This window comes from Silene latifolia, chromosome 1, assembly GCF_048544455.1.
Source record: "Silene latifolia isolate original U9 population chromosome 1, ASM4854445v1, whole genome shotgun sequence".
Lineage (NCBI taxonomy): Eukaryota > Viridiplantae > Streptophyta > Magnoliopsida > Caryophyllales > Caryophyllaceae > Silene > Silene latifolia.
Window position 1 is genome coordinate 53,637,990 of NC_133526.1, and position 72,089 is coordinate 53,710,078.

At 40.1% G+C, this 72,089-nt stretch overlaps 2 protein-coding genes, 2 long non-coding RNA genes and 1 other non-coding gene across 10 annotated transcripts; all 5 read left to right on the forward strand.

The window, feature by feature from the left end:
- Positions 1–5,234: 5,234 nt before the first annotated feature.
- Positions 5,235–10,648, forward strand: LOC141605557 (N-(5'-phosphoribosyl)anthranilate isomerase 1, chloroplastic-like). Of its 3 annotated transcripts, none has more exons than XM_074424382.1 (4): positions 5,235–5,595; positions 8,615–8,976; positions 9,555–9,718; positions 10,112–10,648. In XM_074424382.1, the coding sequence occupies exons 1-4, from the start codon at positions 5,541–5,543 to the stop codon at positions 10,335–10,337; spliced, it is 807 nt and encodes a 268-aa protein (XP_074280483.1). In that variant the 5' UTR covers positions 5,235–5,540; the 3' UTR covers positions 10,338–10,648. The 3 variants fall into 3 exon arrangements, with proteins under 3 accessions (XP_074280483.1, XP_074280499.1, XP_074280491.1); XM_074424398.1 differs by having other exon boundaries at positions 5,387–5,595; positions 8,541–8,976; XM_074424390.1 differs by having other exon boundaries at positions 5,403–5,595; positions 8,696–8,976.
- Positions 10,649–17,587: 6,939 nt separating this feature from the next.
- Positions 17,588–20,262, forward strand: LOC141605574 (uncharacterized). The gene is made up of 2 exons (XM_074424410.1): positions 17,588–18,482; positions 19,751–20,262. The coding sequence occupies exons 1-2, from the start codon at positions 17,694–17,696 to the stop codon at positions 20,105–20,107; spliced, it is 1,146 nt and encodes a 381-aa protein (XP_074280511.1). The 5' UTR covers positions 17,588–17,693; the 3' UTR covers positions 20,108–20,262.
- A 9,601-nt stretch (positions 20,263–29,863) lies between these two features.
- Positions 29,864–29,970, forward strand: LOC141618992 (small nucleolar RNA R71). Its single transcript, XR_012531558.1, has one exon. It is a non-coding gene; the product is annotated as a small nucleolar RNA R71 (small nucleolar RNA).
- Positions 29,971–46,740: 16,770 nt separating this feature from the next.
- LOC141605583 (uncharacterized) lies at positions 46,741–57,363 on the forward strand. Of its 4 annotated transcripts, none has more exons than XR_012526391.1 (7): positions 46,741–47,133; positions 47,219–47,433; positions 53,009–53,097; positions 54,434–54,494; positions 55,713–55,868; positions 56,684–56,782; positions 56,884–57,363. It is a non-coding gene; the product is annotated as an uncharacterized LOC141605583 (long non-coding RNA). The 4 variants fall into 4 exon arrangements; XR_012526393.1 differs by lacking the exon at positions 55,713–55,868 and having other exon boundaries at positions 56,884–56,927; positions 57,047–57,363; XR_012526394.1 differs by lacking the exon at positions 55,713–55,868 and having other exon boundaries at positions 54,434–54,498.
- Positions 57,364–61,007: 3,644 nt separating this feature from the next.
- Positions 61,008–63,308, forward strand: LOC141589590 (uncharacterized). The gene is made up of 3 exons (XR_012520472.1): positions 61,008–61,176; positions 61,258–61,366; positions 63,121–63,308. It is a non-coding gene; the product is annotated as an uncharacterized LOC141589590 (long non-coding RNA).
- Positions 63,309–72,089: the final 8,781 nt, after the last annotated feature.

A 72,089-nucleotide genomic window follows, 5' to 3' on the forward strand; every position in this document is an offset into this window, starting at 1 on the left:
TATTTATGCATACATTCAACACGTTACTTCACTTCTAACCATGCACTTGCAATTTCAACATCCAACTTATACTCACACTACTCTAATATTCATCTAATAACAAACCATCATGTATCATCCGAGTTTGCTAGAAATCGATATGTCACAACAAGTTATCAACTAAATTATTCGACTTAAAATATGCCCTAACACGAAAGTACCTAATAATTCACCAATTGCAGTTCTAATTACCGCTTGACAAACATTACAACTAGTACAAAACTTATGACTTATTATCATCATCACATACCAAACTCACAATTCTTTATAACTAGTACACATAAAAAGACTTAAAACGCATTATTATCACCACATCACCCGACATTACCATGCACTATCGACACTTCATCATCTCTATTTCATTCACCCACACTTCCATTCAACCATAACCCTACGCATTCATCATCACCATAAGACTTTACAGAGATTATATCACAGTTATTGCTACTTATCTGTCATACACTAAGCACATAATTCCCGACTCGATATTCCCATACCCGGTGACTGGCTTAAGCATAATGGGGCCGTGATTTTGAAATGAGGGCGCCTACTCACCCAAAATCAAGCATCAGCTGGGGCTCCCAACACACATACACCAGGTTCATTTTATTAGACTCACTACGTTCATTAGGCTCATTTGTTACAGGTTCCAAAATTGTCGCTCTGAAACCACTTTGTAACACCCCCATATACCAAGGAGCCTTAACAAGACCTTCCCTAGCATATAAGGGCATTACCATCTCGGTTGCCCGAGGCCAGTAATAATCAAATGTCGATAAAAGAACGCTTATGTTAAATTACAAGTGAGTTACAAATAACTGACGATATAAAAGATACAACTCAAGACTACTATCAACTATGTGAAGCTACATCTGCCTAGACTCGTGATAGACTCATCCCTCCAAGCGCCCAGCTAAGATCAATACATCAACCAGCCAAGGCTGACTGCTCGCCATAATGGATCACGGCAGACACAACAGAAACAAACAACACAACCAAACCACACAAGGTCAGCGACTGAGATAACGATTATGTAAAAGACACAACACACTGCAAGAACAACACACACACCAAACCTCCTCCAACCAACCACACATCTCTGACTGCCCAAAGGTCCAGTCCTGCCAAATTACCAATCGCAACCAGTAATCCACACCGCCAGTGGAGGACCGCAGCCGTTCCCACCTAAGCCCCGCTCATCTTATCTGAGCGATAAACCCAAGTTACTTAATGTGCACATCCCCTCTCGTGGCGGGTTCCACGGAGGGCGAATCAATGGCGTGAAGCCACTCCCGCAAGTGACTTCACTCAGCGGAGGACGCACCTTGAGAACCAAAGACGAACAATCACAATCAGCTGTACAACAACAATCACCAACTTCTATACCAACACAACATTAACAACTACTACAAACAATCAACAATGTTGACTAATAACCAATCAAACAACACCAACGGACTCTCTAGACAATCAACAGTACTGAGTAGGCGAACGTACCTTTAGCCAACCACAGTGATTCCGCGTCCGATCACAAGATACCAATCAACCATGAAAACCACCTATACAACCATCACAACTATCTATTACTAACTCTATAAACATGACTGAAAATAAGGACGACGATGATGATGACGACGACGACATACCTATCACACAGCAACCCGGCGTCAAGACCACTACCCGACTCAAGCATCCTCTTCCTAAGGCGTAGACACTCACAAGGGCCTCAACAAGGTGAACCATGGTGAAGGAGAAGAGAGGTTACGGCATTTAGGTTTAGGAGGAAGGTAGAGAAATGATTTAGGGTTTTATGATTTATAATTCCCCGCTTCAAACCCGTTACTCGATCGAGTAACCAACTTGCTCGATCGAGTGACCTCTACTCGATCGAGCTCCCAAGTTACTCGATCGAGTAGCCTCAGCTAGATCGAGTCACAGGCACACAACTACTCACATCGTCACAAGTCGTCACTCGTAAGGTTTCCTAAGGTCAAGATAGGTGTTTAAGGTCAGTCAACGTCGGTCAACGGGTCCCTAAAAAGACGGATATTACACTTAATGCCTCTTAACTCCTCCGTCTAAAAGCATAATTAGGAATCCTAAGCTTCATCTTCCACTTGATCATTTGGACTTTACTTGGGCTTCTATTTCATTTCTTTACTTGTGCATCAACCCAAGTTAGTTTTGTGCTCGGGATTTTCCAATTCTTCCCAAAATGCCCCTATACTTCCCGAAACGTCCTTGTATGGTCAAGACTTCCTCTCATTAGCCTCGTGAACTTGGTAATTGCTAATTTGACGGGAAAAAGCTATGAACGACTTCATTTCCTACAAAATGCAATGAATACGAGCAAAAACACCTAGAACACGGAATTAGCTCACAAATACACTAATAGAATAATTGCAATAATCAAATAAACCGAGCTAAAATAGGGGGTTAAACTATATATAAAATGGACCTATCATTGAAACTCAACATCCTCCCCCAATTCAAACGGCCAAAAGCCATGTCCAAGCCACCATCAACGTGCAAGCTCATCGTCCTACCCCCTACCAGACAATGAAACTCATCGTCCTAACCCCTCGAAGACGATGAAACCCATCGTCCCACCTCTATCAGACGACCATTTTTTTGTCCCTGACCCTATCAGACAATGGGATTCAACGTCTCATCCTCCATTCTTAACAAACCCGAAAACTACAACAACAAATCTATCGACAACAACAACAACAACAATAATAAAAACCGAATTGCGAAGAGAAACGAGAATGATGAAGAAGAAGAAGAAGAAGAAGAAGAAGAAGAAGAAGAAGAAGAAGAAGAAGAAGAACGAAATTGAGACAACAATTCATACAAATCAAGACAAACATGCATTATTAGCGTAATTAAAATCAAATTATACAACTAAATCTAAACTAATTCAAAAAAAACGAGTTACTTGAGAATAAAGAAGGAAATTGAGAAGAGAAACAAGAACTGTTGGTGCTGCCGTCATCCGTGGTATTGTTGCGGTGGTGGTGTAGGTGCTGCAATGGCCGTGGTGGTGCGGTGAGCCGGTGATGTGGTGCGGCGGGGTAAAGGAAAGTTAGAGAGTAAGAGTAAGAGAGGGAATAGTGAAAGAGAGAGGGTAAGGGTATGTTTGTCTTTTTTTTTAAAAACGTAGACGATTCGTTATAAAACGCCGACGACGTTTCGTAATCCGGTTTATCTTTTATGTTTCCACCTACTACTCATATTTTTTTTTTGAATTTTTTGGATAATTGGGTTATTTAGCAAATTAACTAGGAATTTAGGGTCCATTTCAAACTATTTTGGCTTAACGAGTCCACGTCATTAGTTATTTTTTTCCCCAGTTTTTATATAAAACCGCTAAAGTCTCTAGCGGCTTGTATGACTGTACCACTTTCCAATAGCTAATATAAGTTTTAGAAAAAGAAAAGAGATGAAACCGCCCAAGTCTTTAGTGGCTTTGCAAGTTGCATACTTGAGACTTCATTTTCCACATGCATGCTACAACTTTTAGAAAATAGAAAGAGGATAAACCGTTTAATTTTCTAGCGGCTTTACTATATCAGTACAAAAAATTTACAAACACACATTACACCAACTTGAAAGTGATAAAAATATAAGCCGCTAAGGAGCTCAGGGGCTTCAGCTAAAAACTGGAAAAAAAAAAAAAAAAACGATGACGTGGACCCATTCACCCCAAATAGATTGAAATCAATCCTAAAAATCTAATTAATTTGCTAAATAACCCTGTTTAGCCAAAAAGTTCTATTTTTTCCCAATAAATTAGTAAGACCGATTGAAAATCGAAATTGGAACGGAGTAGTGTATTATTTTTGTTTGGATAGGATAGGATCCTAATCGATCGTAGTTTTGTTAAAAGAAATCAAAATTCGAATTTTTTGGATAATGAGAGTTATTTACCAAATTAGTTGGGAATTTAGGGTCTGTTTCAAACTATTTGTCCCAATGAGTCCACGTCATCACTTTTTATTTTTAGTTTCAATTTTTATGCAAAATCGCTAAGGTCCCTAGCGGCTTTAGTTCTGAAATGAAAAACAAAAGGTGTTAGAAAATTGGCTATTGAGTAGGAAGCCGCTAAACTTATAAGCGGCTTTGCATGTGTTTTCTAGAACACTAAACCATGCAAGTGTTAGAAAATTGGTATTGAGGAGTAAGCCGCTCAGCTTATAAGCGGCTTACATGTGATATTTTTTCGGAATTACTTTTTCACATACGAATTTTACTCTTTCACATACATTTTTTCATTAACTTTCCATATCATACCCTTTTCTTAAACCTAAACAAATTAAGTCTTATATATCTTTTCCCTAAAATCGAATCTAATTGTTATAAAAACTTGAATAATGTATTATAATTCTCTAATTAATGTACTACTTTTGTTGTTTAGTAATTATTAATACGTTTTGTTTAAATTATTAGGGTTTTCCAATTAGTAAAATTATTATGTTAATTTGTTTATTATCAATTAGGTTTATGGTTGGTGGAAGGCTTGGTGTTTTGGATGGTGAACGGTGGTTCTGAGTCGTGCACGGTGGTGCGTGAAGGTGGTTAGCTAGCACGAGAGTGGTACTATCCTATGTCGTGGTAGCCGGAGTTGGGGAGGCAACGACTGACAACAATGTTGTCTACTCAAACCCAAAGGCAAAAAACTGAAAAAACAAACGGGTTATAACAAATTCACGCACAAAACTAGATAATAAAAAGTTAATCATTAGCCTGCACAAGTGTGTACGTCCATAGAATCTATTAGAGAGAAATCGAGAACTACATCTACCAATTTATTTAGTTTAATTTGTGGAAGTACAACGTTATTCTAGAAGGAATGATTTGACTAAACAATCAGTTTACTAAACCCTTATTTACGAAGCATTGTGTACGCCTTTTGCCGGAGCACATAGATCAGAGGGCGGGGATGGGTCATCAGATCAGAGGGAAGGTGGTGGTCGAAGCATAGGGAGTGTGGGAAGGGAGGAAAAAAAGCAATTAGGTGAGGTATTGAAAAAAATAACAAGGGTAAAATTGTAAAAATTATATGTAAAAAAGTAAAATTCGTATGTGGAAAAACACGACCCTATTTTTTATATAAATGTTTAAGCTACCATCTTTATGAAATTTTATGAAAATAATAAATCTCCAATTAAGTTGCTAAATAACCCCATTATCCGAAAAGTTGTCAAAATTCACCGTCTCCCAGTCCAATTTGTACACTGGAGACCTGGAGTGGTGCTTGTTTCTAGTCTCGCTTTGTGACTCCCCTACCTGATAGTCGGATACCAGCATACCTACCTCATTTCTCTCCTCATTTTCTAAATTCATAAGCTGCCCATTTTCATTCCACTTACACAAATCACAAATTACAACCTCTTTTTTATTCCTTTACATTTTTCGTAGCAATTATTTCTGCTTTAATTCCTTTTGAATATATACTCTAATTACTTGGTGTATCATCATTTGAGTGGCGGTTGTCAGGGATGGAAGTTCACCACCATATCCGGATTTCTAAATTGCCCACCACTTTGATTTCCGGTAATCTTTTTATTTTTTTTATTTTTTTTAAGGATTAATCTGTCAGCTAATTGTTCGATACAGTTTTCATCTTGGATAATTTGTGTGCCTTGGTAACACAAGTATAACTGTATAATGCCTGCCGACACCCAACTCTCCTTAACCCTCAATTTAATTTGTGGGAACCCTTGGCCTTGGGATTAGGGATGGCAATGGGTGGGATATAGATGGGGTGAAGCCATATCCATATCCATATCCATTTAATTTATGGTCATCCATATCCCACCCTCATCCATTTAATATTTTTTCATCCATCCATATCCGGGTGAAGCGGGTGGAGCGGGTACCCGTTGGATATTTTCACAGCTTATAAAATTTAAAGATAATATATCGTAAAAAAAATTGTGGCGATAAAATTAAAAGGCATACATAAATCAAGAATAATATATGTCTTGAAAGAAATAAAGAACCCTAGATATATCCAACAACAAAGTGTCTTTACAAAGCAAGTGATCATACAAATACGCCATGTCAACTACAAAGAAACCACCAACGCATTATATTATTGATTAAACTAACAAAAGTAAGTTACTTTGATTAGTGAAAATAACAATATTCACATAAACACAAGTTTTACTTTTCCTAAATAATAGTATGATATTAAAATTAAGTAAAATTTCTGATAAAAAAAATATACTTTTGAAGGCAAATCATTAATGACCTAAATAATTATTAACTTAGTAATAAATATTAATTTCGGATATCCACAGGGTGATTAAGCGGGTGAGAGACGATAATCCATATCCCACCCTAAATTCACCCACATTCATATCCTACCCTAAATTCGAAAACAATTCGCCATCCATATCCCATCCATTTAATTTCGGGTGAATGGATATCCACAGGGTAAGGGGGACTGCCATCCCTACTTGGGATAATGTTGTTGTAATGTGAGCTAATTAATTATTTTTTTTTTTTTTTTTTTGAGTAAAAGATCAATTTCATTAATAATAATAATATGTCATACAAGAATTGCAACAAAAATTAAAATTAATTGAATACAAGTTTGTAAAACACAAGCAAGACAAACTCTTCCTAAAACTAAGATCGTTATTAAATAAAAGCGCTTCTGCACACCACCCTCTAAAATACCGTTTTTTTCCTCATACAAATAATCATGAGGGGATCCATAGATCTGATAATAAAGTTTTGAAAGACATGAATCTTGTCCGATCTCACAAATCGTAAGCAATAATCCAATATCCATTGCAGCACCATATAACAACAGATAAAACTATTGATCTTCCACATAATTCTTGAACCTCTCAAATAGAGGGATGAATCTCACACAAGATGAGGACCAAACTCACACAAAGGCGAGGACAAATCTCCAATAAAGGAGAGGCAAGAGTTATTTGCATATAATTAATAATTAATAGATATTTAGTAAGAAAAACGGAAAAAATTGGGGCTTATCTCCACCAAAATTGGTAGATGGTAGCCCCTAATTGATGAACTTGAAGATTAGGGTTAGGGTTTTTAGAGGTTTTTAGAAAGAGATTTTTAATTAAGCATGTTATGTGTGATTTAGCTAATTAATTATTTGAAATTGAAGTTGGTTAGTGTTATAATTCAAGATGATCATCTGAGCTTTGTTTAGTTGCTGTAACTTCTGGGTCATTTATAGGTCATTTTTCCAAAGCAATTGGAGGCCTGCATAGGTTATACTTTATAGGTATATGAAAGATTTAATGATAAAGGGTATTTAGTTAAATTGTCTAATTCAACATCTCTCTATTTGCTAACATCCACTAAGAGTAAGGTTGCGTAATCTCTCTATTTGCTAACATCCACTAAGAGTAAGGTTGCGTACATCCGGATACTGTTTGTTGGGTCTCTCCTACTTATGTTCTCAATATGCACTAGAGGAATGTTCATGTTCTTTCTATGACAAAAAAAAAAGACAACAATGGAGCAGGTGCTTCTTCTATGACAATGGTATCTTTTCCACCCCGGTATTGTATCAATGCATGTCTCGCATGTATGGATGGGGGATAACAACGGTTTATCCTACCCAACCCTTGCCCCGATATTCTTTAACTTATCTAAGAGTTCATTGAACATATTGACATATCCAATCAAATTTTTTATTTGTCCATCCACATTCAATATAAGTATTGCTTTAGCAACAATTTCTTGGTCAAGCTTTTAGCCATTAGAGTTTTTCCAATTTTTCCCATGTCATAGATGGAGGGTCGTCCTTAAGAATACAATCGATGATTGAATTCGAGATGCACAACATGATGGTACTAGCACTCTTGGGACACACCTCATCCTAATTGGCATTTTTCAGCTTCTCAGCTTGCTTTTAGCTTCTTTCAAGACTCTAGCCAAGGCCAAGCTAAGATGTACACGGAGATCTTCCATCCTTCTTTATTAAAGGGTGAAACTGCTTTCACCATCAAACTATTATACTCTAAACTGAGATCCCATGTTTGACATCCTTTTAGAGTTCTAGATCAAATCACTAGACCTCTTGGACCTAGCTGAAGTGTCTTGGGTAGTGTTATTGTGTACAACTGGTGGGTGATCATTTAGGGTAGTTGTCTATGTCACTCAGACTCGTTTAGAAGTATTAGACATGGTTGCACACTCAAGTGTTGGAAAAATCAGCACCTTTTGACTTAAAATTGAGGTGTTGAAGTGTCATCCCCATGTGCTGGAAAATTTTTGCACCCAGTTCTCACACACGGCATGTAACTTATAACAATGAGTGCTTCTTTTTGTTAACATGTATAGTTCACACAATAGTTCATGCCAATGGTATTGATTGCATGTCGGTATACCCAAGAGAAACTGAGAAACACTTTCAAATGCACGCGAAATTTGTAATATTTGCCTCTTAAGAATTTTTTATTCTATTTTTCTTGTCTCTAGCTTGTTGATTTCTCATTTGTAATTTTCAGAGATTTGGTGGTTGAGTTCTACTCCCTCTCTTTAATCTCTTCATATGAGCTTTGAACCTATCAAAAAAATGTAGGTCTTCCTAAGAGAGAGTGCAATTCGGTTAGATTCCCGGGTAAATCAAGAAGCTTAAGAATAGTTTCATATGATTCATCAGATGTCCCTACATCGACTACTAATTATAAGAAAGACGGGCCTTTGGTGAAAATGTGCGGAATCACTTCAGCTAGAGATGCTGCAATGGCAGCAGAAGCAGGTGCTGCTTTCATCGGGATGATCCTATGGCCTAAATCAAAACGTTCGGTTTCTTTGTCGACTGCTAAGGAGATTTCAGAGGTTGCTAGGAAGTATGGGGCTGAACCGGTTGGGGTATTTGTTGACGATGATGCTGATACTATTCAAAGAGCTGCAGCTGCAACAAATATTGAATATGTTCAGGTATACATGAACATTATCCCAGTTCCTCAATGGCTCAACCAAATTGGGGGGGGGGGCGGGCGTTCGGATGTATACAACCTTGCCCTTGTGTTAGCAACAGAAAGAGGTTGTTTCTGAATGACAATAGAGAAATAAATATGTTCAGGTATATTTCAGTTTTTGATATGGTCTTTTTCTGTAAAAAAAAAAAAAAAAAAAAAAGATATGAGATGATCTTATGTTTCACTCTCCCTTTTGTTTTTCCTTTTTCCCTTTTCTATTTTTTTTTGCATTTTTGAGGTGTGTGTTCACCCATGGACGGTTCTAAAGGATGATTTATGTCAGCCGACCCCAAATCATTTTGGGATTAAGGCTCTAATGTTGTTGTTGTTGTTGTTGTTGTATGAGATGATCTTATGTGTGAGACGATTCCAAATTCTTAAATATATACAACATTAATCTAGTGCCTCAAGGGATCCCGCAAATTCTTATATATGTACAAAAATAAAAGTTATAGGGTTGATTCTTAATAGGCTGGTCTCACATTAAGTATTTTTGGTTTGACGCGATTAAACTTTCCACATGTTGAAATAATGTAGCTTCATGGAAATGGTTCACGTCATGCTTTCCCACTGGTGGTGAAGGAGAATCGAGTTATTTATGTGCTTCACTCAGATAAAGATGGGGTGTTGATTAATCATATTTCCAAAGAGGAATGTTCTTTAGCAGATTGGGTGTTAGTGGATAGTGCAACCGGTGGCAGGTATGCTTTCTGTAAACGTAAAAACTTACTCGTACAGAAGTACATGAGATGATTCTACCTGTGGCACCAACCAATTAACCCTGAATTTGAATAAAGGATACACAAGAAGTTGACTTCTCTTACACGTTAAACCGTTTCCAATAAAAGTCGTTCATTTCATATGAGATGGTCTCATAACTCTCGTCATAAAATTATCATGAGACCGATCTATATAATGATGTACTTGTCACTTTTTTTTGGGGATAAATGGTTGAGTTCTTTAATTGAATAAGTTGATCTCACAAAAATAGCAGAAGAACGTCTCTCAAGAATTTTGAGCTGAATGATTTTAGTCATTCAATTTATATATTTCTAGAATGTTATGTTCATATGTTTCTCACTGTTGTTGTGCAGTGGTGAAGGTTTCAACTGGTCACAGTTCAAACTACCAAGATTAAACAGCAAACATGGGTGGCTGTTAGCAGGAGGAATCAACCCCGACAACGTTGAAGAAGCTGCTATTACTCTCCACCCTACTGGAGTTGATGTTAGCAGTGGGATTTGTGGCGCAGATGGTATTCAAAAGGACAGGTCCCGCATATACGCTTTCATGAGTTCAGTGAATTCTGTCAAGTACTAGCAGTAGCTGTAAACACCATCCTTTGTTTCAGTTTTGCTAGTCTTCGAGAAAAAGCTGTAGAAAAAGCTGGAATCTTGTGCTATATACTCCCTCCGGCCTCCGGCCTAATCATTTGTTTGCTTTGATTAAAATACTCCTCACGAAAAATAAAAAAGGCAAACAAATAATTTGGACTAAGAGAGTATATATAAACTCTGCCATTGATAGTTTTCTCAATCCTGTACCAAGGTAATGTGGATTGATTTGGCAATAAACTTAATAAACATCTTCCTAGATTCCGTTTTCTTATATGAGCATTCGATTATTCAAGCAAACATCAATTACTCTTCTTGTCCTTTAATATAATAATAATAATAATAATAATAAAACATAATTTTTCCTAATAAGGAGAAATTATGTTTTACCACCTATTATGTTCCATTTTTTACAAATTACCACCTATTTTGTTCAACTTTACAAATAACCACCTAACTTTTATGTTCATCCCCACCATTTTCACCTATTTGACATTTTTGTGACGGTTTTGCGTAATTATCGACTCGATTTCATTTTAACGCTCTTTCGATTATTTTCTTGACCAATTTACCCTTACTCAATTCACTTTGTCATCTTAAATTCTATTGAAATGAAAACCCCCAAAATCAAGAACAATCGTCACTTTGCTCATACCTAGAGTTGTTCCTCATATTCTGGGCAACTTCAGATTTGTTTCCCCATTTTATTTTATTTTCGAATTAGTTCTTCAATTAGAGTTATTATTATGTGTTCATTTTTGTTTTTCTATTGTTTATAATTGTATTCTTCTCTCTTTTTCAACATAGAATGCAAGACGATGAATGTGTTGGATCATGAAATTGCTACTGAAGCAAATCAAGAGAAATGTACTCCCTCTGTTCCAGTGATATGTTTACACTTCCTTTATTTTCCCCTCACAAAATAAAGGAAGTGTAAACATCTCACTGGAACGGAGGGAGTAACAATGATGACTTGGCTGACCTGTACATCAATGATGCAAAGAATAATGCTTGCAACAGGCAGCCAATTATTCTTAATTGGAGACAGTGCGCAATTAATCTTGAAAATCAGATTTGTCACAAATAATCTTGATAATTAATAAGGGCAAAAACCCAGATTTGTCGATTGTCGAAGCGAACTACCAGAATTTAATCTAGGGTTCCAGTGATAAAGGTGAAGAAAAGGGGATAAATTGAAGGAATTCCTAAATTAATTTCTAGGGTTAGTGAAATGAGTGCAAGTAAATAATAGAGTGAGTGAGTGACTGTAATAGGTAAGGGTAGATTGGTCAAGAAAATAATCGAAAGAGCGTTAAATGAAATCGAGTCGATAATTACGCAAAACCGTCACAAGAAGGTCAAATAGGTTAAAATGGTGGTGATAGATATGAAAGTTAGGTGGTTATTTGTAAAGTTGAACAAAATAGGTGGTAATTTGTAAAAAATGGAACATAATAGGTGGTAAAACATAATTTTTCCTAATAATAATAATGTATTTCATTTTAGGTTGTTCCAACTAATAATATTTTCTTAAGAGCATAGTATTTTCTATTTCAAAAATGGACTGTGACACTTTCTACTACACTTGTGTGTATTAGTATTAAGAACAAGCGACAAAGCAGTAAAACCTAGAACTCGAGTAATTTAGCACAAGGCATGCAAGAGCAAATAATTACTGCCTAAGACGGTCTTAAAGTGTGAAATGATCATTTTATATACTTGTAAAATAATTGTCTCATACTATAAAACGATTTCTGTTTGTGTAGTGTTCACGTGGAAAGAGGCTTAATTTCTAAGGCATTACAACTAGTGAACCACGCCTTTCAATATTTATCAAGAGACTGCAAGCTTGGAATGTTATCACCTTCCTAGGCACAGAGAATAATCAGTGAAACCAACGCACGCTTGATCTTATAATAATACTAGAAGCCAAATTAAATAGTCCTTAAAACTGGGGTTGAACTATATTAGGTGAAGTACTTAAATGGTTTAGTATGGATAAAGGCCAATTGTTGGAATAATAATTTAGGTATGGTTGAGCCTTCATTCCTGCCTTTCCCCTAAATATTGGCTTCTGTTTCCCATATTAACTAACAATATGTTGGATATGTGCCTTAATCTGTTAATCGCCGCTTTAAACAATTATGACTTATGACAGTGATTGCTATATAAACTCTCTAAACCTTACTCTAACAGTTATGCATTCATAATTTCTGAATCCGAATCTATAATCTATAAAACTCTTCATAAATTTGCCCTCTGAACCTAGCTAACACTCTGTTAATGAATTACGTCAATCTGGGTATTGCTTTTTTTTCTGTATCGTTCTTATTTATCTATTCTCGCATATTGTTAGGGTGCAAATTCATGTCCCACATCGGTAGAATAAAGATGGAAGCTCATCTTTATAAGCGTGTACAAAATATAATAGTACAAGGCCTTTTGGGAAAGAGCTCAAGAGTAACTTCCGCACAACATCTTATTTATGTATTCTCGCATATATTATTATACAATACAATATACATTCGTGATTCGCAATCCCTGTTAATGTAATTGGTATCATGCATGCACTCCTTCCTCCTCATGTTTTGCACTTTTACACGTCGCTGATTATTTAAGTTCATATGTACTTTAGTGCGATATAAATCACTTAATCCTTTTAACTTAGTAATTCACCCATATCACGAGACCCACCCAAGCAAACCGATAGATACTCTTATACGAGTAACTTGTTACGTTAGCACACCCGATTTGCATAATGGAGAATGACTTGTTAACAACTCAATTACGATATTTTCTTAAGAATTATGTGAATTTAAGAACCTGAAAATGATCAATACCACCACAAAATTGACCAATAACGATTCAAAATATTAAGTTTTGTGATTTGTATCTTATATAATTTTATACGAGTATTGATCTTTGGTGAAATATTGTTTTATAATTTATAATTTTGAATTCACCTTAACCAATTGCTACAAATTACAGAAAAATTAAATTAGATATGTTTACAGACGTTACCTTACATAAGAAAATTGTTCTTTTTAATTAATGACAAGAAAACCTACGACCGATACGTACATAATAGCCTCCAAACCACCTATAACATGGCAGCCATCCTTTTTAGGAGGTGATAGACTTAAAGTCTAGAAGGCACAATCAGGCCATATAAGTAATAGGGCTGAGCAAAAAATCCGATTATCCAAACTGATCCGATATCCGATCTGAATCCGATCCGAAATTTTGGATATCCAATCCGAAAGTTAAGTTTGGTTTGGATATCTGATCCGAAATCTTTGGTTTTGGTTTGGATATGGATATTAGAATTAAAACATTTGGATATCCGATCTGATCCGAAACTATAGTTTTCTAATATAATTTCGAAAAAATAAATTTTTACTTGATACAACAACTTAATTAATGTTTAAAATATTAGAGAAATACGGTACTTAAATTTTATAGCGAGAACATTGGGATAAGAATACAAAAGAAAATTATCATGTAAAACTATGAATATAATCCTCTTTCAAACTTAATTTTAAAGTAAATTCAAAAGTATGGATATCCGATGGATATCCGCATCCGATCCGATTATTTTGGATACCCGAACATTGGATATCCGAGACATTTGGTTTGGATATTGAATATCTAACTTCAAGATTTCTAATATGGATATCCGATCCGAACTAGCACTTTGGATCAAATATCCGATCCGTACTCTGCCCTAATAAGTATATACCTACACAAAATTGCTCTTGGTGAGATTTTTTTTTGTCATGGTGATAAAATTGTTTTTACTACCATTATTAAATGAGTTCCACACTTGCACCTAATGAATTAGGCCCTTCTTATCTTTATAAATACAATAACATTTAACTCATTCTTATTAACCCACATCATCATATGCAACTTTTTTTTTAAAAAAAAAATTAAACTGGGATCCGCGTAAAAAGGCACGTCTCCCATTTCCAATTCTAACTTGCAATATATTGCTGACATCATGATTATGTCACCTATGCAGATTTAATATTTTAGCCGAGGGGTAACCGCCTTCGGCACATGCAAAATGAAGTCAATTTTTTATTTTCCGAATTTTTTTAATTTACAAATTTTTCTTTTAAGTTCAATAGGAATATATTAAAATTTAATATTATACTGCCATAAAAAAAAGACTTCATAATTATACAAAAGACATAAATAATACACCCAATTACAATGGTTAGCATTAAAACCCAAAATAATGTTGATATCATGACTTTTTTTTTCAAATGAGCGCAGTATGTCGCGGTTGAAAATCGAACCCCCAACTTCTCGGTTAGGGCAAGAGAGCTCTTATGATATCATGACTTTTTAAGAGACGTAAATAATACTTTGTATGATAATAGGAGTACTACCTTATCAAAAAGTCTCGATCTTATGTACATCGGTTGTACAGTAATGTTATTGTAAAACCATAAATTTATTTACTTAACTGACCCCTATAAAATAATTTCCCACTACTTATTATTTTTGTCTAAGGGGGGCATTAGAGTACTTTTCAAATTGTTTTACAATGTCTTATTCTAAATCGGTTTTACAAGAGACTTGCTCCTACTTAATCCATTTATTAGCCAATGTGAACGTAGTATTATATTACAATGGCCTTAAATTACACGTTCTTATACAAATTTAAAATAAGATAGCATTTTTAATTTATACACCTTCTTAAATATGAGTAATCTATATAATATGCTTTATGAAGTAAATTTTTCTTTCAAGTTTTACAGATATTTCCACATTTTTGGATTATAGACTTTGTAACAAGTAAGGAACAAAGATAAATTACAAAGTATAAAATTAAAAATTCATTTATTATTGTTTTCCCACTTACAAATTAGTTACAAAAGATAAGTAATACTCAACTTTTATTCAAGGTAATGTTTGGAAACGCGGAATTGATTTCATTTTTATGATCTCAATTGTAGAAATCAAATTGTTTGAATTCACTTCCAAATCTAATTCTAAAAGATTTTTTGGTAAAGCAGAAATTGGAATTGGAATGACGGATATGAGTGTGGTGATCGAATTTTTTTTATTGAAAAAAAAATTATCATGAAAATATTTGCGATCGGAAAAAATATCCCAAATAAAAATATTGAGATGAAATTTGCATGACAAAAAAATGTAAATAGTGATGGGATTGAAATGATTACGATATGATAGGATGTTGAGAGACTCAAATTTTAACTAGGTTGGAATTGATATGGAATTAAGTCAATTTCCAAATTCTAAAGGTTCTCAAACACTTGAAATGTCTCAATTACAAAATTAAATTCCAATCCTAGGTTCCCAAACACGCCGCAAGGATGATTTAATCATAAATTGGTGTTGATTAGTTAAAATGACGATGCAATTAATAACAATATTAAGGATTAATTTCCTCTTTTGGCTTCTTAAAAGCAACCCTTAGGGTTGTATTTATCATTTCTCTAATATAAATCATACTTTTAAAACTAATAAAAAATCAATTAAATTATAAAATAAGTTTATGACACGACAATTCAAAATCTAAATAAAAAAAAAAAATCAATTCATAAGCAAAATTTGTTTAATAGTTGAGTTTATCTAAGGAGTTCACTTTATTAGTTGTTGTATTGAACACACGCTCATGGACTATATGGGTTAATGTTCCGACCTGACCCATATAAGACATGACCAATATTCTAAACTACAATTTAAAAAGGTATGGTAAAGTTGTCGAATATGGTTCAGGTCAGAACATGGTAAGAAAACGGATCAAAATATGTGTATGCCACCTTTTTAACCGTTTTAAAACTGAAAAAGATAAATTGTTTTATAAAGTAACTCGACTTTGCTATTACCGCTTGATTTAAATCGTATTCAATACGTACATCACCTATATTGTAGAAGATATAAACATCAAGTTTGCTATTACCGCTTGATTTAGATGTTTGTTAATATTCCTTTAATAATTATTTCACATTGATATATGAATGTTAAATTTTAGATTTAATATTTACATGTATTTTATATTACATATCTATGCATGTGAATTCCCAAAAGTAACAATATTATCTAATTTTGTTAAATGTTTGATGATAACAAATGACCAAATGTTTGAAAAACAACCCGTGCAATGTGCACGGGTTTAAAACTAGTTTATATTAGTTATAAATCATTAACACACAACTTTTGCGGGTTACATACGTGCATGTAATTGATTTTACACTTTTCTGAGCTTTATTTTAATCAGTGATGGAGCGGGGGCTAGCAGAGACGGTCGTTTCCGCTTGCGTTTGGAAAATTTGAAAATTTTAGTTAGACTTTTTGAATTTTTTTGTGATCCCCTTATAATATTACCCTTTCACCCCTGCTGACTTAAAATCCTGGCTCTGCCACTAATTTTAATGTTTTTGAACTTTGTTACTTAAAGTTTCCAAACTCATTTAACACAAAATTACAATTAAGTCAAAAATAGTAAAGTACATTGATTGATTATATACTCCCTTCTATTATAAATATTCTAAATAACCTTCTCTATTTCCTTTTTCGTCTATTCACAATACCTTTTCTATTTCCTTTTTTGGTAAAGTTTTATGTTTATTTTAATCACCCCACTCCACAAGAATACCCCATAATACCCATACTTTATACTTATTTTAATCACCTCACCCCAAGAGCACTACCAACTAAACCTTCCCTTTCTCCAATAACCTCACCCACAACAAAAATTTATGCTTATTTTAAGACAAAAAATCTCATTATAGATGGCACATATCCGTCTATAACTAAAGACGGGCCAAATATGATACCACATTCCTAATAGGACAAACAACAAGTGGGGTGGTGAGGGCAAAAAATGTCAACACTTTTAAATTATTTGACCCGTTTTTAGTTATAGACGAATAAACTAGTTGTTATTTTAATCACACCCTTAAATGTTGCGCCAATGTTAGAAAGATTATGCGGGAGTACATGTTTAGTTAAATTGAAGTTCAATTAGTCTTACTGAAGATGGGTCGGAGCAAGTGACGGGTAATGCCACTCACAAAACGAATATAGGGGACAAGGTGGGGACACCTCCATGTACTTCCCTCTCTTCTCTATTTGGGTCATTTGTGAGAGAAAATAGTATCCGTCACTCCAAAGTGACGGATACCATGCCGTCACAAATGAGATTTTGTGATTGAAGTTAGTGGTGAACCTATAAAAGTAGGTATTTCATTCTCCAAACTTGATTATTTCAACACTTTAGCATCATCACCTTTCTCTCATTCGATTCCATACTCTATATAGTCTTATACATATCATAGTTGAAACCTACAAAATTTTGCACTAAACCATGGCAAGCTCATCATCATCATCATCATCATCCCACACCATCCCACCTCATCACCTCCTACCCCACTACGCCGGCCCCACCTCCGCACCTCCACCAACTCCATCAACACACCCCACTTCCTCCACCCCCACTACCGCTGCTGCCGCCGACACCCTCACGCGCCTCCTTCACCGCCTTCCTCCTACCCTCTCCTTCCCCACTCGCCGCCTCTCTCCACCTCCCCTTCCTACCTCTCTCACTACTTCCTCCCTTCAACTCGGTTACTTCCAACTCTGTCCCGACGACCACCACCTCTCCTCCCAACTCGCCAGCTCGGCCGAGTCTGAAGCGGCTTCACTCTTCAACTCGACTACACTGCAAAAACACACCCTCTTTCCTATTAATGACTGGCCTTTAGGCTTCCATGGTAACGACGACGACGACGACGATGACGATGATTATACGACCTCGTTTTGTTTCGACGGACGTACAACAACAACAACAACCGAGTTAGCGAGTTTAACTGAGTTGACCCGGGAGTTGGAGAAGGTGGGGTTGGATGTAGTAGGAAAGCTAGCGTCCATGATGGGGTTTGATAACCCGTTTGGAGAAAACGAGTCGGGGTCGTCCAGTCCGTTGATGTGGGTGTCATTGTTGGAGGCAGAGAAAACGGGTAGGGTGTACCCGTATGTGGTGGGGTTGCAGTACCAGATAAGGGCGCGAAAGTGGAAGTTAGCTTCGGATGTAGGTTCGGTGGAGGTGGAGCCTGAGGTTGGGTCGATATTGGTTACGTTCGGTGATATTGCTCAGGTACTGTACATGACAAATTTAATTAAGTGGAGTTGCCGATAATACTACTTTTTTTATTAATTTTATAATTAATCAGCATTATAAATTGATTAAGCGTTCTAATACAGTTTGTTAATATAATAGAAAATTGTGATGTCAGTATCATCGTATTACATGCGTACAAGCTAAGTTTGGAGTAAAGCCTACTTGGTTGGATTAGGACTTAGGAGTTAAGATTAAGACTAAGAGTAATCCAATTTGGTTGGCTCATCTTTGCTTAGGCAAACACGATAATATACATATGTCATGTATTAACTTTATTTGAACTAGTCTCTTGCAAAATCGTTCTACATAATAAGAGTACTACTTATTATGTAGAACTGTTTCATTCATTAGAAAAACATTTTATAAAATATTGTGCAAGATCATCTTATATACATGTATTTGTGTAAAAATGGGAGTTTCATGATATTGGGGTTACTAAGGGTATTGTATATGTATATTACTCCGTATTAAGCATAAATTGTACTTTTGCCTGTATATATATTCGGTAATTTTGCATATATGTGTTTGATAACTAGTACATTGAAAAGTTTTTAGCATATTGAGTCCTTTTAGTATTTTTGATCAGTCAATATACTATTTGGAGTGTCTAGTAGACACCATACTAAAATAGTAGATTTAGGTGCAATCTACTATTTTACAATATGTTGGTCCTACCAGCTTATTAGATTAGAGAATATTTAATTTGATATTTTTACCCTTAAAAATATGTTATAATAGTTACCAATAATTAATTCATATAAATGTTGGTCGTTTTAGAAAAAAAAATAAACAATTTGCTAATCTGAAACTGCTGATTACCAAACACATTAATAAATTCTGCTAATTATATATTTTGGTCAAATCCGCTAATATAATTTGTTATACATAATCTACTTTTACAACCTGCTTCTACCAATATTAACCCGTTGTTTACCAAACAAAGCCTTAATATACCCCGTATAAACTATGGAGTATTTCAAATTGACGACGTTGTCCTGAATTCCCGGGGACGTCCAAATGTCCAATATAGATATGGCAGTGAAAGAAGTCGTAGTATGGAGCAACAATTGAAAGGCCAATAACAAATGAATGCACTATAGGAAACAGAGGATCTATAGACCAAACCTGACATATATAACGGCCTCCGTGATGATTGATGAGAAACCTAATTTGACTAAAATGCATGAGACTGGTATATCTTTAAAGTTACTCATTACTACTAGTTGAATTTTTAACTTTGATAGGTATGGAGCAATGGGAAACTAAATAAGATTAGAGGAAGACCAACTGGAGTTTCAGAGGACAGAGCAAGGTCAGGCTCGCATGGTATATCTATGACGATGCTGCTCACGCTTCCTCTAGAGACCACGGTTTCACCTCTTCTCCCGCTCCCTGCAAAGATCGACGAAAAAGACGATCTTGAGCCTGTGAAAGATTGTAAAGAAAGTAATGATCATCAAAGTGTTGAAAGTAAAGAAAAAGATGATGAGGATGGGAGAGTGTTTAACTCGTTTTCTTTCGAAGATTATGCTTGGAGAGTTTACCATGACCGTCTTCACTTGAAAGATCCTCTTGATAGATATCGGAGACTGCGTCACTAGTAACAATCTAGTAGTGTCATACATATGCAACATTATTATCTGTGTTCAATAGGGTTTGGCGTTCTGTTGGCTTTTCTTATTTAATTTGTTGGTTTTGATTTGCTTATTGTGTTGATTCACTTGATTCAAGTTGAAGAATGCATTCTCTTGTCCCCTATGATTTTGCTCGTTGGTTGGGAAAACTCATCGTTTTCTATAGGATAGTGATAGGGCGTCACCGGATGACGCCTAAATTGGGTGTCAACCTCTCACAACCATTCTTAATTGAAGGGGTCCCCACTTAACCCACGTGAGAGAGTGGCGCCCAAATTAGGTGTCACCCGGTAACGCCCTTTCATTTTCCTTTTCTATAACACTTGTTTTTGTTCCACTTGCAAATTGCAATTTATTAGAGTGGATAAAATCTTTAGTGAAGCATACTTTTTTTTTGGGTTGTCTTGATCTTGTTTCCTACTATACGGTTTCTATTCCACCTATTACGGCTATTAATCTATTACATATAACATAGAGCTGTTTAAATGCGGGTTTGGGCCAGACATGGGCCGGGCCGTGAAGGAAAAAGTTGTCTTTTAAGACTTAGTGGGCGGGCCGGGCCTTAATTATGGGCCAATTATCTTTGCCCTTACCCGCCCTTTTGTCAAAAGTCGGGCGGCCCATGGGCTAATGGGCCATAACACGAAACTTCAATTTAGATGTTTTATTAATTAAAATATATAAGGGTACCCAATATATAAATATTTTTGTTATATTTTAACCTTTATAGTTTACGTATTATTTTAGTGTTCCACATCGTTATAAAATTGATACAATTTTCTTTAAAAATGTCTTTTTTTAAGAGTAAAAGTAAAGGATTTAAATAGTAAACGGGTCTAATGGGCTGGCCCACGAGATTTTCTTGTTTTCCATACCCGCCCATTTAATTTGGTGGGCCGGACTTGGCCCGCCCTCTTAATTTTTCGGGTAAAAAGTACTTGTCCAAGCCCACGTAATAAGCGGGCTGGACGGGATGGGCTAATGGGCGGGATGACCCATGAACAGCTATAATATAACATACATTAACATTTAGAATATAAGATGGCATAACTAGGTGGTGGTGCCGAGTCTCGATACCATCCTTCACATTACAAAACATATAAAGTCCATTTAAATGGTGAACCTTATATAAGCCCATGTAAGAGATTGATATGAAACTTGGTCACTATCACCTAATGGCCCCTTATCCTTTAGACTTCTTGGATTCAATAAATGTTGATAAGAATATAGAATGATAGGTTAAAAACATGATTTAAATCTAGATCATTTTTACGAAGAACCAATTCCCGCCTGTTGCAACCCCTACCCAACGATACAGGTTGGAGAGTGAGCTTCTCCAATTCATTAAATCAACTCGACATACTCAAATGCGGTACTCAAATGCAACGTTGGCCCGAGGAGGAATCTACAATGATGTGATTGCTATTAAGTAAGGTATTACATGTGAATTCAGAAATGGAAAGCACATATCGATATTCTCACAAATAATTGGATACATCGATGTTCAACTTGGACTTAGGCCTCATGATATACTTGGGCTTAGGCCTCATCATATACAAATGGTGGAACTTGACAAACCGTAAGACTCCTAGTGCTTTTACACACTAGGGTGAGGCAAAAATCACACACACTCTACAAGAAGCACACAAACTACACAAACAAGCAAACAACAAGACTAAGACTAAGCGTAAGACTCTAACTAACTAAGCATAACCTAACGCCATCCCCGACAACGGCGCCATTTTGATGTGAGGGATTTGTCGTCGTTTCCCAATCAAAAACAAATTTATAAAACCCAATTAAAAGTAGTATTTAGTCGGGTGTCGAATACAAAGATGGCGGGGGTGTATACTTAGTCCGTTTAAGTCTCAATTTAGTCAAATAAAAATAAAGTTGATTAATTATAAACTAAGATGCAACAAGGTATAAAATTTAAACTAAATGAAATTGTTTTTTCATTAATAAGGGGAGGCTAAGGTCTTTGGGTTCACAAAGGGCAATTAGGGGGAGAAACAAGGTCTAACAAGAGAAGGGTAATAATGGTGGTCAAGGGTTTAAGACTAATTTCTTAGTCACCTTAAGCTCCTCAATAAGTTGTCACTTGATCGAGATGAACTAGCTACAAATAAAGCATAAAGACTACTCAATAGCATGAGCACCAAGACGGATCGAATGCATCAAAGAGATGTTCTAACTTTCATTAAAACTCATCGATGAACACTTCTAAAACTATCTAATAGCACAATGCACCAAGGTAAGCCAAACATGTTAATGAAATGTCCAATTTTCATTGAGGCATTTCCACAAACACTTCAAATGCATTAAGAGTAGAAACCACATAATCACCCAATTCAAAAGGTTAACAACCCAAATTCATCCCCTTAATTACCCAAATTCCCCCTAGACCCTAGATTAGACTACTCACACATGTTCATGGGTGAGAAATTAACAACAAATTCCAACAACATGCAAGTAAACATTGTAAAATTGATAAAGATGGAAACTTTGAATGAATGACAATTAACCAACATAAGAAATGTAAACAAATGAAAGTAATGTAAACAAAAGATGAGAATTGTACCAACAAAGAGGAAAGTAGCAAGCTTGGATAATAATGGAAGAATGAATTTCTTCAAATCTTCAAAATACAACCCAAAATACTAATTGTAAACTATTGAGGAATGAAGAACTTGCATAAACAAAGGAAGATTTAAACTAATAATTAAAGAAAGATTACAACTTTTTATTGAATGAAAATGAGAGAGGAAATATTAGGGTTCTACAATTGTTGAGAAGAGGATGAACTAAGCTAGTCTAATTTCTAGTCTAATGTAAGGTAGTGTAAACTAATATGAGGTAGTGTAAGGTAATGTGTAAGTCTTTATACTACTCTAATAATAATGATACTAATAATAATAATAATAATAATAATAATAATAATAATAATAATAATAATAATAATAATAATAATAATAATAATAATAATAATAATCCTAACACTCAAAAACCAATTCCACAGCTCATAATCCAAAATCAAATAAAAGCAAAGACAAAAAAGGGGGAAAAGGGGAACGACGGATTGACAAAACGCAGCAGGGGGGTTCTGCCGGTCAGCCGGCGGCCGGGGTTTATGCCGGCAGCGAGGGCAATGAAGCAAGGGGAAGAATTTGATGTGAAGTGTGTTATGCCGGTACGACGGCTGCCGGGGCACCGGTAGAATAGACAAAGATTGATGCGAAATTGTTGATTTGGTGCGTTGTGCCGGCTGGCAGGCTGCCGGTCGTTATGCCGGTAGCGAGAACTTCACAAATTGAACCAAGACTTTGAAGTATTCCTTGCCGGTTGAAGGGCGGCTGTCGGTTGACCGGCATAGAGCACATATGCTTGTTGGCTTCTCGACTGATGCTCATGGTGGTGGTTTCTGCTGGTGACTGTTGCCTGACGATGATTGTCGACCAAAAGGAGGTTGTGGTAGTTCACGGTGGAGATTAGACGAGTTGATGGTGATGTCGTGGGTGGTTGAGTAAGGAGCTGCTATTGATAAAGTCGAATTGGGTTGGTTGATTTATGGAGGTGATGGTGATGAATGCAGGACAAAGCAGGTGGTGAGTTGGACTCGGGTTCTTATTCCGAGTGCGAAAATGGGTGAATTTGATGGTGGTGGTTGTCGTATTGAAGGGTGATTGAATTGAGGATGGCAGGGGAAGGGAAATGGCAGGGGAAGTTCTTTGGTGGTGTTGGGTTATGGTTGTTAATGGTGGTGATGGCTGTTGATGTTGGGCTCGGGTTTTGGTATGCAGGGGAGGTGAAGGTAATGAATGATGAAGATGATGATGGACTGCACGAGTTGGTTTGTCGTGAATGGTGGTGGATATTGTTGATGACGATGCTGCCTTGGCCGTGGGATTTATGTCGGGTTTCTGGGTTGCTTGGTGAAGGACGATGGTGGATGAAATGGTGATTGATGGTGGCCAAATTACAGGAGGGAAACGAGGATGAGGTTGAGCTGATGATGAAGGTGAAGACGTAAATGGTTGTTTGCAGGTGCGGGTTTCGGGTTGAGGTGAGTGTGATGATGGATATGAAGGGGAAACAGAGGAGGTAATTGTAAGCTTAGGGACGAGAGCCATGGTGATTCGAGATGAAGCTTTGTTGCTTGATATTGTTGATGTCGAAGTTGCAGTTGTTATTGATGTGGGAAACGGAGGAGATGGTTGCTGCTGTTAACTGTTGAATGGGTGGACATGGTCAACTTTGACCTCGACATTGCTGCTTCATTTGCTTCACAAGATTACTCAAACCCGCCTTAATTCCGTCTTAAACCGATTTGCTCTTTACTTTCCGACTCATCTACAAATTAAATTATTAAAATAATTAATAAAATAATACTAACATTATATAAAATACGACTAAATATTAAATATAATTACGAGGACTAATTATTATAAATTAGTTAATTAAATGAGCTTTTTAAACAATTAAGCACGCAAAATCGAGTCGGAATAAAATATAAATGCGGGGTAAAAAGCGACTAAATACTACTTATCAAATCTCCCCACACTTAAACCTTACTCGTCCTCGAGTAAGCTCATTAAATTAAACTAAGATCCGTAATATAAAAGGACTAGATAAACTAATAATATCCGATGAAAGGCAATTAACGGGCCTCCTCCGTCCCTTCAACTTACAACGAAACACAATGAGGTATGCATTCCGATGCAAGGCAAGTGGGGGCTTGCAGAAAATTTAGACACATCAAACATTTAAGCACGTAATCAATCATAAGATGCATCACAAAAATTCAAACCGCTTTCCTCATCTAAGCGGCCGTTTTACTTTAAACAATTAAAGGTTTTGGTCGGGAGATACCGTCTCATAGTCTTGGCGGGTGTCAATGCCCTAGTGGTGGCTCAAGCAACCTCAATATGACAACCAAATGCCTAGGAAACAGATTCAAAGGCGGGAAAGGGGGAAGCAAAGCCTAACCTTCAAGATTTACACGACACACGCAAGATTCAACCAAATTGACCCATGACTAAGGGGACCAAGACTACCGACATCCTCACGGTTTTCACTAGTCTCTCATTTTCTTTTTAGAATGGGTGATTTTTGTGCAAAAAGTAACCAAAATCACTCAACTACTCGACTCGTGAGACATGCCCGCAATCTAACATGGAATCCTCTCCTACAAGACCATTTATGAGATGCAAAAAAAAGGGAAAACATGCATAAAGAGAAACAAGGGTTGTAACGGGGCTAGGTGATGGGTCGAAACGGGGTTGGTGCAAGCATCATTTCGGGAAAATGTGGAGGTACACATCAAGAAGTTGCCAAAATTCCATCTTTTCCACTTTATTACAACAAATGAGTAACGTCTACACCCTAACAAAAATTGGTTTCCCGAATTTATGCAAACATTGTGCAAACCCGACTCACTTTGGAAAAACACGAAAATTATCACCTTATTGTAACCAATGAGTAACGTCTACACCCTAACAAGAAATTGGCTTGCCAAAATCAAGCAAAAATTGTGTAAACCCGACTCACTTAGGAAAAACATCAAATGCCCTTTTATTCTTGCAACGCCTTTTTCTACTCTATTGATGAAGGAGTGTTGCTTGGCTTTTTCTCATCAAACAAAGTAATTGTGCAAATTTTTTTTCTTTTTCATTACATTTTTCTATTTTCTTTTCTTTTCTTTTCTTTTTCAAAACCTCTTTATTCAAACCAACCAAATGAAGGCAATTATCCCGACTCAAATCATCAACTAGGACTCAAAACACCCTTCTTCATACAACCAACAACATGTAAGCAACTTTCTTGATAAGGGAAGGTTGTTTATGGTATGTAGCTAGTTTTGTAGGTGCCAAAAGAGAGGTTCAGCTCAAAAGGGGTTAGCAAAATAGGATCTAGTCTAAAGGGTCGAAAGATTAGGCTTATTTGGCAATGTGAGGCTAAAAAGTGAAATGCAACTAATTGTTTCAAAATATGCACATAAATGAACATCTCATGGTCTAAAAAGGAAAGGACGCCATGCTTGTGCGTCGTGATGTGACATGCCACGCAAGTAGCCTACTCACACCTAAGGGAGACCGGGTATGGATGTACCGGTCCCAAGGAGGCTCTAAATCTCACATGAAAGTAGCTATGTCGAAATCTAGGCCTAGTCTACGGTCTTGGTCTCACATGGTGGTCAAAACTTTCCGGTCTAGCCTCATTTCCCGGGTATTTGCAAGCAAACACCCTAACAAGGAGGTCACAAGGTGCAAGCCACTAAGAGGGGAAAGACACGGCCTAGACAATATCATCATAGAGGGTATCATGCTCCCTTCCTAGACCAAATTTTGTTCAAAAATTTATATACAAACTCAATGCAACAAGAAGGAAACACAACACATATATACATGTGAAACAAATGCATGCAAGAAATGGAAATGACACAAAAGTAGACGTGTAACAATTTTGACTAATCCTAGCAACACATCAACACCAACAATCCACAAGTTATCGAATCACTGCTCGCGACCCAGGATTCCCCAAGGGAACATCCAAGGCACAAAATTTCCCATCCTCCTTCAAATATGCAAGATATATAAAGAAAGAACGGTAAAGGAGTAAGAGATTAGAACGAGTTTACCAAGCAATTTCTAGCTCCTTTTTGCCTCAAATGGTCGATGCATATGCCAAAGGTTAGCCAAACATATATATACAATGCAATATTTTTGGAATTTTTCAGAAATTTTTCAATTTTTAGGCATTTTCTTGCTTTTTCTTAAATTTACAAGTATATAATGATATGAACAAATATAGACAATAGTCACAAAGTGGATATTTCCCTCCCCACACTTGAAATTTACATTGTCCTCAATGGAACAAAGTATAGGGAGAGAATAGGAAAAATAAACAACATATTTTTGGTGGTTTTTGAATTTTTCGAAATTTAAAGAACATGTTTTTGGAATTTTTTTTTTAATATTTGAAATTAAATAACATGTTTTTTGTATTTTTTAAAATGATGGAATTTCCTCCCCACACTTATTTATTTACATATTTCCAATGGAAATAAATGTGTGGAGGAAATTCGGAAATGAAATACATGTTTTTTGTTGATTTTTGATTTTTCCAATTTTTTAGTGATTTTCAAATAAGTATGCAATGCATGATCTAATCTATATGCAATATTGAACTACGATGCAAACTACACTATATGAATGCAAAGAGAACTAATTTAGATTAGCTCCTTTTCTAATCATGTTACTAAATGCAAAATGCGGTAAAAACTTAATTAAAGAGGAGAAGAATATATACATTGCGGTGGTTCTTAAGTAACTCCACCAAACCTCTTCATTCAAAAACTTCATTCAACCGGGATCAATATCCTGAGATCCCACCAACCTTCTACCTTCAATACAAGGATCAACAACACATGAACCCTTGTTCTTCATCATCAAAGCATGCAACTTACTCATGGCATCTTGAACTTCTTGCCATTTTCGGTTCATTTCTTCTTCAAGCTTTTCCTTAGTCTCTTTGCCAACATTAGGGTCACATACCCTCTTTCCTTTCGATCTCTTCCTCCATCTCTTTGGCTTCTTCTTATCAATTCTCGGTTTTGATTTTGGAGGGGTAATGGTGTTAGAATTGAACTCGGTTTCCCAAGTCTTGCCCTTTTCCCCACACTTATCTTTAACATTCACTTCTTCTTCAAGGAACTTATCCGGTGGCTCATCATCAACTTTTGGCTCACAAGAAATTAAGAGCTCCATGTTCTTATCTTCATTCTCATGGAATTCTAAAGTTTCCACGGCAAACGTGTTTTGAACCACGGTTTTCTTTGAAGCATGTGGTAGCTTGATATTAACTTTTTTCCTTCCCAATTTTGAATGACAATTGTCCCTATTTGACATCTATGACGGCTCCTCCCGTGGCCAAGAATGGCCTACCAAGAATGGCCTACCAAGAATGACACGAGAGCGTCTTCCCATAGGGATGTCCAATACAACAAAATCGGTAGGAATTGAAAGTTTACCAACTTGAACCATGATATCCTTGAGAATCCCATTTGGAGATTTGATTGTTCCATCGGCAAGTTTGATTGTAATGGAAGTGCGGCCTAAGCTTGAAATATTCAACCTCTTCACAAGGGCAAGTGGTATGACACTCACACTTGCCCCTAAGTCACATAAAGCACTATCCACCTTTTGGTCACCAATGGTACATGGAATTGAGAAACTCCCGGGGTCATCAAGTTTGATGGGGATTTCTTTACATTTGACCACATTGCACTTCTCACTTGAGGCATCAACCTCATGGCTACTAATGTCCACTCTTCTAGAAATGACTTCTTCTTGCTTGGCCAAAGAGTGTTCTTCCATCATGAACATCTCTTCCTTTTCCGGGTTCTCCTCAACTTCTACCATCACATTTGGTGCTTTCACAATTTCCTCAAGCACAAATTCTTCACTCATAATGGTTGGTGTGGTCATAACCATCTCTCCCTTATCCGGGTCGACTTCAACATCCAAGCTTGTACCATGAATTGTCATTATTTGCTCAATCACATAGTCTTCTATGCTCTCTTTTTCGGGTTCATGGTCAACTTTTTGGAATGTTTCCATAGCCATGGAAAATGGAGTAGTGTAAGATAACTCCTCTTGACTTGGCAAATCAAATGACTCTTCTTTGTCCTCTTCAACTCCAACCATGATAGCATTAACTTCCTTTGACTTCATAGGGTCCCTTGGATTTTGCCCTTGTCTTAGAAACACACCCGGTGGTTTTTGAGAACTCATGAGAGCTTGGAAAACCACCTTAGCTTCAAGACTCTTGATTTGTTGTTGGCTATTACTTGCCAAATCCCCTATCAACTTCACCAAGTTGTCATATTTATCATCTCCCATGGTATTGCTTGCTTGGGGTGGTGGCTCTTGGTTGAAGGGTTGGTTGGAAATTAGAAGAGAAAAGCCATATCCTTGATCTTTAAAGTTGGAATTTTGGTTGTTCCTTTGGTACCCTTGATTGAACCCTTGATTTTGCCCTTGGTTGTACCTTTGATTATTGTTGTATCCTTGATTGAACCTTTGGTTGAACCCTTGACCAAACCCTTGGTTGGCTTGATTACCTTGGTTTCCTTGATAAAAGTTTTGATTACCTTGGTTCCCTTGGTTACACCCATAATCTTGGTATGCTTGATATTGGTTGGCAAAGTTTTGGTTGGATCCTTGGTTGTTGTTGAATGAGGGTCTAGGTGGACGGTTGGAAAAATTGTTAAATGCTTGGAAAGCATTCACCTCTTGCACATTGTTCTCATCAAAGTTGTTGTAATGGTTATTTGCACATACTTCATAAGTGTGACCCATCCCTCCACATGACTCACATGTTGATCTTTGCATCACTTACTCCATGGATGGTCCATGAGAAGTAGTAGTTTGATTCACTTGGTTCATTTGCTTCTTCTTACTCAACTCTTCAAGCTTTTTTGTGAGCATATCAAGCTTAGCATTAGTTTCCACATTCACTAAGAATTCGGGAGGGTGCTTGCTTCTTCTCAAGACATTCACTCTTGTGCCATAGTTTGCCTCGGAGTCCACCATTTTCTTGATTAGAGTAGTGCCCTCCTCCTCACCCAAATGATCGAATCCCCCTCCCGCGGAGGCATTCACCATTTCTTTTGTTCTTGGCAACAAGGTTTGGAAGAAGGTTTGTATGACATACCAATCCGGAATTCCATGGTGAGGGCAACTAACAATGAGGTCTTGATACCGGTCCCATGCCTCACCTAAGGATTCTCCATCCTCTTGTTGGAAAGTGTGGATCTCATTTCGGAGCATGGCGGTCTTTGATGATGGATAATACTTCTCTAGGAACGTCTTGGCTAAAGCATCCCATGTAGTAAATGTGTCCGGAGGGTGCACATTCAACCAACGATCCGCCTTGCCCGTTAGAGAAAATGGGAATAACATCATCCTTAGTGTATCCTCGGATGCCCCATTCTTTTTCATCATAGAGACTTTCCGCTTGAACCTCCTTAGGTGAGCATGAGCATCTTCTTCAATGTGTCCTCCAAACAAATCTTTTTCAATTAGGCCAACTTGAGCCGGGTGCATCTCAAAATTGTTTGGAGCCAAGGTGCCAAAATTGATGGGTGTTCCGGGTGTAATTCCGGAGCAGGATTGTGACCACTTGAGCTTGTAGAATGATGTCGTTGCTCGTCTCTTCCTTTCACTCTTTCCTGTAAAGATGAACAAACTGAGGGCTCGGCTTGGGGCCGAGCGTACTCACTCCGACGCTCAAGTCAGTAAACTTAGAGAGATAAGTTGTAGGTTTAACTTGGCAAAGTATATTGTAGAGAGATAAGGGAGTTTTATACCAGATTTTCCAGTTGGTTTCTCAATTAGAGATGGGGAGTATTTATAGACTTTCACCTTTTGTCACGTAGTGGCCAAGTGGCGTAGCAGGTGGAAAGACTGACTTACCCTCTGCCGAGGGACCCATGACAGGCCGGCAGGCCTGGTTGACTCTATGCCGAGGGGACTGGATGCGAGTACACGGATATGCCTCTCGGCAGGCTAGTTGTCGAGCCGAGACCCAAGTGACAGGCCGACAGGCTTTGTCGGTTAGGCCATTTTTCTTTTGACTTGTTGTCTTTTAGCTTTGACCTTGGTCAATATGTTGACTTGGTCAGCGGGTGCAGAATATGCCCCATCAATTTGACCCCAGCGTAGTCTATGCCGTGGTATGGACCTTCGATGCGTGTTGAGCGTATTATGCGCATGTCGAACTTCTTCCTCGGCTTGGTCCTGTTCAGGCCGTACCATATCCCCCCTCCACATTGTTGTGTAATGGATATCGAATGTGGAAAAGGAAATGGCGCTGGCCGAGACCAAGGTTGGGAGTGCCGTGTGCTTTTGATTGCCCCCGGCCGGTGCTGCCAAGCCTGGTTGATCAGCCGGCCGTTGGCAAGTAGATACCAAGGAGCGTGTCGAAGAAGATTTGTCACTGTATATCGATTGACCTTCTGCGGCTGCATGCTTGACACGTGGCCTGGTGTTGATTGGTGGACGCTTCATGGGCTTTGCTCTGATTAGTCCACTGAATGGGCTTTACTCTATAAATAGAGCAGTATGCCCCTCATTTTGCTGTGCAAATTTCTTTTTCAAAAAAAATTTTCTCTTTCTAGTTTTCGAAGAGTTTTCTCTCTCTAATTCTTGAAGCGTTACTCGGCGTAACACTTTCTTTCAATTCTTCCCCAACTTTTATTTGTTAAGTATTCGTTGCCACCATGTCTGCTGTTGACGCTCCGCCTAGTACCTCAACCCCGGGGGACGAACCGCCGCATCCCGCTGAACAGGAGCCACTGGTTGTCTGCCCGGTAGGGTTCGGGGGTCGCAAGTCGTCTTCTCCTGAAATCGACGAGAAATATCTCGAGGGTTTTGATGATGATGAGGAGGAAGAGACCCAATCTGATTCAGAGAGGCCGCATTTCTTGTGGCACGGCGAAGCCTGCTCGATTAAACCTGATCGCGTTTGGACGAACAAGTTCGCTTCTGCCTCCGGGCCTGAACTTTTCGAAGACCATTACAACTTCGGCAGGGGGTATAGAATTATTGTCCCTGTGGGTGATCAGGCAGTCTGTTGCCCTCCCGAAGGTTGTATAGGCGTGTATATTAGACATCTGGAGTATGGGCTCCGTTTTCCTCTTAATAAACACGTCTCGGCCATAATCAAAGCCATGAATGTCGCCGTGGCACAACTGCACCCGTTGGCCATTAGGACGATTATTGGCTTCGTATGGTTTTGTCTCTTTAAGGGGGTGGCCCCAACGGTGAACCTTTTCCGCCGGCTCCACCATCTTCGGCTGTCTACCCAAGGCGTCATGGGGTGGTACAGCGTGCAGACCGAGCCGGGTTACGTGACCGTCTCCAAGCTGACATCCTGCAAAGACTGGAAGGGGCGGTGGGTATATGTCGAGGTTCCGGAGGACTATCCACTGCCCCGGTCCTTCCAGCGCCGCGTCAATTTGCGCTGTGAGAGTCAGGGGGAGCATGAAAGATATGTCTCCCGTAATAAGATTAAGATGGACGCCAAGAAGGTTTATCTTAATGACGACGAAGTGCGGGCAATGAGCATGTTCGAGGCTGAGAAGGATGGCACGCCGAAGGGATGGATGCCTCCGACGCAGATCGTCCTTCAAGACGAGCCGCTTTGTCACGTCGGCCTCATACCGGCCCTCAGCCAGGGTGAGTGGGGTCGGTATGAGGCCCCCTTTGCTTTTATGCTTCGATATTTGAGCCTCGGTTTACTTCTTTCGCTTAACTCCTGCTTTGTTTCTTGCAGATCGATTTGGCCGGGATCTCTCTGTCTCCATCCTAAGCAAGTTGGGACTTGACCAGGACAGGAGAGTTGTTGAACTGCACCCTAAGGCCGCGTCGCGTGATCGCAAGCAGGCCCCGCACGAACTTATGAAGCAGGCGTTGAAAGCAATGGATGTGGGGGCGACTCAAGCAGAGATTGGCGGTAACGTGCCGCGCCGGAGACCAAAAGCAACGTCTTCGGCGGCTACGACGTCAACTCCAACTCGATCTCCAATCCCCATAGTCCAAAAAGATAAGGAGGTCGTCAATGTTGACGAGGACCTCACCGTTCTGGAGGGTCCTACTCCTTCACATAAGAGGAAAGAAACAACGCCTGTTGCTGCTGCTGTTACCGAGGCAGGGAAAGAGGAGGGGTCAGCCGGCCCTCAATCCAAGAAGGCTAGGACTGGTACGGATCTAACCCATGGCTCGGATTTAGAAGGTTCCTTATGCATTCCTGATGACAGGCTTTCTGATATGTCGATGAATGTTGATATGGACGCTTTGTCAGGTTTTTTCTAGATCGGCCGTCGCCGCCAACTGCTTTTTTACTGAACGGCAATTGAAGAAGCAGCCTGTGCAGATGGGCGACAAAAATATCGCCGCCGACACCTCGTCCGAGAAGGCTTCCTTCGTTCAGCTCAGGGCGGACGACATGAGGTTGGCCAAAAGGCTGGTGAAGTGGGCTGAAGTTGCCGGCACTCATCTTATCGAACAAGAAAAGCTCGTGGCTCAAACTGCCCCTACGCTCAAACGGCTTAGGCTTGAGCTTGCCGCTTCTAGGGAGAAGGCCGAGAAGGCGAAGCAGGACTTCCTCGCTGAGCGAAAGCTTAAGGAGGACGCTGAGAAGGTGGTCCTGGTTGAGAGAGATAAGGTTGAGTCCGCGTTGGCTGATGCCGCTAAGTTGCGGGAAGAGAGAAACAAACTTGAAGGCGGTTATAAGGCCATGGTTGAGCAGAGGGAAAGATGGAAGACCCTGCATTTGGCCGAGGCGAAGGAACATAAGGGCACAAAGGCTATCCTTGCTCAGAGGGAGAAGGATATTGAGCTGCTGATAACCGTCATCATCCCTAAAATGTGTGCCCGGTACCGGGACCAAGCTGAAGATGCTACAAGGGATGCGATTTAGGAGCTCCTCCCTAAAGGCACTTTTCCGTGGAAAGATTTTGACAAACTTCTGGATGAGAAGGCGGCTGCTGAGGAGGCCAATGCCGCGGCCGAGGCGAAGGCTGCTCAGGAAGCTGCGGCCAAAGCGGCCCATGATGCTAAGGTGAAGGAGGCTAGAGAGGAGGCTGAGAGGGCAAAGGCACGTGAAGCTGCCAAGTCGTCCTCTGGGCCGTCCACCGACGGTGATGCTGCTGCTGCTGCCGGTGGCGAGCGGCAACAAGCATAGGGAGACGGGCGGTCATTACCAGATTCACCTGGCCCTTCGGACAGCCTCAGCTGTTCGGGGGCCAACTTTTGAGCCTTTCCTCCCTGCCATCCTTTTGGCGCTTCATGTCTTAATGTTGTAACTTTTGTTGTTTCTTCTTTTTTGTTAAACTTTGGTAGGTTGAGCTTAGGCTATCCCTATGGGGACGGCCGTCGACTTTATCTTATCTTACTTGTAAACATTTTCAATGAAGTTTGTTTATTTGCCTTCGGCTTGGCCGAGGCTTTGATCTCATCCTCCATTCAGTTGTCTTCTTACGTTTTTAAACATATTGAGCGCTTTTTTCGTTTTACCTTCGGCTTGGCCGAGGTAATTAGATTGCGTATCTCAACTGTAAAACGTTTTTAGCATATTGGTCGTGCCCTCTGCTGCACCTGAACAGGCCGAGGTAGCAAGATTCACGTTTCCCAATTTGCTCAGCAACATGTTGGCATGTCGGTCGCTTCCTCCTCCGCTCTCGGTCTGGCTGAGGTGGTCAGATTTGCGCTTCCCAACTGCTGTTGTAAACATGTTAGCATATCGGTCGTTTCCCCGTCACTTCCGGCTTTGGCCGAGGCAATCGAGGTTACGGCTCGACTGCATTCGTATCTATAGACATATTGATCGCTTCCTCTGCCACTCCCGGATTGGCCGAGGCAGTCAGATTTGCGTTTCTCAACTGTACTTATACGTTCTTAAGCATGTTGGTCGCTTTCGCGAGTATCAACTGTATTTGTAGTGACTGCCCGGCTTTGGCCGTGGCGTCTACTTTGGTACGACTACGGAGGGGACAAGCATTTCGATGGAAAACTTGGATCACTCTTCATAAGATATAATCACGCGTTGGGGTGCCCACAACGGTCTCGGACACCTCCGCCGCTATACGAAATATTTACTAAGGTTGTCTGTGTTCCAATGGCTCATTAGAGGCACACCCTCCATGTCTGTCAGCCGGTATGTCCCCGGCTCCATTTCTTCAACCACCCTGTAGGGTCCCTCCCAGTTGGCCGTCATCTTACCATGGATGTTTCTTTTGTTGGTTGCGGCCGACTTTCTCAGGACTAGATCTCCTACTCTCAAGTCCCTTTTGTGGACCCTACGGTTGTAGGCTCTTCTCATTCGGTTTTGATATACTGCTAAGTTGAGCCGTGCCGTAGGCAGGACGGCCTCAGACCCATAGACTAGGTGGAATGGACTGTACCCTGTTGCTTCTTTCTCCGTGGTTCGAAGGGACCACAGGACGCCGGGTAGTTCATCAGCCCATCTTCCCTTTAGATCTTCAACCTTCTTCTTCAACCCGTTCGCATTGTTTTATTAGCCGCCTCCGCCGCGCTCGTTGCTCGAGGGTGGCAGACGGAGGAGTATGCAAATTTGATACCGAGCTCTTCCAACCAATTCATCACCGTGTCGCTCCAAAACTCTCGGCCGTGGTCAAATACAATGACTTGGGGCAACCCAAAACGAGTTATGATGTTCTCCCAAATCACCTTTCTTATGGCCGCCGTGGTTTTGGCAGGTACCGCGACAGCCTCGACCCATTTGGTGAAGTAGTCAACGGCGACAATCAGGTACTTCCTTCCTCCGGAGGCCGTCGAAAATGGTCCTAATAAATCCATCCCCCACGGTGCAAATGGTAGGGGATTAAGTACCGGTTGCAGGTCTCGGGAAGGTGCATGTATTACCGGAGCATGCATCTGACAATTCTTGCACTTCTTGGTTTTTGCCCTGAATCTTTCAAAGGTAGGCCGAAGTAGCCGGCTCGGAGAGCTTTGTGGGCTAGCGTTCTTGCCCCCGTGTGATGTCCGCAGATGCCTTCGTGAATCTCTGTCAAAGATAAGCTCCGCGTCGGCCGGGCCGACACATTTCAAGAGTGGTCTTATTACGGACCTTCTCGTACAATTCTCCTTCGAACACTAAGTACCTTGCAAAGAATCCTTCTTATCTTCCGAGACAGATCATGCGGTCCTCCGGCAACTCTTTTGTCAGCTTGTATTTCATTATCGGAGTCATCCACGTCGTCTCGGCTTCGATGTCGCCCACCATGCCGACGGTCTCAGTGATGCTTTTAGCATTTATGATATCCACCAGCACGGTTCGACTGACATTTTTGATGCTCGAACTGGCAAGTTTTGAGAGAGCGTCGGCTCGGTTGTTCTCAGACCTAGGGATGCACTGTATTTGGAAAGATTTCAATTTTGAGGTGTCAGCTTTTACCCTCTCCAGGTACCTTACCATCCCATCATCTCGAGTCTCATACTCTTCTCGGATTTGATTAGTCACTAAGAGCGAGTCTGTTTTCAACACAATATGCTCCGCCCCGGCAGCTCTAGCTAACTCGACTCTAGTTATCACCGCCTCATATTCGGATTCGTTATTTGAGGCGGAGAAGGTAAACTTCAAGGCGTACTCAAACTCGTTTCCGTTAGGGCTGATGATAAGGATGCCGGCTCCTGAGCCGTTCGCCGTGGAGAACCCGTCGGTATACACTTCCCACACGCCGGGATGTGATTCTTCTTGATACGTGCACTCGGCCAGGAAGTCTGCAAGCGCTTGCCCCTTTATCGAAGGCCTCGGCTTGTACTGAATGCCAAAGCCGGAGAGCTCCGCTGCCCATTTGATAAGTCTGCCGGATTTTTCGAATTTTTCTAATGCTTTCTCCAATGGCTGGTCGGTTAAGACCGTCACGGGATGTGCGCCGAAGTAGGGTTTCAGCTTCCTTGCGGCAACGACGATGGCGAGGGCTGCCTTTTCGATTAGTGGGTAATTTTTTTCGGCGGCCAGCAGTGTATGGCTGATAAAGTAAATTGGGTATTGCGCTTATTTTCTTCCCCGACGATTACGACGACCGTGGCCGAGGTAATCGCTAAGTATAGATATAGCGTCTCCCCCGGCGTTGGCCGGACAGGTCGGCAGTGTCGAAGGTGGGCTTTCGCTGCCTCGAAAGCCGTGCTCTGTTCCTCCCCCCGACTAAAGTTTTTATTCCCCTTCAAAGACTTTAAAGAACGGAGTCCTCTTGTCGGCCGACCGAGAGATGAAGCGGGCGAGAGCCGCCATCCTTCCGGTCGGCGTCATAACCTCTTTTCGATTTCTCGGCTCCGGTAGGTCTAGTATTGCTTTGACTTTCTCCGGATTTGCATCAATTCCCCGGCGCCGACAAGCACGCCGAGGAACTTGCTTGCCCGGACACCGGGTTACATTTCTTTGGGTTAAGCTTCATTTTATATTTCCTTAGTGAACAAAATGTCTCGCCCAAATCGGTTAAGTGCTCATTTGTCGACTTGCTTTTTACAATAGCATCGTCGACGTAAGCCTCGATGTTTCGCCCTTTTTTATTTTGGAACACTTTGTCCACCAACCTAGTGTAAGTTGCGCCAGCGTTCTTCAAACCGAACGACATCATTTTATACATGAATGTGCCGTGACTGGTGATGAATGCGCATTTAGGCATATCTTCCTCGGCCATAAATACCGATGATACCCGAGAAGGCGTCTAGCAGGCTTAGCATAGTGTAGCTCTGGCCGTGGCGTCAATTAAACCATCTATTCGAGGCAAGGGATAACAATCTTTAGGGCACGCTTTATTAAGATTGGTAAAATCAACACACATCCTCCATGCCCCTGACGATTTCCTCACCATTACAACATTTACTAGCCACTCAGGGTAAGTACAAGGCACGATAAAGCCCGCCGCTAATAATTTGTCTATTTCAGCTTTGATGGCCTCATCCTTCTCGGCCGAGGAGTTCCTCATCTTCTCGCTTGACCGGCCGAGCGGTGGAGAGTACGTTCGGCTTGTGAACGATCACCTCCCGCCACGCCCGGCATCTCGGCGGCTGAGTATGCGAAGACATCTTTGTTCTTCCTCGCAGGTCTAGGAGATCGGCTCGAATTTTGGCTCCAGTCGACACCGACGCTACGGTGCGCCCGGGTCAATTTCCACTTCCTCGGTCTCGGCTCCTTCGACCATGCCGACATTAGTATTCATCGGTTCGCCCTCCTGTTGCAAGGATGGGCTCTTCCCTTTCTCCGATTTCTTCGCCACTTTGAGGGATTGCATGTTGCACCCCCTGGCAGACACTTGGATATTGACTATTTCATCTTTCTCGTCCTTTGAGACGAGCTTTTGTGCTTCCCCCCGGTCCGAGACGTACATCAATGTCGGGGCCCGGATGGACATCACTGCATCGGCCTCGCTCAAAGTGACCCGGCCTATGAGAATATTGTAGGCAGACGAACCATCGATAACCACGAACTCAGATAAAACATTTTTAGCCGCATCCGCTTGGCCGAACATCACCGGAAGTTTGATTGACCCCAGAGGTACCAGGCCTGCCCCAGAGAAACGGTATAGCGGGTTAATGCAGGGGCTCAGGTGTCCAATCTTCAGACCGAGATTAAGAAAGCACTCCCTGAACATGATGTTCGTGTAGGCGCCTGTGTCAATCAGGCACCTTTTGACCAAGTGGTTGGCTATATCCAGGTGGACTACAAGCGGGTCGCTGTGCGGGGCGACGACTCCATCGTAGTCCTTCTTTCCAATGGTTATATCGGGGATGGTGGAAGCGGGGATCGCTGTTTTAGGCACAAAGTTGATGGCTTGGTATAACTCATTTAGGTGCCGTTTGTGCCCATTAGCTGACCCACCATTCTCGTTTCCCACGATGACAACCTGGATTACTCCCATCCGTTGGAAAACTGATTTTCTATTCGCCCCGTCGGCGCGTGTTCCTGGGCCTCCAGCTACATACTTGCTGAGGCCCCTCTTTCGGATTAGCTCTTCGATGACGTTCCTTAGATGTCGACGCTGTCGCTTTATGGCCGGTGTGGCCGTGGTACTCGCAAAATCGGCTTGTGTCACCATCCCCCTCGCCTTGGGGGCCTTGCCCACTTCCGTCCATCATTCTTGCTTAGGGTAAAGACCTCGGCCGGAGATGCGACCGGGGGGTGAGACTACTTGTACCGCTTCGGTTGTATGGTCCCGAACTCCCCGGCGCCCGCCGAGTGTCAAGCTTTCCTATTAGATCTCTCAGGCCGTGACCTATTCCCGTCACGACGACCTTCATTTATGTTGTCCCGCGCTCTTCCTCTCTCTCGGGTGCCCACTTCACCGTGGCCTACCCAGGTTTTGTGATAGTCTTCCACCTTTACGGCTCGGTCGGCCATCTTTCCGGCGGAGTCTAAGTTGAGGTCTTCGCACTTGATCAGCTCGTTTTTGAACTCGCCTTTCGGGAGGCCTTTCATCGCGCGAAGGCCGCCGGTTCGGTGTTCGGCTCACGGATCTCGCCGAACCTTAGCGTCGAATCTTTTCACGTAGCTTCGGAGGGACTCGTCCTCCCCCGGTCGGATAGTTAGGAGATCCGATGTTTCCACGACCCTTCTCTTGTTGCAAGCATACTTTGGGCTATGAAATTGTCTCTCGGTCGGCATAACAAAGATACCGAGCCATTAGGTAGCCCCTTGTACCAACTCCGAGCCATCCCATGCAGGGTCGTTGGGAAGACTCGGCACCACACCTCATCGTCGCTCCCATAACGACATGTACGACTCGAAAGCCTCGGCATGGTCGGTCGGGTCGCTATCCCCTCTATATGATAAGGACGACGCTTCGGCTTAGTCGGCACGGGGATCTCGAGGACATAGGTGCGAGGGGTCGTCGACCACGTGTCGAATGACACGCGGCGATCGGCTCCTCGCAACCTTAGTCCGGCTTATCTCCCTCTGGCGGGAAGGGCTTCTTGTCCGACTTTGGTGAGTCGGACTTCTTTCATTCCTTCGGGGTTGGCCTCGTTGTTGCCGCGCGCGCCGTCCTCCCGCGATTGGGGAAGGACTCGGTCCGCCACCGGCACCACGGCTCTGCCGGGCGTTCTAGCACGCCCAGCTCCTTGTATCGCTCCGGACAAGTTGTTCGGAGCCACTCTATGGGCCCTGGTCACCTGTGGATGCGCTGCCGTCCCCGTCGTCGTGACAGGGTTAATCGGCGTGCTACCCATCAGGTCCAGGAATAGCTTTAATTTGGCCGCATCGACCACATGTCCCATGACAGTGACTTGGTCGGTAGGCGCGCGCGGTGTTCGCTCTTTTGGCATCCCGAGCGCCGTGTCAGTGACTCGGCCGGTGGGGGACTGCCCGATCTCAGAATTACGGAACGTGTCATCCTGGAAGAATGCAATTCCTTCACTCACAGTTTCTTGTTGCTTTGACATCTTCTTAGCTCGCCGAATGGTTTTTTTTTTTTTTTTTTTTTTTTTTGGTAATGTAGGTGAACAACTTTCAGTACGTGTCCCCACAGACGGCGCCAATTGTTCCGGGTGTAATTCCGGAGCAGGATTGTGACCACTTGAGCTTGTAGAATGATGTCGTTGCTCGTCTCTTCCTTTCACTCTTTCCAGTAAAGATGAACAAACTGAGGGCTCGGGTTGGGGCCGAGCGTACTCACTCCGACGCTCAAGTCAGTAAACTTAGAGAGATAAGTTGTATGTTTAACTTGGCAAAGTATATTGTAGAGAGATAAGGGAATTTTATAACAGATTTTCCAGTTGGTTTCTCAATGAGAGATGTGGAGTATTTATAGACTTTCACCTTTTGTCACGTAGTGGCCAAGTGGCGTAGCAGGTGGAAAGACTGTCTTACCCTCGGGCGAGGGACCCATGACAGGCCGACAGGCGTGGTTGACTCCATGCCGAGGGGACTGGATGCGAGTACACGGATATGCCTCTCGGCCCGGCCAGTTGCCGAGCCGAGACCCAAGTGACAGGCCGACAGGATTTGTCGGTTAGGCCGTTTTTCTTTTGACTTGTTGTCTTTTAGCTTTGACCTTGGTCAATATGTTGACTTGGTCAGCGGGTGCAGAATATGCCCCATCAATGGGGTTACAAGAATCATTATGGTTTGGACGGTTATGATCGCGTAAATTCATTGGTGGTGGTGGTGGATTTGGTATATGAGAAGGTGGTGTTTGAGGTGGGTTATTTGAAAGTTGGAAGTTGTGAAATGGATTTTCTATCGAAGGCTCAATTGTGATGTTTGGTTGTTGTTGAGTTGTGTTTTCAATGAGAGGTTGGATGGGTGGATTTTCTTGGTTTATGGTTGCTTGAGAAGAGGTTATAACCCTTGCAATGGTCCTATTCCTTAAGGCTCTAAAAAGCCTTTCGGGATAGGAGTCAAAGAGCAAAGCTTGGTGGTTCCTCCTAGGCATACAACTTGACAAACCGTAAGACTCCTAGTGCTTTTACACACTAGGGTGAGGCAAAAATCACACACACTCTACAAGAAGCACACAAACTACACAAACAAGCAAACAACAAGACTAAGACTAAGCCTAAGACTCTAACTAACTAAGCATAACCTAACACCATCCCCGGCAACAGTGTCATTTTGATGTGAGGGATTTGTCGTCGTTTCCCAATCAAAAACAAATTTATAAAACCCAATTAAAAGTAGTATTTAGTCGGGTGTCGAACACAAAGATGGCGGGGGTGTATACTTAGTCCGTTTAAGTCTCAATTTAGTCAAATAAAAATAAAGTTGATTAATTATAAACTAAGATGCAACAAGGTATAAAATTTAAACTAAATGAAATTGTTTTTTAATTAATAAGGGGAGGCTAAGGTCTTTGGGTTCACAAAGGGCAATTAGGGGGAGAAACAAGGTCTAACAAGAGAAGGGTAATAATGGTGGTCAAGGGTTTAAGAATAATTTCTTAGTCACCTTAAGCTCCTCAATAAGTTGTCACTTGGTCGAGATGAACTAGCTACAAATAAAGCATAAAGACTACCCAATAGCATGAGCACCAAGACGGATCGAATGCATCAAAGAGATGTTCTAACTTTCATTAAAACTCATCGATGAACACTTCTAAAACTATCTAATAGCACAATGCACCAAGGTAAGCCAAACATGTTAATGAAATGTCCAATTTTCATTGAGGCATTTCCACAAACACTTCAAATGCATTAAGAGTAGAAACCACATAATCACCCAATTCAAAAGGTTAACAACCCAAATTCATCCCCTTAATTACCCAAATTCCCCCTAGACCCTAGATTAGACTACTCACACATGTTCATGGGTGAGAAATTAACAACAAATTCCAACAACATGCAAGTAAACATTGTAAAATTGATAAAGATGGAAACTTTGAATGAATAACAATTAACCAACATAAGAAATGCAAACAAATGAAAGTAATGTAAACAAAAGATGAGAATTGTACCAACAAAGAGGAAAGTAGCAAGCTTGGATAATAATGGAAGAATGAATTTCTTCAAATCTTCAAAATACAACCCAAAATACTAATTGTAAACTATTGAGAAATGAAGAACTTGCATAAACAAAGGAAGATTTAAACTAATAATTAAAGAAAGATTACAACTTTTTATTGAATGAAAATGAGAGAGGAAATATTAGGGTTCTACAATTGTTGAGAAGAGGATAAACTAAGCTAGTCTAATTTCTAGTCTAATGTAAGGTAGTGTAAACTAATATGAGGTAGTGTAAGGTAATGTGTAATTCTTTATACTACTCTAATAATAATGATACTAATAATAATAATAATAATAATAATAATAATAATAATAATAATAATAATAATAATAATAATAATAATAACACTCAAAAACCAATTCCACGGCTCATAATCCAAAATCAAATAAAAGCAAAGACACAAAAGGAGGAAAAGGGGAACGACGGATTGACAAAACGCAGCAGGGGGGTTCTGTCGGTCAGCCGGCGGCCGAGGTTTATGCCGACAACGAGGGCAATGAAGCAAGGGGAAGAATTTGATGTGAAGTGTGTTATGCCGGTACGACGGCTGCCGGGGCACCGGTAGAATAGACAAAGATTGATGCGAAATTGTTGTTTTGGTGCGTTTATGCCGGTAGCGAGAACTTCACAAATTGAACCAAGACTTTGAAGTATTCCTTGCCGGTTGAAGGGCGGCTGCCGGTTGACCGGCATAGAGCACATATGCTTGTTGGCTTCTCGACTGATGCTCATGGTGGTGGTTTCTGCTGGTGACTGTTGCCTGACGGTGATTGTCGACCAAAAGGAGGTTGTGGTAGTTCACGGTGGAGATTAGACGAGTTGATGGTGATGTCGTGGGTGGTTGAGTAAGGAGCTGCTATTGATGAAGTCGAATTGGGTTGGTTGATTTATGGAGGTGATGGTGATGAATGCAGGACAAAGCAGGTGGTGAGTTGGACTCGGGTTCTTATTCCGAGTGCGAAAATGGGTGAATTTGATGGTGGTGGTTGTCGTATTGAAGGGTGGTTGAATTGAGGATGGCGGGGGGAAGGAAATGGCGGGGAAGTTCTTTGGTGGTGTTGGGTTATGGTTGTTAATGGTGGTGATGGCTGTTGATGTTGGGCTCGGGTTTTGGTATGCAGGGGAGGTGAAGGTAATGAATGATGAAGATGATGATGGACTGCACGAGTTGGTTTGTCGTGAATGGTGGTGGATATTGTTGATGACGATCTGCCTTGGCCGTGGGATTTATGTCGGGTTTCTGGGTTGCTTGGTGAAGGACGATGGTGGATGAAATGGTGATTGATGGTGGCCAAATTACAGGAGGGAAACGTGGATGAGGTTGAGCTGATGATGAAGGTGAAGGCGTAAATGGTTGTTTGCAGGTGCGGGTTTCGGGTTGAGGTGAGTGTGATGATGGAGATGAAGGGGAAACAGAGGAGGTAATTGTAAGCTTAGGGACGAGAGCCATGGTGATTCGAGATGAAGCTTTGTTGCTTGATATTGTTGATGTCGAAGTTGCAGTTGTTGTTGATGTGGGAAACGGAGGAGATGGTTGCTGCTGTTGACTGTTGAATGGGTGGACATGGTCAACTTTGACCTCGACATTGCTGCTTCATTTGCTTCACAAGATTACTCAAACCTGCCTTAATTCCGTCTTAAACCGATTTGCTCTTTACTTTCCGACTCATCTACAAATTAAATTAATAAAATAATACTAACATTATATAAAATCCGACTAAATATTAAATATAATTACGAGGACTAATTATTATAAATTAGTTAATTAAATGAGCTTTTTAAACAATTAAGCACGCAAAATCGAGTCGGAATAAAATATAAATGCGGGGTAAAAAGCGACTAAATACTACTCATCACTGCACAACAACGAGCAATAATGGAAGAGGGTGTTGCGAATATGTAACACTCCGTTCTTACTCGGCCAAGGTAAACGGAAGGTGTCACCATCTCGGTTTCCCGAGGCAGTGAATCAGAACTACATTTAAGTACCATTTTATATAAATAACATGTATAATGAATTACATACATAATAAATGAATGATATAAGTCATGACTACTACAACCTTTCTAATACAACTGTGTCGACTACTATACAATGACTCCAATGAACTCCAAAGCTCGTGAGCTTGACCCGTCCCGCTCGACACTAAAACCAACCTTTACTAAAACATCTCCCCATATGATCGGAAATATCATATGGATCAACACAGGCCAGTGAGATCCCGTGAAAAATCTCAATTTTAAAATTAATAAATAATAGGAGTCGCCAATAGGTTTTATAAAAAAAATACAAAAATAAGTTAAAGGAAAAAAGCCCCTTTTGATCCCTGGAATGGGGACTGATCCGTCACTCCGGTCTGAACAAAGATTGCGGATTCGGGGGTAAAGGTACGGTCAGGGAAGGTGTTAGGCACCCGGACCGCCCATCAAACTGGCGACCTCTACTACTTATTTATAATATTATATATTTGACGATATAAACAAAAAAACACGTTTTTTTAAACAATTTTATACAAACTATTTACAAACAACGAAAGTTAAATTACGATAATATAAGAAGTAAGGAATATATATGACACACTCAGGCCTACCTGAATACGGCGTTTCGACAATTAGCTTACTCGAACGGACTTTAGGGCGTCTTTATGCTGAAAATAGGGTGGGTGTATGTATGTGAGGGTATTCTGGGAAGGTAGTATTTTGTATGGAATAGTATTTTCTGAAAAGGTAGTATATTTCTATGAATTTTCTGTGTGTTTATAAGGGTGTAAAGGGGAGTATTTATACTAGTTAGGACGAGAGTATTTGACAAGATCTGGAATTTTTGTATAATAAAACTATCCTATACAAGTTCATCCGTAAACTCATGTAGAAGATAGAATTTCCGAAATATTTAGCTGGCTTTTTTATCTCTTTGATTTTTCAATTGACATTCTCCTGTAACTCTGCTACTCGGCAAACTTCATCCGCAAGTTGACTAGTTGAATCTCCTATATGGAGTACGTTTCCCTAATAGTATGGTAATCAAATTTCCTATTGTTGTCGGAAACGTCCTTGCACACCATCATGCCTCAACAAAAATAATTAACTTTATTTGGCTGGGCTATTAATTTACCAAAAAGAGGGATAAGGCCTTGGAATTATAAGGTGTATGCTTATTATTTGGCCCGATTAAGTGTCGTATTGAGTACGACCCATAAAATATGTATAACTCCTCAGCATTGTTTACGGTTTTATGCCGTCGAACATAAAATATTACTCTCATAATCAATTAAAAGAGGCTAAGCATGTAGTAAGTTGTCGATGTGGACTGGGTAATAAAATGGTTGTTCTTGGGATATTTTGAGCATAAATAACCTTATATTAAGTTCAAGTAAGTTTCACTCCGAATAAAATAAGGGCCTCATCATCGGGTGTTCAAAGGCCGGTAGACATTTTGAGGTGTCTACAAAAGCCCCCACTTTGACCGAGTCTGAGTAAGACGAAGGTCAAAGTAGTCCGGTCGGGACAGATAAAGGATAAGAAACGTACCTGGGTCTCTTATATTACCTGTCTGGAACAGCTTGAATCTGGCTTAGCAAAATTTTGTTTTACTAATTTGGAATGAAGCTGGAACTTGTGCAACGAAACTTTGGCATAGTGAAACTTTGTTTCACTGGTTTGGAACTGGTATAGCAAAACTTTGTTTTGCTGTCTGGAATAGCTAAACTTTGTTTAACTGATCTGGAACCTGGTATAGCTAAACTTTGTTTAGCTGGTCTGGATCTGGTAGAGCGAAACTTTGTTTTTGCTGGCCTGGAATCTGGTATAGCCAAACTTTGTTTAGCTGGTCTGGAATCTGGTTAACTAAAACTTTGTTTCACTTAAGAGTGTACCTACAAAATTTGATTTCACAAGCTCGAATGCGTGTCAGGGCCCGCCGACCAAAGCAATTTCAAAATTTTATTTTGAAAAGGGATTAAAATGTAATAATTTGATTTTACAAACTAGGATTTGCAAAATTTTATTTCGCAAAAGGCTAAGTTCAGAAAATTTTATTTTAAGAACTCAAATGCATGTCAAGGCCTGCCGACTAAAGAATTTCAAAATTTTATTTTGAAAAGGATGGATAAGATCGTAAAATTTTATTTTACAAACTTAGATACGTGTCAGGGCCCGCCGACCGATAAGTTTGAAAATTGTAAAATTTTATTTCGCAAAAAGGGCAAGTTCAGAAAATTTTATTTTAAGAACTCAAATGCATGTCAGGGCCTGCCGACCAAAGGATGGAAAATTGCAAAATTTATTTCGCAAATGGGCAAGTTCAGAAAATTTCATTTTAAGAACTCAGATGCATGTCAGGGCCTGCCGACCAAGGAATTCAAAATTTTATTTTGAAAAAAATAAGATGATTTGAGGATCGTAAAATTTTATTTCACGTTAAGAGATGGAAAAATCGCACAATTTTGATTCTCGCAAATAGAAAGGCGATCAATTTTATTTCACGGAGAAAAGAGGAGTGAATGAATCATTTAATCAGTGAACTTGTTTAGTGGACCAATTTCATTGAACAAAAAAAAGTCACGTGTCCACAGTTAGGACTTGTTTTAACCAAAAAAAACCTAGATTTCTTCCCCAATTATTTTGCTTCACCCATCAAGCTCCCTTCCTATTTCCTAATTATTTTTCTTTAATCCCTTCCAATCAATCGTCACCTCGAATTGATTTTTACTTCAATTTTAATTCGCCTGTTGTTGGCCATCAGAGAAAAGTTCGACCCATGCGACTATCATTATATGGGATGAAATCAACACGGATTGTACCGCCATATCCATCGTTCTAACTCCGGGTCAGTAACGAGGTGACGGACAAAGGACCACCATATGTGGTTGATCTTGCTTGCTCCTGAAATAAAATGAAATCAGCGGAGTTGTGCCGCCGCGTTGACTGATTGACGACTAGATGATCTATTACGGAGCACAATCGAAGTAAGTGTCTCCTTTTTTTTCGATTGATTTTGAACTTATGCGCTTTAAATGACTGCTGTACTATCCTGATATGGGACGATATCAGTTGTGCGCCGCCATAGCCGTCATATGCATGTCGATTTTGGGACAAGATGATTGACGACGGAGCACTGTCGATCTTTGGCTACTGATATGGGATGAAATCAGTGTGGGTTGCGCCGTTTTGGCCGCTACATGGCATGTCGATTGGCGATCGGATGACTGATGATGGAGCATTGTCGAACAAGTTAAATATTTCTTGGCATCAGCTTCGATCAAGCTGTGAGTATTTTCGTCTCTTTATTGACTGATTCATATTTATGCCTCTTTTCTTTGTTTTATTTCTTTACTGGTCAAGTTGTTTGCTTGATTATACGATTAAACTGATAGTTTTATTGGTCTTGCGAATCAAGTAACGTGCTTGATAATACGACTTAACTGATAGCGCAATTAGACATTAATGCAAATTATTCATGCTGAATGACACAAATAGTATATGCTAATTATGCAAAGGATACATGTTGATGCACTTTCGACAATGAAGACCACACTAAAATAATTAATGACGCATTTGTTTTCAATCAAAAAAAAAAAAAAAACTAGATAAATTTGTGTTACATCTCCATTACTAGTTCTGTTAAATAAAAATGAAAGACGGTGCTGTTGAGCATGATCCAGGACAGGGACGGAGTATTCGACTTCAGATTTTTCTTAGAAAGTTCAGCTTATCGACTTCTATTAGAATTTTTAAATCTCAGTAGCTATTCCTATTCTGCACCTGACAAGGATGGGTATCTGGTAACTCCGTATTTAATACGGATAAAGATTTCTACTAGCCTCCAACCTTCTTCTCTTTAAATAGCACTCTCTCTTTAAACTTCTCCACCTCAAAATTTTCTCTTCACTCACAATGTCTCAAAATTTTGAAAACGCTCTAAAATTATGGCTTGACAACCTCACGAAGGATGAAAAGGACTACGTCATTGGTGTTCAGCTGGGACCCTTGCTGCTATCACTGAAACAAGTTAAGATCTGCTGGGAATTTTTACGCGCTGCTGCCTTATTTTGGGATCCTGAAGTGCACGTTTTCCGCTTTGGCGATCGTGAGATTTGTCCCATGACGGAAGAATTTAGTGCCATCCTAGGATTATCTATTCAGTCTCCTCTCGCCCTTCCTAACCTTGATGACGAGCTGAGAAAGGATTTCAGAGACTATCTGGGTATTACCAGTCGTTTAGACGAGTTTCTAAATGGTCGTAGAGTGAATCTCTGTCGTCTGATTGCGCACTTCACTTCCCCTTGCTACCCTAGGACTGTTATTGATTCCCGTTATAAAAAACGATCACTGGTGTTATGCCTATTGAATCGCTTTCTCTTCGTAAGTCCTTCTACTATTTTTGGCCATGGCTGTCTTCTTAAAGTAGTTAAACACATGCGCAACGACTGCTCCCCCATGGCCTTGGTTTTAGTTGAAACCCTTCATTGTTTGGATACCTTGCGACGTAATCCAAAGGCTGTGTTTTGTGGTAGCCCCCTATTACTTCAGGTAATTCCTTTTTTAGTGTCACAACCCACCTGTTCTCCTCCTTTTTTTTTCCTTTTCAGTTTTTTTTTTCTTCGACCTGTTGTGGGTCGTCTTGAAACAGTTTCAATTAATCCTTGTCCTAGGTGTGGCTGCAAGAGCACATGCGACTACTTGAACAACCTCTTGATCCCTTGTCTTATCAACCCCATAGCTTCGCTGGAAGGCAAAGGGTCATCAAAGGAGAGCGATCGCTTAGCTTTTGGAGGGACTGGATGAGCAATGAATTCCCAATCCGTTGGACTATACCATGGTGGCGTATCCATGCTATGACTGCCCCGAGATCCTCTGTTGCGTATTATAGGCTACCTGGGCTTACTCATTCCTCTTTTATATTTCCTTCTCGCTTATTATGACAATTTGGGCGTACACAACGAGTTCCTTCCTTAGACACTATTTCTCTTGGAATTTCTCCAATGACTCACACTTATTTACGTAACTGGTACCAATATTGGAATGCGCGTGTGACGTGGACTGTGAAAAAGAATTCTGACTCAACATACATAAGCCAGCATTATAAGGCCTGGATGATTTCACACTCGGTAGAAGAGCGTGAATCAGCTCGCCAAGCAGAACGTGGGCTACAACTTGATGCTATTGAGGTGAGAGAAGGACCTGACCTGACTCTTAAAACTCCAGACTTAAGGAGAGGACACAAAAGTGGGGGAGACAGAAGTTTGGTTTGGAAAAGAAAGAAGGATCAGAATGACCCGGATGATCCGAATGAACCTAGGAAGAAGAGTGCAGCTAACAAACCGAAAGAGTGACAAGTGGAATCTTTAATAACAACAGCTATAGCCATAGGGCTGATATAAGAGAAATTATGCATTCTCAAATGTTAATGTAGGAATTACTTTATTGCAATTATAGATTCTAGACACGGAATAAGTGAGACGATTATTAGTTTCCTCAGATTAGTTGCCATCTTTATGGTATTTTTTTTTTTGCAAACTCCTAAATTGGGAGCGACATATATTACAACCTTCTTATGGATTTGCTATTAAAACTTGTTATGGGTTCTCTTTAAGTCTGTTTTCTATTTTATTTCCTCTTTTGTTTTTTTTAAGAAGACCTGAGAGGGGTCTCTTGATGCCACATAAGTCAGCCTCCTTTTTTTTTGTTTTACTGCTGCCACTTGTTATGCTATTTTTTTTTGCCCCCCCTTTTTTTTTCCGACCTGGTGTGGGTCGTTTCCCTGTTTTTCTTTTATACATAATATTTTTTTAACTGATCAAGATTGGTTAATTGACTGAACTCAACCCCTTCAATAACTATTAATTGCACTGCTCCTCCTCTTAAGATCTTTTTAATTATGTATGGACCTGCCCGGTTTGGTTTGAACTTACCTCTCGGGTCTCTGGCCGGTGCCCTTATTTCTTTAAGAACTAAATCACCCTCTTTTAAGTTCCTTGCCCTGACCTTTTTATTAAAAGAACGAGAAATTCTTCGCTGGTATAACTGAACCTGGTTGAGAGCCGCGAGTCTTTTCTCATCTATTAATAACAATTCTTCATATCGAGCTTGCACCCAATCGACTTCTGGTATTTGGCTTTCCAGTGCGATTCTAAGGGAGGGAATTTCAAGTTCTATAGGAAGCACGGCCTCCATACCGTAGACTAGAGAATATGGTGTTGCTCCTGTTGATGTTCTAACTGATGTGCCATAACCCCATAAAGCAAATGGCAATTTTGCAGGCCAATCATGATACTTTTCTGTCATCTTTTCAATTATAGTTTTCACATTTTTATTCGCTGCTTCAACTGCCCCATTCATTTGTGGTCTATACGTAGACGACTTACGCTGCTGGATCTTGTAATGCGTTAGTAAGGCAGCCACATCTTTCTTAAAATGGGAACCATGATCACTAATCAACTCATGAGGGACACCATACCTACATATTATATTTTCGGTGATGAACTTGGCAACATGTTTAGAAGTCAAGGTAGCATAAGACGCTGCCTCAACCCACTTAGTAAAGTAGTCGATTGCTACTAATATAAATTCATGTCCTCCGGTTCCTTTGGGAGTGATTTTGCCAATTATATTTATGCCCCATATCGAAAATGGCCAAGGTGATGCCAAATTATACAGCAATGAAGGTGGTATATGCTGTGCATTGACATAAATCTGGCATTTATGACACCTCTTAACGTATTGTGTACAATCATGTTCCTGTGTCAACCAAAAATATCCTATTCGCATTATCTTTTTAGCTAGCATCCGGCCGTTCATGTGCGGTCCGCAACTACCATTATGCACTTCTTCCATAATTCTTTTAGCTTCATTTTCATCCACACATAAAAGTAATATCCCTTGCTGAGAATTCTTGTACAACTTTCCTTAACTAAGAATAAATTGTGCTACAAACCTTTTGATAGCGCGCTGTGTCCTGACATCAGAATCTAGCGGAAAGCCTCTTCCTAAATAGTAGTTCAATACGTCTATGAACCATGGTGCGGCATCACCAGAAACTGTATCATCAAGGGCCATACAGTATGCTGGTTCCTCTCTTCTTTCAATGCATAATGGGATATTTTCTAATTCATTTGGAATATTGATCATCGACGCCAATTTAGCTAGAGCATCTGCAAATTGGTTTTCATCTCGGGATAAATAAATGAACTTCGGATCGTCAAAATGCCTGAGAATGGTTTCGAGGTACGTTTGGTAAAGTGCCAGGCCCTCACTTTTGACTTTCCATTTTCCCAAAATCTGATTTATAACGAGTGACGAATCGCCGTATACTCTCAAGTTTTTAATCCCCAAGGCTGTTGCCGCTCGAAGTCCTAATATACACGCTTCATATTCTACTTCATTATTTGTGACGCTAAAATCTAACTTGACTGAAAGAGGGGTATGTGCCCCATCAGGTGAAATCAAAAGTACACCTATGCCATATCCTTTTTGATTTGATGCGCCATCGAAAAATAACTGCCACGCTTCATCATCTATAACAAATATTTCCTCGTTAGGGAAGTTGTATGCTTCCTGTTTGTCTTCCGAAACGGGAAAATCAGCTAGGTAATCAGAAATTGCCTTTCCCTTAATCGATTTAAGAGCCATAAATGTAAGATCGAACTCAGCAAGCATCATGGTCCATCTTATTATTCTGCCGCTAAGAACTGGCTTTTCAAAGAGATACTTAAGAGGGTTCATTCGTGATATGATATGAATTGTGTGGGTCAACATGTAGTGCCTTAACTTCTTGGTGGCCCACACTAATGCTAGACAGGATTTCTCGATTGGAGAATAATTGGTTTCGTATTCCAGGAATTTTTTGCGCAGGTAGTAAATTGCTTTTTCTTGACCATCTTGAACTTGTGCTAACATTGCACCCATTGATGTCTCGGTTACTGTCAAGTATAAGAGAAGTGGTAGTCCAGGTCTTGGAGGGACCAGGATTGGTGGGTTTTCTAAGTATTTTTTTACTTTTTCAAATGCTTGCTGACATTGTTCATCCTATTCAAGGGATGCCCCTTTCTTTAGTTTCTTAAAAATTGGTTCACACACCATGGTAAGCTTGGATATAAAACGACTAATGTATTGTAACTGCCCGAAAAATGCCCGAACTTGCTTCTCTGTTTTTGGTGGTGGCATATTTCTAATTGCCTTGATCTTGGATGGATCAGCCTCAATGCCTCTATTACTAACAACATATCCTAAAAGCTTCCCAGAGGTAACCCCGAAAGCACATTTTTGCGGGTTGAGTCGAACATTATATTTTCGGAGCCTATCAAAGAATTTTTGTAATGCGGTCGTATGTCCTTCTCTATCCAATGACTTTACTATCATATCATCTACATAGACCTCGACCTCCTTGTGCATCATGTAATGCAATAGTGTCGTGGCGGTCCTTTGGTAAGTGGCTCCCGCATTTTTAAGTCCAAATGGCATAACCGTATAACAATATGTTTCCCATTCAGTGATGAATGTAGTTTTCTCCATATCTTCCTTGGCCATTTTAATTTGATTATACCCCGCGTAACCATCCATAAAAGAAAGTAGAGCGTGACTAGCCAGCCGTGTTGTCCACTAAAATGTCAATGTGGGGTAGTGGAAAGTTGTCTTTTGGACTTGCTTTATTAAGGTCCCTATAGTCAACACACATTCTGAACCTTCCGTCTTTTTTGGATACTGGAACAACGTTTGCCACCCACTCCGGGTAGTTAGCTACTCTTATAAAACCTGCATCTAATTGCTTTTGTATTTCCTCTTTTATTTTTAATGCCCATTCTGATTTCATCCTTCTAAGTCTCTATTTTATGGGTTTTGCAGCAGGATATAGTGGGATAGTATGTTCAGCAATCTCTCTGTCTATGCCGGGCATATCTTTATAAGACCAGGCAAATACGCCGCGATATTCTGTGAGTACTTTAATCAAACTTGCTCGTTCTTCTGAGTTTAGTGACAACCCAATCTTTATTTCTTTCTTATCTTGATCAGTGCCTATGTTTATTAATTCTGTTTCCTCAATTATTGATGTTTTATTCTTCTGATGTGTTAATGCTTTTATTATATCTTTTGGCAACTCATCTTCATTGGAAACTAAACAATCAGAATAAGATATGGGAGAGGTAGGAGAACCAGACAAGTAATTGAAAGCTATTTTATTATCCTTGGAAAGAAATACATTAAGGAGTAGATCACTAGGCTTGGAATTTGAACTTGAATTAGAATTAATAGGGGAACTCCCCGATTCAGCATGAAAAGAAATAAGGTTAAACCCCGACTCATTTAGTACACTAGACTTGATAATACTAGACTCGATAGAGGTATGGAAGGTTGAAAACCCCTACTTGCGCTCTGACTGACTCTCTGTCTCAGACTCGGTTTCAGATTCGGGTTCGGACTCAGCTTCCTTAAACATAGGCCCTTCTCCCACACTGATTTTGATACTCTTTCCATTAGTTGTAGTCCACTTCTAGGTATTACGCCATCCACTCTCCATGTTATTATTGCAATGGGCTGTGATTAGCTTAGAAGGGTCAAAGTTGCTGTCTTGAAGTGCCATGACAAAATGGTCTGAGTGTTTTATAGGTGCCTGTCCAAAGAGTAAACCAAAGGCATTATTATTTGTTTTTAGAATCCAATCTTTGGTTGGCATTTTTAATGGGAGGGGAGGTGCCTCCTCATAAAAGTGACAGTCCTCAAATATTTCAAATCCGGGAACTTTCTGTTTTGTCTTTTCGACAAAGAATGGTTCTAGAAAGTTAAAATATGGAAAATAATCACCTTCTTTGACAAATTGTCCATTTAATATGTTTGGATATGCACCTATTGTTTGGCTTGTAGGTCTATTGTCTCTCTTAGCAGCTTTTTCCTTCATTCTTTTTGTCAATGCTTCTCTTATTTCTTTCTTGGATGGCTGATACCCTAAACCAAAGAGGTCGTGTTTGATTCGGTTAAGTGAAGGGTTGGATGCCCTTCTAGGCGTCTTACCAAGTGTTGTCTCATGCATGTAGCCACTATTTTTCATTATTAAGTTCACAGTGGTGTTTGTATAATAGGGGCTAGTTTTTTATTAATGGGCTGTGACTCGTCTTCTATGAAAGCGACCTCTTCGATGAAACCCCATAGGTCTACATCATCTTCACCATGGTTAACTTGTAATACTGGATTGGGTGTGATTTCAACTCTGGCAGGTGATGCATCTAGAGTAATTACTGATCCTTGAATTATCATTTTGACTTTTTGATGCAGGGATGAAGATATGACATTAAGCTCATGAAGCCACGACCTTCCTAGAAGAAGATTATATGAGGCAAGTATGTCGATCACCAGAAACGTGACTTTCTTTTCTATGGGTCCAGTAGTTACATTAGTTGTTAACAGCCCCAATACGTCTCTACGTGTGTTGCCATATGCACGAACAATCCGATTAGTCTTCTTAAAGTCTTTTTCTTCAAAGCCTAAAGCTTGGGCTGTTCTGAGTGGGCATAGGTTTACTGCCGATCTATTATCAACTAGTGAGAGGGGCACATATTTTTTGTTGCATAGTGTAGTTAGGTAGAGTGCCTTATTATGCTTTATACCCTCTGGGGGTAAATCTTTATCAGAGAACGCGACAACGGGCGCCTCTCTGTCTATTGTCAAATAACTGGCCAACTCAGCCGGAGTAGTTTCAGATGGGACACTCATACTTGTCAATGCATTTAGAATAGCTTGTCTATGTTCCAGTGAGTTGCATAATAAGTCCCAAACAGTAATGTCAGCTTTTAATTTCTTGAATAACTTAATGAGAGCATCATCTTCCTGTGCATTTTTACTTTCACCTTCTTTATTTTGCATGGCCTGGGATGGGCTTGCGTCATTAGGTTTATAGGGCCTACCTGAGTGAGTCAGATGTTGTACATTATTCTGGTCAGGTTCATTAACAGTGTTGTCTTCACCTTCATTGTCTGCCCAAATTTCACGGGACTCACGTTCTTCATCACCCTAAATATCATGAGTTGTATCATCATCTTCCCATTCGTCCTCCTCATCACTCATCCATAAACCCATAACATCATATATAAACTGTGCCGGGTCAGTATACACAGAGTCATTAGCTAAGATGGCCAGAACGTCTCCGAGTGGATTTTTATTATTGTTTGGCTTTCGAGCTGCTTTGGGTAAAGGGATAGTGCGATTATCAATTAAATTTTGGATAACATGCCTTAAGGTGAAGTAGTAATCCGTATCATGCCCTTTACCTTTGTGATATTTACAATATTCATTTTCTCTCCATTTCGGACTTTTGTTTGTTGGATCTGGAGTGGGTCCAATAGGTTTTATATATCCTTCCTTAATTAATCGGTCCAGTGCTCGTGACAGGCTCATACCTAGATCAGTGAACTCCCTTCTTGGTTTTTATTCCACGGCATTTACTGAATCTCCCCTTTAGAGGTTGAAGCAAAGTTTTTCTTATCTTTGTTAAAGCAACCTTTGGACTGATTTTTTTGCAGTAGACTCGACAACATCATCTTCTATTTGTATACAGATCTTGTTTAGCCGAGCAAAGGATTCAATTCCTGCATAGCGCAGGTGTGATTTATAAGGTTCTCGCAAATTTTTCACAAAAATATCCACCTGTTCGGGTTCAGGCGGTCTTTCAATCATTTTTGCAGCTTTATTCCTCCATCGAGCTAAGAAATCTGTAAAACCTTCCTTCTCAGTTTGTTTCGTAACTTCTAACTCTCGCCTTGTGATTAAGAAGTCTGCATTGCTGGAATATTGTGTCAGAAATTCTTTTTTTATGTCTTCCCAATTAGAAACACGTATAGGATCTAGGGAGAAAAACCTATTCTGGGCTACATTTTCTAGAGTGGAAGGAAAAATAGCCGGAAAAACGAATGCATCTACTTCTTTTAAGGCCATTGCTTGTACAAAGCTCCTTATGTGGTGAGCTGGATGCTCGATCGCCTTGAATTTTGGTAGGTCAGCGGTCGTAAATTTAGGGGGTAGTTTGCCTTGCATGTTCGGCATGTTGAATTCAACATCGAGTAGGTCAGCATACTTGGTATTTCTTTTGATAGGTTTCTCCATGTCCTTGAGCTTTTTGGTTACGCCATCCTCACCACTAGCGTCATCCTTGATTTTGTCTTCTATGGATGACAATCGGTCGGTCAAAATGGATAGAGCATTCTTAAGGTCTTTGACCGATTCTTCGAGCGATATGGTGACTGGTGGTTGGGTTACAAGTACGGCTTGCGGTATACTAATTAGTCTCCCTTTACCTTTCTCTCGTCCCCAAGCTGGAGTGACTAATAAGTTTGGGTCTTTTTTACGCCTCCCTATCCTGGATCATGACATCTTAGCTTTAGAGAAGGATTTTTTTTTATTATAGCAAACAGGACTAGAATGGAGTAAGTGAATGCACATGTACAACTCCCTATAATGACAATTTTATTGATGTATGAGATCTGAATACAAGTGCCTAATAACCTCTTTTTTTTTTTTACACATGCTCAGGTACTACTACTTATGTACTGGACTGGGAGTATGCAAAGGACGACACTATATGCGAATGCTGACAGGAAATGCTGCCACTACCTAGATACAATTCCTAAGGTATATACTCTATATGAGGCAAATGTCGAACCACCTATAAGTCAGAACTAAGTGATGCATACAAGATGTAATGCATGTATTATTATTTTTTTCATATGCAGGACTGATTGAAGGTCTGAAAGACGGACTGACAGACGATGAGTGGGTCTGAACTTCTTAGACGCATGCTATACTTATGATGTTATAAGTAGAGGCTTATTCTATTTACAAAAGGAAACTTTAGACGTGCATGTATTATTTTTTTTAGACTTGTCACCTGTGCAGGTGTGACGGATGGACTAACGTGCTGACGGACTCATGAACTAATGCGCTGCACTGTGGACTAGCTAAATGCAGAACTTATTAATATGCCTATTTACTGTCCTAGACTCGTAGGTGCCTAATTATGTATACAAGCATGCCACCTGCTAGATGCAAAGACTAAGGTAAGTTTTTGCCTATACAGGAAGAGGAAGGTGTGCTACTGTATGTGCTATGCAGACACTGGAGCATAGATGTTTTTTTTCTTTTTTTTAAGGTTATTTAACAAGAATAATCCAAACTATAGGTGATCTTCTTATAATAATCCCTACTTTATTTAATCTCATAATAACCCAATTATGTCCCGCATCTTCTCAAACTACTCTTAGCAACCTGTTACCTGTTCAACAGGTGACACTTTGGAAGAAATAAATATTCTAAAAAGCCTTCTAAAAATCATTAAAACAAATGAATGATTTACTCCATCCTCTTCATCCCTGTAAGTCATCCAGTCCTCCATCGACCATCACCAACGCCAAACCCACCCCCGTCGAGCTGCTGCTGCCACCACCACACCACTACCAACACCAATCCAACACCACACTCTTATCATACCACCGCCAAAATCGCCTGACCACATAACTCTTATCCGCAACAACCACACTAGAAATCCCGTCATCACACTGACCACTACGTCGACATAAACGACAATCACCATATTAGGTGTATGAGGTTGGAGAATACCATGGTGGTGGTAGTTTTCAAAATTTTCGTTTATATTATTGTAGATCTGAAATTTAGATCCGAATAAAATACAAATTTTTTGTTTTTGGAAGCCCGAACGTCGTTGATCGTCGTGGTGTGCAACTTGTCGTAGCCGCCATTTCTGATGGATTTTCCGGGGATTTGGTGTGTGGTTAGCAGGCGGGAAGAAGCTCCGACGAGGTCATGAGGTACGGTGAAATTAGAGGAATAGAGAGGGCAAATTAATGTTTTTATAAGGAAATAAGAGATGTTAAGCGATAATATGATCAATTTGGTGCTATTGCTGGCAGAGATTGGTAATGACACATCATAGCTCCTTTTTTGCTTCTATGGAGCATACTCTTGATTGTTTGGATATCGGCAAGTGTAGCCAAGCACAAATGGACCACATACTCTAGTTTTTGGTTGATCTAATTTAGGACATTTTGTTATATAGATTTATCATAAATTTGATCCATTTGGTATCATATATTGATACATGAATTATGAGGTTCTGGGTAATGGTGACTTTGTACTATTGAATAAGAAATGAAGACATTAGATAGATTGAAGAAATAAAGATGGAAGAAGAAGAGGAAGGAATCAGGAAAAAATAGAAAACAAATGGATTATGTAGTAACCTGTTGAGAAACCTGTGATATCAGGTCAATTATGGGATCGGTTTAGTACAAGTTAAATGATGACAAAGTTCGGATTTTTCTCAGTTAAACATTAGGTTGGATTAATATGAGAAGATGAGGCATAGGTTGGATTATTCCTATAAAATAACCCTTTTATATATATATATATATATATATATATATATATATATATATATATATATATATATATATATATATATATATATATATGATGTAAATATATATATGATGAAACCTAAAATATGTAAGGACTCAGTTCAAGGTATGCTTATGACGGACTGAGATTACTGTTAGCTTAGCCGATCGTGTGTGTACATGTTGAACCGTTTTTTTTTCTTTTTTTTTTTAATTATTAACACAGGAAAGATTATAACAAACAAGACATACATAATATGACCTAACAAAGGTTCTACAGGATCTACGGTTAGGTTTGCGGATGGGAAATTGGGTACTCACAACATTAAAATACCCGAGGGTATCTCTCGCTTTTGTGCTCACCCAGTCATATTGACCAGGCAAGTTGCCAAAACACGACGTTATGAGGTGGAAAATATGTGTAAGGCCTAGTCGGTCGAATGGACCTTCTAAGTATACAACATATTTTACCGAGGGTGAATTAGGGTAGCTTAAAATGGCATAATATTGGCTTACGGAGAGCCTATACCTTTTTTGTCTTAAATAGTACTCCCTCTAAATAACATTGTTTGCCCCATTTCTCTAATATATGAGAGGAGTATTTTATTGAAATGGGGCAAACATAGGTGTTGGGAGGGAGTATATAAACAAAATAAAGAACGTAAATAACAATTCAGTTTTATGTATACAATAGTAAAGAATAGATAAGCATACGAAGAATAGTGGTCTCCATAGTTTTGTAGATTAGCATATACTGGGTTAAATATCTGTTTTATTATAGCTTAATTTACCAACCTAATGCATGCAGCGAGACACCTCAACCATCAAACAATTATTTGTCCGACACGTTAGTTTCATATACAAAGTTATACGCTATTAAATAATCAGATTACCATTAAGTTTTACTAGTACGTAGCTTTGTATTAAATTAAACAAATCGTCATATAATATTATAAATAAATTTCAAGTTTTACCCTCTTAAAGTCCCCAGCAGAGTCGCCACTGTGAGATCCCGTGAAAAATCTCAATTTTAAAATTAATAAATAATAGGTGTCGACAGTAGGTTTTATAAAAAAAACATACAAAAATAAGTTAACGGAAAAAAGCCCCTTTTGATCCCTGGAATGGGGACTGATCCGTCACTCCGGTATGAACAAAGATTGCGGATTCGGGGGTAAAGGTACGGTCAGGGAAGGTGTTAGGCACCCGGACCGCCCATCAAACTGACGACCTCTACTACTTATTTATAATATTATATATTTGACGATATAAACAAAAAAAAAGTTTTTTTTAAACAATTTTATACAAACTATTTACAAACAACGAAAGTTAAATTACGATAATATAAGAAGTAAGGAATAGATATGACACCCTCAGGCCTACCTGGATATGGCGTTTCGACAATTAGCTTACTCGAACGGACTTTAGGGCATCTTTATGCTCAAAATAGGATGGGTGTATGTATGTGAGGGTATTCTGGGAAGGTAGTATTTTGTATGGAATAGTATTTTCTGAAAAGGTAGTATATTTCTATGAATTTTCTGTGTGTTTATAAGGGTGTAAAGGGGAGTATTTATACTAGTTAGGACGGGAGTATTTGACAAGATCTGGAATTTTTGTATAATAAAACTATCCTATACAAGTTCATCCGTAAACTCGTGTAGAAGATGGAATTTCCGAAATATTTAGCTGGCTTTTTTATCTCTTTGATTTTTCAATTGACATTCTCCTGTAACTCTGCTACTCGGCAAACTTCATCCGCAAGTTGACTAGTTGAATCTCCTATATGGAGTACGTTTCCCTAATAGTATGGTAATCAAATTTCCTATTGTTGTCGGAAACGTCCTTACACACCATCATGCCTCAACAAAAATAATTAACTTTATTTAGGCTGGGCTATTAATTTACCAAAAAGAGGGATAAGGGCTTGGAATTATAAGGTGTATGCTTATTATTTGGCCCGATTAAGTGTCGTATTGAGTACGACCCATAAAATATGTGTAATGCCCCGTAATTTCGTACCGTTAAAATATTTCAAAAATGATTTATTAATCAAATAAAATTTGATATTTAAGGTAATTAAAGTAAAAATAATTCAAAGAAATATAATATTATTATATTTTGAAGAAAAGTGTTTATTTTGATAGTTTTGAAATGTTTAAAAATAGTTTAAACCGTGTAAAATCTTTTATTTCGAAATAAGGGCGTATCGGGGGGAAAATGACAATTCGTTTGAACGTTGGGTAAACGAATTTGGAAATGGGTCGTATGAATACTCAATTTTATTGTAATCTCGTGTTTAAGGACTTTGGTCTTGACGGAATTTGCGTTTGACTTACGGATTTAATTATTATTGAAACAAGTCAAACCCGACTCGTAAAATCCCGACTAAAAATCCCGCACTTCCTTTTTCCTCCTTTCCTTCCTCCCTTACGCGGACCACAGCCCTCATCCCCTTCCATTTTCTGGTTTTTCTATCTTTCTTCATCCTTGACACACCAAAACACCATTTTTACCAAAATCAAGCTCAAATTCACCATATCTTACTCGTTTCTAGTCCGTTTTTCGCATAATTTACCTTTCCGGAATCCTCTCGTCGCGATCTACAACTTGGTACAATTTAATTTCAGTTTTCTTGAAGTTGTGGTATTTTCGGTTTATATGCTTATTATTGTGTTTTAATTGTTTATTTAGGTGAAGGATTGGAAGACGAGTTCGGGGACTCGTATATTGTAGAGGATAGCGGCTAGTTGTGGTTAGGGTTTCGGTTTTGAGGGGCTAATTGCTCATTTTCTAGCTTAAGGTAACCTATTTCGAGTTACTCGACGAAAGATCGTCACATGTGTGTTGTTTTTGTATGTTTTATGATTTTTTGTTTACGTAGTAATTTTCACATGTTTAAAATGGTTGCATGCATGTCAATTGTTAGATTAAATTATCATAATAGTATGGAAATGATATGGGAACGATTAGATAATGCTTAAAACGGGTTAAAATGAAGAAAAACGGTAAAAAAAGAGGATGTTAGGGTGGCGGCGGCCGGCGAGCCGTGATGTGCCCACGGCTAGCCCACGGTTGGCCCCTTCGGTCCGTTGCTTGTTTCGCGGTTTTCCATGCTTTGTCCGTCATTTTAGGTTCATCAAGGATATAATTAGAATGAGTATACATGGTTAAACTTGTTAAGGGAATCATAAAAGTAGCTAAAAGTTATGTTAATGGTAGAAAAATTATGTTATATCGACTATTATCACATGTTAGGATAATTTACAAAATGAAATGGTAATTAATAGGCTCAAAATGAATTTTATAGTGATAATTGTAATGTTTTGTTGATTGTGCCGAAAAACTCGAGCCTTAGTCCCTTTGATCGATGCGATGTCGATTAATTGAGTGATTGGTCACCGCAATTTGACCCGCACTGTCCGCAGGTCAGGGGTTGCGGGTAAAAATTCGGTTGAATGATTTAGATAATCGGCCTTTTTCTTGTTTTAGGCCATTTATTATATCTCTATTTCACATGTGTAGTTAGTTGAATTTAAATAGCTTCTTATTTAGTTAGTTGAATTTAAATAGCTTCTTATTTTGTAGTAATGGTCCTAGTTTCCCCTAAAGCCTTAAATATTGTTAGAATTGCTAGGATTGGAAATTAGTATTGAGTACTTATTGAGGAACTGTTGGATTGTATGCTGTATATAGCCTTTCACATGATAGAATATTAGATTTTATGTTGGTAAGTAGGACTTTTTGCCCTCTTATGGTTAAGTGGGTGTCTTAAATGACTTGTGTGGTGAGTCTTGTGTGGTGTGGGCTAAAGTATTCAAGCTGGGACTAGCTGGGACTAGGTCCTAGGTGAGTATTTCGGCCTTCATCATAGATAGGTCTTTATAGTCTCTGACGAGTATATGTTCACTGCTTGATAGCCTTTGTGTTCCTGACTAGTGGATTTATATCCAAGTTGGGGCATGACCTCAGGTATTTATTTTGATAGTATGGGGTCAGCTTAAGTACTAGCCAACCCTTCGGTGGTGCCCTTAGGGTACTCACATCACTTTGTTTTAAAAAAAGTTGTGGGTCTTGGGTGCGGTGGTGTGTATCCGCATGTCTAGGTCTGCGCAGATTTTAGGCTAGGGTTGTGTTGTCTCTTGGCCATGTTTTCTTAATAGTAACCGCTGAGCCAAGATACCGGTTCGATTACCTTCCCTACCTCGTGGTATAGACTCGAGTTACAAAGTGACTATTGACGGTGCTAAGAACTTATGCCTGTCTTTGATATATTGCCCTTTCTTGTTTGATGATTCTATGAATCATAGAAAGTGAGATGCAAGCCGGCTATGGTTGATAGAGTTTGGATTACAATTTGTTATATGTTTCACATGATAGTCTAGTTTGGTCAATTTAGGGCTCATATGTTAGAATATTGGATAATTGATTTATTTATCATCTTGTTTACATGTTTTACTACATGTACATTAATTTTGACGATTCGTGGCTGGGAGGACTCGAAGTTACTCCCCACTGAATTGTGGCTTTCGTGTTTGTATAAAATGCGATTGACAGGTTGTTGATTCTTTGTTGGGGTCACAGACGAGCTAGTGAGCAAGGAACCTTGGACCTAGTTGGCTTTCTTTTGTAGAAACCTTTTACACTTTTGGTTTGTATATTATTTGAAGGGACATATGTCTCCCTTTTCTATTTTTGGTTTGTATCCTTATATTTCCGCGTCTTTAGTTATGTATGTAAATTAGTTTATCACCATTGCGGGGGTTTTTGACACTCTTCTTGAGTTGGATTGGTTGTGAATGGTTTAGGAAGAAATTTTTTTGAAATTGCAGGTTTTTGACTAGTTGAACCATTTACAAACATATCCTACCAGTTTTTCTGTAGAATTTACGTATTTAATTAAGGCTAGAATTATGGGTGTCACAGTTGGTATCAGAGCCTATTGCTCCCAACGCACGTTTGTGCACCCCACTTAGAATCACTTGACCTTTAAATAATAAACTTGAGAGAAGGGTAGGATGGGTAGAGTTAGGATTTTATGTGGTAGTCTGTTTGTGATTGCTAATTGATAGGTACTAATTAATTTTCTTCTTTTTAAGATGGCTCCGCCAAGAAGAGATATTGATGATGCTATCTTACTAGTTCTTACCCAAATTCTCCAAAATCAACAAAACCAACAAAATCAACAAGCTCCTCTTCCTCCGCCAGCTGAGGGTACTCCAGGCACCTATACTTGGGTGGCTAATCAGCTGACCCGAATCAACACTCCCACTTATGGTGGAGAGATTGATCCAGCTGCTCTTACAGGGTGGTTTAGGGAGTTGGAGAAAAGCTTTACTCTATATGATGTCAAGGAGGAACATAAGGTGAAGCTAGCCTCTCATTTCCTAGTGCGAGAAGTAGACCGGTGGTGGTCCATGACTGGGCCTACCGTTTCAGCTGAACCAGGATTTGACTGGGTACGTTTCAAGGAGTTAGTGGAGGCCCGTTTCTATCCTCAAGAGCTGAAGCAGCAAAAGTTGAAGGGATTCATGGAGTTGAAGCAAGGAAGCCTTCCAGTTCAGACCTTCACTGATAAATTCAATGAGTTGGCTCATTATGCCACTAGATTAGTGAAGGATGACAATGAAAAAGCCTTCTTCTATCTTGAAAAGCTCTCTCCTAAGATCAAAAGTATGGTCCGCCGAGATTCCACTAGCTTTGTTTCCATTTATAATGATGCTTTATGGGCCGAGAATTCATTGAAAGAAATTGATAATGAAGCTCGTGCAACTAGTTCTAGTCTTGGCAAGAGGCCTTTATATCCCTCTTCTAGGCCCTTTACTCCTTCACCTAGGTTCATCTCTTCCCCCTCTGACTCAAACAAGAGGAGGTTTGTTTCTAATGTGCAAGGTAACCGGGGTGGGCAATCTTCAGCATTTAGTGACAATAAAGGTGTTAAAGACCGAGTGTGCTATAATTGCAAGAAACCAGCACACCCTGGTAAATGCTTTGTTGATCCTATCATATGTTTTTCTTGTAACAAACCGGGCCACAAGGCCAATGTTTGCCCGGAGAGGAAGGTGATGACTCCTAGTACTCCTGTCGTCCCAGTGAGGCCTGTGAGGCCGAAGGGTCGGATCTTTGTTATGAGCCGAGCTGAAGCTGAGGCACATCCTGATATCATTACCGGTACATTTTCTATTTTTGATGCTCCTTGTTTGGTACTATTTGATACGGGTGCCTCTTTATCTTTTATTTCAATAAAACTTTCCAACAAATTATCACTTGAATCATCACAAGAAGAAAGCACATCTATATCTTTACCCTCTGGTGATGTCTTTTCCTGCTCAAAAATCTATCCGGAAGTCCCTATTTCTATTATGGGATCTATATTTCCAGCAAATCTTTTCCAATTTCCACTTGAAGAATTTGATGTCATTTTGGGCATGGATTGGTTACATACTTATCATGCTCGATTTGAATGTCGAGACCAGAAAATAATTCTTACAAGCCCTTCAGGTCACCGTGTGTCTTATCAAATGGTTAAAAGACAAACCGGTACTAAACTAATTTCTGCTATGAAGTTTGTCAATGCAATGAAAAAGGGTCATCAAGCCTTTTTGTGTATGGTGACTTCTTCCGATTCTTCTTCTCTCGCCTCCTAAAGAGAACATTCCAAAGTAGTATGTGAATTTCCCGATGTTTTTCCCGATGAGCTACCGGAATTCCTTCCGAAAGGGAAGTTGAATTTGCTATCGATCTTATTCCTGGTACCGGCCCTATTGCTAAAGCTCCTTATAGGCTGGCACCGTCTGAAATGAAAGAGCTGAAGACTCAGCTGGATGACCTGATTGCCAAAGGTTTTATTCAACCTAGCTTTTCACCTTGGGGTGCTCCTGTTCTCTTTGTAAGAAAGAAGGATGGATCTATGCGATTATGCATAGATTATCGTGAGCTTAACCGAGTTACTATCAAGAATAAATATCCTCTTCCTAGAATTGATGATCTTTTCGATCAGCTCCGTGGTGCTTCTACTTTTTCTAAAATTGATCTTCGTTCGGGCTATCATCAAATTCCAGTCCGAGAAGCTGACATTCCTAGAACTCGCCTTGATTTAGGTATGGTCATTTCGAGTTCTGGTGATGCCATTCGGTTTGACCAATGCTCTAGCTGTATTCATGGATCAGATGAACCGTACTTTCAGAGAACACCTTGACAAATGCGTTGTAGTGTTCATTGATGACATCTTGATCTATTCTAAATCTGAAGAAGAACATGTCCAACACCTTCGTGCTATTTTGGAGATTTTGCGCCGTGAAAAATGGTATGCTAAATTCTCTAAATGTGAATTCTGGTTACCTAAAGTGACTTTCGTGTTTGTATAAAATGCGATTGACAGGTTGTTGATTCTTTGTTGGGGTCACAGACGAGCTAGTGAGCAAGGAACCATGGACCTAGTTGGCTTTCTTTTGTAGAAACCTTTTACACTTTTGGTTTGTATATTATTTGAAGGGACATATGTCTCCCTTTTCTATTTTTGGTTTGTATCCTTATATTTCCGCGTCTTTAGTTATGTATGTAAATTAGTTTATCAGCTGTTGCAGGGTTTTTGACACTCTTCTTGAGTTGGATTGGTTGTGAATGGTTTAGGAAGAAAATTTTTTGAAATTGCAGGTTTTTGACTAGTTGAACCATTTACAAACATATCCTACCAGTTTTTCTGTAGAATTTACGTATTTAATTAAGGCTAGAATTATGGGTGTCACAATATGTATAACTTCCCAGCATTGTTTACGGTTTTATGCCGTCAACATAAAATATTACTCGCATAATCAATTAAAAGAGGCTAAGCATGTAGTAAGTTGTCGATGTGGACTGGGTAATAAAGTGGTTGTTCTTGGGATATTTTGAGCATAAATAACCTTGTATTAAGTTCAAGTAAGTTTCATTCCGAAAAAAATAAGGGCCTCATCATCGGGTGTTCAAAGGCCGGTAGACATTTTGAGGTGTCTACAAGGCCACCCTAATTAAAGCAGGTGACAATTTACACGCAACCAACACACGTCAGTTCCAATAATACAAATACTGATGAAATGACATGCGAATATGAATATGCAATGAAATACAAGAGTAAATCATACAACCTCCAAAACCACCTCCCCGGTACCGGGGACACACCTAGGGTACCAAACAACCCGGTGGCGGCACCGCAGCACCGCCCACCAAATAGCCGGACTGCAGCCCGTAAAAACAGGTACTCGGAACACACCCGTGGTATCGAGCCCGGGCGCTAACCGGACCCCTTCCAGACGTCGTGGCACCACATGAGTCCCTCCAAAACTCAAGCCATTAACGTGCACGTCTCTCTTGGAGTGGAAAGCTCCAAGAGACGACCCAAGTGTAAGACGGTCTCTGAATTGCTTTACGTCTCCTCAACAACAATACAACATAATCACAACCCCACCAACGACATCCAGGCCAACATCCACCATCCACCACATGTAATACAATATGCAATACCATATGCCAAACAAGCTATGAATACGAGTACCGACAATCGACCTGGTGTTTTACGACACCACATCACTCTATCATGTTATAATGCAACTCTACCAACAATATGAAACCGATGATAATCACCCGTTATCATGTGAGGATGCAATTCCAATCAATGTTATGGGACTAATGAAAATTACCCATTAAATATGAGATTACTAATATTTATGACACATACAATCATCCATATTATTAAAACCGAGTACGTAGGGAAATGTAACACCCCAACTATCCGGCCTAGATAATTGGAGCGTTACCATCTCGGTTTCCCGATGTAGGATTTCAAAACTTCAATCAAAGAATATTTTATTAATGTAATGTTTAATGAATTACATAAATGTAAACAAATGAATGAAAGTACAACTCATAACATCTATACTCTTCTAGCCAACTAGACTCGTCTCGTGACTCATCAAGCTCGTCCCGTCTCCCGCGTGCTATCCAAACAACCTGAACTTAACCTGCTCCCCATATGACCAAAGGATATCATATGGATCGACACATGCCACCCCAAAAGAGATAGGTGACAATTACACAGACACAACAAACGTCGGCTTTAATAAATAAATAAAGTGCGACTCGACTCGAGTGTGTGAACATACAACATGACTATGATATGAATGAACCACCATCAACAACCACCACCACGGTACCGGGACACGCCCAGACATACCGACAACCACACTGGTACCGGGACACGCCCAGACATACCGATAACCACACTGGTACCAGGACACGCCCATACATACCAACAATCACAAACAGGTACCGGGACACGCCCAGACGTACCGGGTCCGGAAGCCAACCGGATCCCCTACCAGACGTCGTGCCTCAACCACACGAGTCCCTCCGTAACTCAAGCCATTAATGTGCACATCCCTCTTGGAGTGGGAAGCTTCAAGAAGCGACTTAAGCGCAAGACGGTCTTCCAACTGTCTTATGTCTCCAAAATAAGTAACCAGTCAAACCACCATGTCCTCCGACATACAAGACAACACAACAAATACGGTATACCATATAACATGTCAATTACCGACTCACTCAATACAAATGAATGATAAAAGACTCATTTTGTAAATAAATACGACAATGAAACTGAGTAGGATAAACCCACCTCACTGCAAATCCGCATAAGCAATCCGTCACACAAGCTAGGTCGGTCTCGTAAAACCGTCTCACAAAACCCATTTCCTAAAATACGATAATAATACAAATACGTATAAATATACCAATTTAATATGTATATAAATATGTATAAATATACTATTCTATTTATACAAATACGACTAAACTAAACCCGTCTTATACACTACCCAAAAACCCGACTCACCCAAGCCCCCACTACACCACCTCCGCTGCCACCGTGGACCACCACCACTATCCGTGGTGGCCACGGCCAGCAGTAGCCACCCACGACCACCACCAACAAGACCCGATACCAACAACACCACCCGCAACAACCACACACACACCTACACACACAACCCGCAACCAACCCCAAAGCAGCCACCCTCACCGGGGCGACCACCACCCCTGACCACGGTGGGTCCAGTGGTCACCCACCCCGACGGGGCAACCAGCGGCAGCCACTAACACAACACGACAGCAGCAACAACAAACAATGATGCAACAACAACAAACACCTCGTCTGTACACCTTCCTTCTACCCCGAATTCCGGCCACCACAGCCACCCTAGTCACCAACTGTGACCACCCCTCAACTCCCCTCAACACTCTCGACAATAAGCACCCAAAACCCAGACCCAAGCCGACCCAAAACGACCTTAAAACAGCCGCCCTAACCCGCGATAAAAAGCCCCCAATGATATCTATTTCTCTACTCGGTCAAACCTTATTATGGTGGTCAACGGCCGCCCCTATAGTGGTCAAAGACGGGTCAGAGGTGGGTCATGCTCGGGACGGGTCAATGGTATGAATAAAATAATATAAAGGTTAGTATAAGACGATTTACCTTACGATCTCAAGGCGGAGGTACAAAAGGCGATCTTCATTTTCTTCTCTTTTGTCTCCTCTTTCTCTCTAGGATTCTCTCTAATTTTGTGTGGTGGGAAATGTAAATGAAATGGGATAAGGTAGTATGGGTGGATAAGGGGGGTATATATACATGTGGCTTATTAATATTTTATTATTCCATCTCAACATAACTTGCTAAATATAATAAAATATTATTATTATATAGTTATTAAATACGAAGTATTACAAGAAAAGTCTACCTTTTAGCATACTTCGTAAGCTACTCGAAACAAGCAAGATCCCATCCCATAAAAACGTCTCATCCGACAAGAATCACATAACAACCATTACAATACATCCTATATACTTATATAATACAAAACCCCTTATTATCCCTTTAATTGCCCATATTACTAATAATCATCATTAATTAATAACTCCCATAAAACACCCAAAAGTTAGGGTTAAAACAAAAGAAAGAGAAAAGGTAGATCTTACTCACAAGGTGAAAGGAAGAAGAAAAAAGGGTAAAACATCTTCAAATACAAGCTTAGAATCAATAGAGGAAGGTTTAAGGGAGTTTTAGAGAGAGGGGAGAAGGTTTTGAGGCTTTATAAAGAAGGGAGGAATGATTTAGGGTTAGGTGGAAAAGATCCCGAGCATAGGTTATATCGCCTACTGGCGAGCTGCACTCGGTCGAGTGCTAAGTCCAATCGGCCAAATGCCGGTCGAGTACTATTCGTACTCGGCCGAGTGTGTAACACCCCCTCATACCAAGGTACCTTACCAGGACTACCCCAGCATGAAAGGTTGTTACCATCTCGGTTGCCCGAGGTTAGTACATATCAAAAGCAACAGTCCCAAACACATTTATTAAGATACGGTAAAGTATTAAAAGTTACAATGTTCCAAAATCCAATAATGTAAATCGACATGCTATCAATTACAAAACAAATGCTAAGACTCATGATGGTGGTACTAAATCTGGCGTGACGACTCTCCCATGACCGCCCCAAGCTCACCAAATGCATTACCTGTCACAGCCTGCTCACCATCCCCGAATGGATCACCGCAGATTTTACAAAACAACAACGGGGTCAATACTGCTCAACTAAAATAAGACAAGGCACAAGTAACCAGCTGATCATCCTCCATCCCCAGTCTCCCGATCTCACACAGTAACCGACTACACACCGAAGTGTGTAGCCCTGCCAGACTACCAATCGCAACAGGTAGTCCACGCCGCCAGTGGGGGACCGCATGCAGCCAATCCCCACCAAAATCCCGCTCATCAACGAGCGATAACCCTGTCCCTTAATGTGCACATCCCCTCCCATGACTGGTTCCACGGAGGGCGAACTAGGGCGTGAAGCCACTCCCGCAAGTGAGTCCACCACAACCAACACAACATCATCACAACCACCACCACAACACCAACACTCCGATGATCAGCAGAAACAGGCATACACAATACAATCACATCTTAAATCAAATAACAGTAACTGAGTAGGGAAACCCTACCTTAGCAACAACAGCAGTACAGAGAATCAAGCAACTAGAATGGCTCATTTACGAAGTCTTCGCCTAAACAATAATCACATAACACAATTACTAATTGCAAAACCTTATTTCCCCCAATTCATGATTAAAGACAAACCCTAGAATAATCACCAACAAACATGGGGATAAAAACTTACCGACAGAAGAATGAAGGATTGAATACGATTGCTATGATATTCGACACACAGAGAAGAGATTCAGAGTGATTAGAGCGTCGTACGTTGATTAGGTTTTATAAATAGTGTTTAGAAACTGATTATCGAAATTATATAACACCCTAATTACTCCCGAATCAAACCGCTGAAATATTACTCGCCAGATCGGATACTCGGTCGAGTATATCCTCTACTCGGTCGAGTATTCAGTATACTCGGTCGAGTATTCAGTATACACGACCGAGTGTTCCTCGGCAGTAGCCAAACAGACTACACAACACACACTACTCGACCGAGTAGGCCATCCTCGGTCGAGTACCAGCCCATAAAATCCGGAGTATTAGAGTCTTCCCCCTTTAAAAAGAACTTCGTCCCCGAAGTTCACACTCTACCCAAAACAAAGACAACAAAACGACCTCCCGACATAACATACCAACAATATACTAGCACAAAACATCACAAAACCTAACTAACCCGACTCAAACTACCCCAAAAACACACATGCGACCATCTCCTACCCCCATAAAAAGACAACGGTTACGTCCCTGTAACCAACCATACCTGATCAAAAAGTTTAGGAAAACGCTCTCGCATAGCCTCCTCTGGTTCCCATGTGGCCTCTTCCACATTATGATTGGATCAAAGTACCTTGAGTAAAACTGTCTCACCATTCCTTGTCTTGCGCACTTTGCGGTCTAGGATCTCCTTAGGAACCTCAGCATAGGACAAGGACTCATCAAGCTCGATATTATCAACCTCAAGTACATGCGACGGGTCACTCACATACTTCCGGAGCTGTGAAACATGAAAGACATTGTGGACTCTATCCAAAGCTGGTGGCAAGGCTAACCTGTAGGCTACCTCGCCTATGCGATCCAAAATCTCATAAGGACCTATAAACTTCTGGCTCAGCTTACCTTTCTTTCCAAATCTCATCACTCCTCGCATATGTGACACTTTCAAAAGGACCTTGTCACCTACTGCGAACTCTATGTCTCTGCGGTGCAAGTCGGCATAACTCTTTTGACGATCTTGAGCTGCTTTCATCTTTTGACGAATTAACTGAACCTGCTCAACCATATCCTGCACCAGTTGTGGTCCTAAAACCACTGCCTCTGAACTGTCGTCCCAACAAACTGGACTTGGCACTTCCGACCATACAAAGTCTCAAAAGGTGCCATCCCGATACTGGTATGATAACTGTTATTGTACGAAAACTCGATCAGATCAAGCCTGTCCTCCCAGCTTCCCCCAAACTCCATAGCACATGCTCTCAATATGTCCTCCAAGGTCTTGATA

Bases quoted from the DNA above. Each gene is read 5' to 3' on its own strand.
- LOC141605557 (XM_074424382.1), top strand. From the start codon at position 5,541: ATGGAAGTTCACCACCATATCCGGATTTCTAAATTGCCCACCACTTTG. The intron at 8,977-9,554 runs GTATACATGAAC...GAAATAATGTAG, and splicing joins CAAATATTGAATATGTTCAG to CTTCATGGAAATGGTTCACG. The intron at 9,719-10,111 runs GTATGCTTTCTG...GTTGTTGTGCAG, and splicing joins GATAGTGCAACCGGTGGCAG to TGGTGAAGGTTTCAACTGGT.
- LOC141605574 (XM_074424410.1), top strand. From the start codon at position 17,694: ATGGCAAGCTCATCATCATCATCATCATCATCCCACACCATCCCACCT. The intron at 18,483-19,750 runs GTACTGTACATG...TAACTTTGATAG, and splicing joins CGTTCGGTGATATTGCTCAG to GTATGGAGCAATGGGAAACT.